The sequence below is a fragment of the Somniosus microcephalus genome, chromosome 32, assembly GCF_052327205.1.
Source record: "Somniosus microcephalus isolate GS21.2 chromosome 32, FLI_Smic_1.0, whole genome shotgun sequence".
In the NCBI taxonomy this organism is placed as follows: domain Eukaryota; kingdom Metazoa; phylum Chordata; class Chondrichthyes; order Squaliformes; family Somniosidae; genus Somniosus; species Somniosus microcephalus.
In genome coordinates this window covers 6,036,290-6,108,378 of record NC_141018.1, presented here as the reverse complement: position 1 = coordinate 6,108,378, position 72,089 = coordinate 6,036,290, and the positions used below count along the sequence as shown (strand labels likewise).

General features: G+C 47.9%; 1 protein-coding gene across 2 annotated transcripts; it reads left to right on the top strand.

Moving 5' to 3' along the window:
- Positions 1-27,735: 27,735 nt before the first annotated feature.
- lrrc61 (leucine rich repeat containing 61) lies at positions 27,736-66,029 on the top strand. 2 transcript variants are annotated; one of them, XM_085972034.1, is made up of 10 exons: positions 27,736-27,835; positions 27,955-28,050; positions 30,868-31,014; positions 42,386-42,446; positions 42,589-42,674; positions 43,548-43,613; positions 44,664-44,732; positions 46,158-46,196; positions 65,181-65,303; positions 65,473-66,029. In XM_085972034.1, the coding sequence occupies exons 1-10, from the start codon at positions 27,817-27,819 to the stop codon at positions 65,556-65,558; spliced, it is 792 nt and encodes a 263-aa protein (XP_085828160.1). In that variant the 5' UTR covers positions 27,736-27,816; the 3' UTR covers positions 65,559-66,029. The 2 variants fall into 2 exon arrangements, with proteins under 2 accessions (XP_085828160.1, XP_085828161.1); XM_085972035.1 differs by lacking the exon at positions 46,158-46,196 and having other exon boundaries at positions 27,737-27,835.
- Positions 66,030-72,089: the final 6,060 nt, after the last annotated feature.

The following is a 72,089-nucleotide window of genomic DNA, read 5'->3' as shown; positions in this document are numbered from 1 at the left end:
CAAAATCACTCAAGAGCGTGGAGCGGGTTGCAGTTCATTAAATTGACGTAAGAAAACTACGAGGCCCTTGGTCTGAGTATTAAACAAGGCTTTAATCAACTGTTTTTCAACATGGAGGTCTAGTTGTGTCCTTCACTAGTTCCTGTTAAAAAATGTCCTGCACAAGCTGGGCCCATGCCCGAGTATTTATACTCTCCCTGGACTGCGCCACCAGCAGGCCGCCCAGTATTATTTCATATAAGTCATTTCCACATGAATGACAAGATTCATGTCACTAGGTTTTTGCTGGGTGAGGGTATCAATGGATATCGAGCAAAGGTGAGCAAACGGAGTTGAGGTACAGGTCAGCCATGGTCCAGTCGAATGGCGGAGCAGGCTCCAGGGGCTGAATAGCCTCCCCCGTTCCTGTGTTCTTCTGATTTTTCTTCCTTAGGAATGGGCAATATGTCTGGCCTCCACTCCCCAACTGGGAAATCTGTCGCGATCTTAATGTGATTCTAGTCCAAAATTTCCTTTAAATTTAAGCTGTGATGCCTTGTTCGCCCAATTTATCTGGAGCCCAGCAGAATAAACAAAGATGGGGCTTTCAGAGCAGCTCATGTGTTATCTGACTATTCAGTGGAGATTGTAGGGAGTTCTTCGAAGTTCATTGGTATTTTCCAATAGATTGCAAAGTGAGACAATGAGCTAGGCAAACCCAAGATCTCTGCGCTCCTCCAATTCTGGCCTCTTGAGCAGGTCTGATTGTAATCGCTCCACCATTGGTGGCCATTCCTTCTGTTGCCGAGGCCCTAAGCTCTGGAATTCCCTCCCTAAACCTCTCCGCCTCTCTCTCCTCCTTTAAGATGCTCTTTAAAACCTACCTCTTTGACCAAGCTTTTGGTCACCTCTCCTGCTATCTCCTTATGTGGCTCGGTGTCAGGTTCTGTTTGCAAGTGCTCCTGTGAAGCGCCTTGGGATGTTTTACTATGTTAAAGGTGCTATATAAATGCAAGTTGTTGCTGTTGTTGTATCAAACAGGGGACCCTCCTGGGCTGTGTACCCTGTCATGTAGCGCAGCGAGCAATTGGGAAGGGATCTGCAAATTTCAAGGGATCTCACAAGCTAACAGCAGACCGTTCCTCGGTCTGATCCCTGGACTATGCTGAGTTAGCTGATCTTAGCACGGATTGCAGTGAGCAAATTATCCATTGGCCCCTGTATCTATTTCAATAGGCAGCAAACAATTCGCCCTGGCTCAGTGGTAGCACACTCACCGCTGGAGTCAGAAGATCGTGGGTTCGAGTCCCGCTCCACAGACTTGAGCACATAATCCAAGCTGACACTCCAAGTGCAGTACCAAGGGAGTGCTGCACTGTCGGAGGTGCCGTCCTTCGTATGAGAAGTTACACTGAGGCCCTGTCTGCTCTCTCAGGTAGACGTAAAAGATTCCATGCCATTTTTGAAAAACAGGTGAGTCCGCCACAGAACCTTGGACAATATTTATCCTTCAACCAACATCACTAAAACAGATGATCTGGTCATTATCTCATTGCTGTTTGTGGGAGCTTGCTGTGCGCAAATTGGCTGCTGCGTTTCCTACATTACAACAGTGACCACACTTCATTGGCTGTAAAGCACTTTGGGGCGTCCAGAGGTTGTGAAAGGTGCTATAGAAATGTAAGTCTGTTCTGGGAAGTTTGTCACTCATCTCTGATGATAAACAAGGAAAGCCCCAGAATACTCACAATGAAACATTCCACCCCAGCGGCTGCCCATCACACACGGCATTCCTACAATCCAAGAAGCACAGGAACCGTGTCCCACGGAACAGTTGATCATAGAAGCCTAGAATCATACAGCACAGAAGGAGGCCATTCAGCCCATCGTGCCTGTGCCGGCTCTTTGAAAGAGCTCTCCAATTAGTCCCACTCCCCCTGCTCTTTCCCCACAGCCCTGAAACGTTTCCCTTTTTAAGTATTTATCCAATTCCCTTTTGAGAGTTACTATTGAATCTGCTACCACCGCCCTTTCAGGCAGCGCGTTCCAGATCACAACAACTCACTGCGTAAAAAAATTCTTATCTCTCCTCATCTATGTTTTTGCTTAGGCAATGGTCAGCCCTGCCCCTAATCAGATATTCACTGAGTTCTTTTCAAAGTGGTTTAATTGAGATCACCTCAAAGACAAAATCTGCCTGGATGCCCAACCAGCGGGCTATCCCTGCCAGGAGTGGGTCGGAGTGAAACTTCTCCCCTTGACCGGACTCCTCCGCTGTCAGGGAGGGGGTGGGGGGAGGAAAGTCCTGGGGTGATACAGCACCAGCAAAGGGGCAGAGCTTCTGATAAAGGGGGCACAGGTCCGCTGAAGAGATCCCAACCTTTATAATCTCAGTGGCTCGGAATGAGCCCGAACGGAGGCCTGGCAGCAGTCCTGGGCACAGGAGGAGGAAAGGCAGCTGGACAAGGTCTACCCCTCCTTCCTTAGATTGGTTGCTCGTCCCACCATCCCAGTGTGGGGTCACTGTGGGTCAGCGGTGCTGCAAGGGGAGGGCCGGGAAATCATCCCGTGTCCCTTTGCCACCGTGGGACGGTCAAAGGCAGGCGGCCACCAAAGCAGCTAGCAGGCGTGTGGCGGGATATTTTGTGGGGCCGATTTAAGGGGAGGATTTGACAGTAGTGTTTCCTGCCGCATTCTCCGTGCCGTATTATTCGGAAATCCAGGCCACGTCGTCTACCAAACCATCGCCTAATCCTAAATATTATCAAAGGGAGCAGTTAGTCGTGGCCATGGTAACGTAATTTACTTCTTTTTCAAAAAGGGAATTAAAAACGAAGTCGCAATGTTGGGAAACCAACCATCCCCAGCAACGATCCCAATCCAGCTGCTCCTCCTCACTGACAGATCGCCTGAAACGCTTCCTTCTGCAGCACTTGACCTTGGTGCCGAGGGCCAAGCATCTCAAGAGTCCACCAGGGCGAGAAGACCAACCCAGGCCACTGACATTGGCTGCTCGGAGAATGTTGGTTCCTGTGCCTCCCTCAGCTGGCACCCAAGCTCATTATCTCTCAGTAGTTGTGGAACTGTTGGCTGGAAACAGCTTGACAATATTTTGTGTCGAGCTTCTTCTCAGCAGTGTGAAGTTCTGTTCTGGTAACATCATGAACAGGAATAGTGGTCATCAGTGAGCAGCACTCCCCAATCACGACTATGTGTGCAGGAAGTGTGTCCAGCTGCAGCTCATGTGGGACCGCATGACGGCCCTTGAGCTGCAGATGGACTCACTTTGGAGCATCCACGATTCTGAGAGGGGTGTGGATAGCACATTTAGTGAGTTGGTCACACCGCAGGTTAAGGCCAGCGTAGACAGTACATGGGTGACCAAAAGGCAGAGCAAGGGCAGGAAGGTAGTGCAGAAATCCCCTGGGGTTGTCTCCCTTAGCAACAGGTTCACCGCCTTAGGTACTGTTGTCGGGGGGGGTGACACATCGGGGGAAGGCACCAGCAGCCAGGCTCATGGCACCATGACTGGCTCTGTTGCAAAGAAGGGAGGGAAAAAGAGTGGCAGGGCTATAGTAATAGGGGATTCGATTGTAAGGGGAATAGATAGGGGTTTCTGTGGTCGCGACCGAGACTCCAGGATGGTATGTTGCCTCCCTGGTGCAAGGGTCAAGGATGTCTCGGCGCGGGTGCAGAACATTCTGGAGGGGGAGGGGGAACAGCCAGTTGTCGTGATACATGTTGGTACCAACGACGTAGCTAAAAAAAGGGAAGAGGTCCTACAAGTAGAATTTCGGGAGTTAGGAGCCAAGCTAAAAAGTAGGACCTCGAAGGTAGTAATCTCTGGATTACTACCAGTGCCACGTGCTAGTAAGAGTACAGAGAACAGGATAGTTAGGCTAAATACGTGGCTTGAGCAGTGGTGTAAGAGGGAGGGTTTTAAATTTTTGAGGCATTGGAACCAGTTTTGTGGTAGGTGTGACCTATACAAAAGGGACGGTCTACACCTGTGCAGAGATGGAACTGATGTTCTCGGGGTAATTTTTGATAAAGCAGTTCGGGAGCATTTAAACTAGTATGGCAGGGGGCTAGAAACCTATGTAGTGAAATAGAGGAAAGTGAAAGGCAGACAGAAATAAATGATAAAAGGGTGAGGAACAAAAAACAAAGGGCCAAACTAATTCATAAAAAATGTGAGCATAAAAAAAGCCTGAGGGTTTTATACCTTAATGCGAGAAGCATCAGGAACAAGGTAGATGAATTAGCTGTGGAAATAGAGGTTAATAATTATGACCTAATTGGGATTACGGAAACATGGTTGCAGGGTGAGCAGGGCTGGGAGCTTAACATACAGGGGTATTCAGTATTTAGGAAGGATCGACAAAAAAGAAAGGGAGGAGGGGTAGCATTGCTAGTAAAAGAGGGGATAAATGCAATTGAAAGGAAGGATATTAACTCAGTTAATACAGAATCTATATGGGTGGAGCTAAGAAATAGCGAGGGGCGAAAAACATTAATAGGAGTGGTATATAGGCCTCCAAATAGTAAAATAGAGGTTAGGGAGGGCATCACGAGGGAAATTAGAGAAGCGTGCAATAAGAGCACAGCTGTCATCATAGGTGACTTTAACTTACATATAGATTGGACTAGCCTAATCAGTAAAAATAATGAGGAGGAGGAATTCCTTGAGTGTTTGAGGGATGGTTATCTGGATCAATATGTCGAGGAACCAACTCGGGAACAGGCTATATTGGACTGGGTACTGTGCAATGAGAAGGGACTAATCAGTAATCTTGTTGTACGGGGACCCTTGGGTCAGAGCGATCATAACATGATCGATTTCTCACTCGAAATGGAGAGCGAAGAAATTGACTCAGAGACTAAGGTCCTGAATTTAAACAAGGGGAATTATGATGCCATGAGACGGGAACTGAGTAGGTCTGATTGGACAACGTTCCTGGGAGGACTGGAGGTAGATAAACAATGGCAAACATTTAAAGATAGAATGACAAAATTGCAAAAATTGTTTATACCAATCTGGCATAAAAGGAAATCTAAAAAGGTGACTCAACCGTGGATAACAGGGGAAATTAGAGACAGCATAAAATCCAAAGAGAGGGCGTATAAAATAGCCAAAAAAAGCGCCAGAGCGGAAGATTGGGAACAGTTTAAGATAGAGCAAAGGAGGGCAAAGGGCATAATCAAGAGGGGCAAAATAGCTTACGAAAACAAGCTGGCGGAAAATATAAAAACTAACTCCAAAAGCTTTTATAAGTATATCAAAAGGAAAAGACTGGTGAAAACCAAAGTTGGTCCATTGCAGTCAGATACGGGGGAATATATAATGGGAAATAAGGAAATGGCAGATCAACTAAATGCATACTTTGGGTCAGTCTTTACGAAGGAAGACACAAAAAACCTCCCTGGGATATCGGGAAAAATAGGGACATTGGCAAAGGAGGAACTGACGCAAATCAATATCTCTAAGGATATGGTGTTAAGGAAGCTAAAGGGATTGAAGGTGGACAAATCCCCAGGGCCTGATAACATGCATCCTAGGGTACTGAAGGAGGTGGCCCTAGAGATAGCGGATGCACTAAGGATGATTTTTCAGAATTCATTAGACTCGGGAACAGTGCCGATGGATTGGAGGGTAGCTAACGTTACCCCACTATTCAAAAAGGGGGGTAGGGAAAAAGCAGGTAATTACAGACCTGTAAGCCTTACATCAGTTGTGGGCAAAATGCTGGAGTCCATCATTAAGGATGAAATAGCGGAGCACTTAGCAAATGGGGACAGGATAGGACAGAGTCAACATGGATTTACAAAGGGTAAATCGTGCTTGACTAATCTATTGGAATTTTTTGAGGGAGTAACTGGTAGAATAGATGGGGGAGAGCCAGTAGATGTGGTGTACCTGGACTTCCAAAAGGCCTTCGATAAGGTCCCACATAAAAGATTAGCATGGAAAATTGAGGCTCATGGGATAAAGGGGAAAGTTTTGGCGTGGATAGGGAACTGGCTGTCAGATAGAAAACAGAGAGTTGGAATAAACGGCTCATTTTCTGAATGGCAGGCAGTAACAAGTGGGGTACCACAGGGATCTGTCCTGGGCCCCCAGCTGTTCACAATTTACATTAATGATCTGGATCAGGGAGTCGGATGCAGCATTTCCAAATTTGCAGACGACACTAAACTAGGAGGGGGGGTGGGCTCAGAGGAAGAGACCAGGAAGCTCCAGAGCGATTTGGACAGACTGGGCGATTGGGCGGATAAATGGCAGATGCACTATAATGTGGACAAGTGCGAAGTTATCCACCTTGGGTGCAGGAACGGGAGGGCAAATTATTATTTAAATGGCAATAGATTGGGAGAGGGGGAAGTACAGAGAGACCTGGGTGTTCTTGTACACCAGTCACTGAAGGCGAGCATGCAGGTGCAACAGGCGGTCAAGAAGGCAAACGGTATGCTGGCCTTCATAGCAAAAGGATTAGAATACAGGAACAGGGATACCTTGCTGCAGCTGTACAGGGCACTGGTGAGACCACACCTCGAGTACTGTGTACAGTTTTGGTCGCCTCATCTGAGGAAGGATGTTCTTGCCATGGAGGGGGTGCAGCGGCGATTCACCAGGCTGATACCAGGAATGGCGGGAATGACCTATGAGGAGAGACTATGTAGTTTAGGGATGTACACACTGGAGTTTAGAAGATTGAGAGGGGACCTCATAGAAGTGTATAAAATTCTGACAGGTCTAGACAGACTGGATGCAGAAGGAATGTTTCCCTTGGCGGGTGAGAACAGAACTAGAGGACATAATTTAAGGATAAGGGCTAAACCATTTAGGACAGAGATGAGGGGGAATTTCTTCACTCAGAGAGTGGTGAACCTGTGGAACTCATTGCCACAGAGGGCAGTGTACGCCAGCTCATTAAATATATTTAAGAGGGAATTAGATATATTTCTACGGGCAAAAGGGGTTAAGGGTTACGGAGAGAAGGCGGGGACGGGATACTGAATTAAAGGATCAGCCATGATCTCATCGAATGGCGGAGCAGGCACGAAGGGCCGAATGGCCTACTCCTGCTCCTATCTTCTATGTATCTATGTATCTATGTACTAGCTCACTGGAACAGAGGCTCATGATGTGGTGAGACAAAGTATAAACACAGATGACAAGTAGTTACTGAGTTATATTAATACAGAAGCAGCCAGCTCACATTATAACATTTAGGATTGTGTGGCTACCAATAGCTGTCTCTCTCTCTCCATCGCTCTTTGTATCATTTCCACTCTGCAGATCAGTGTATTACATTGTTTTTAGTTCCTGTGCTGGTGCCTTCCCGTTGACAAAGGCTTGAAAAACCCACCACGAAAGCGCTTAAAATCCCGCCGGCCATTCTGGGAAACAGCAGGCAATATTCACGCAGCTGGTATCGAGCCACTATCCAAATGGACGGAATCGTGGGACGCACGCAACATAAAGAGCCAACACATCATCACTGACCCAACAGCAGAGGTCCCTGGCTTCGGCCTCCCTCGAAGACCATGGACGGCGCTCAATCCAATCCACACTGGGCACGGACGGTCGGCCACCTGCTCCACAAGTGGAAGATGAGGGACGGCCCGAAGTGCGACTGTGGCCATGAGTCCCAGACCATGGAGCACATCACATCAACCTGCCCACTGAGATCTGTTACGGGAGGCACCTCATTTCTCCACTCGGCATCGCAGGAGGCCATCAAACGGAGAGTCAAACTAGACATCCCATAATAAGCTTCTCCCGTCATACGAAACAACAACTGGTGGCTTGTATTCACCTCTGATGCTGCACCTGCCCATATCATCACATCATCTAGCAGGATGTGGGCAACACTGGCAGGGCTACATTCATTGCCCTAAGGGCCTTGAGTCAAGCACCCAATGTGGGAGTGGGGTCACGTGTAGGCCAGGCTCAGTAGGGGGCGATGGGCTCCTTCCCTTGACGGATATTAGTGAATCTCTTGGGTTTTTACAACAACCTGTTCATTTTCTGCCACCAGCCACAAATGACCAGATTTATTGGATTAATTTTCACAGTTTTCCCTGGTGGGTTTGTGACTTCAGGACGGGTACAATGGCCTGGTAGTTATGGTACTGAACATTGTATCCATTCTGCTGTGACTGCCTCTTAAACTATTACCATCATCTTCAGTTGTGACTCTGAACAAGGTGCCCACTGTGTGTCACTGCTTTCATAACCTGCCTCATCACTTCTCTTTTCTTGCACTAGATCAAGGCTCTGCTCATCTTGTCCGACTAACTTTCAGCATTCACCTATAACACTGCGACTCAAACACCTGCAGTCTTCTTCCTTCAGTCCAGCTTAACATCTATACAAAGTTTTGCCCACACAATACATTTACGCATTCTATTTATCATCAGACTGATTTTACATGTATTTAGACACCTCTGTACCATCCTCTGTTCGTTGTTACTTTGGTCATTCGACATTATTAGACTGCCCTAGTAAATAACTCGAATTGCTCTATTTCCACGTTATAAGGACTCGCTTATGGGATGTCCTTTTTCTTTATTACAGTGAACGTGACTTCTTATATTTACATTCAATCCATGCTCCCAACTTGTCTGATTTACCTTCTCCAACATCTTCTAACTTCAATCAACTGTGTCTCATTGATGTACCTGAGGTAATTTATCCAGTTTTTATTCTTGAACCCAACTTTTAAGTCAGCCATATTAGAGTCATAGAGTTATACAGCACAGAAAGAGGCCCTTCGGCCCATCGTGTCCGCGCCGGCCATCAAGCCCCGTCTATTCTAATCCCATTTTCCAGCACTTGGGCCGTAGCCTTGTATGCTATGGTGTTTCAAGTGCTCATCTAAATGCTTCTTGAATGTTGTGAGGGTTCCTGCCTCTACCACCCTTTCAGGCAGTGAGTTCCAGATTCCAACCACCCTCTGGGTGAAAAAGTTTTTCCTCAAATCCCCTCTAAACCTCCTGCTCCTTACCTTGAAACTATGTCCCCTGGTTATTGACCCCTCTACTAAGGGGAAAAGTTCCTTTCTATCTACCCTATCTATGCCCCTCATCATTTTGGACACCTCAATATTGTCTCTCCCCTTTAAATACTTTGCTCGGAATCTGTGGTACTATTCTTTCAGTAAGAACCTTTCTACTAATCCTCCAATCTCTAGTTGCTTCAAACGTCGTTAATGTCATTCATGCATCCTGCCGGTCTGCACTCACAATGCAATTTAATAAAACTATCCATGCAACAATAACAACTTGTATTTATATAGCACCTTTAACATAGTAAAACGTCCCAAGGTGCTGCACAGGAGTGTTATCAGACACAATTTGACACCGAGCCACATAAAGAGATATTAGGACAAGTGACCAAAAGCTTGGTCAAAGAAGTAGGTTTTAAGGAGCAACAAAGGAGGAGCAAGAGGTAAGGAGGCGGAGAGGTTAAGGGAGGGAATTCCAGAGTTTAGGGCCTCGGCAGCTGAAGGCACGGCCGCCAATGGTGGAGCGATGAAAATCAGTGTTGCCAGAATTGGAGAAGCGCAGAGATCTCGGAGGGCTGTAGGGCTGGAGGAGAGATAGGAGGGGAGAGGAGGAGAGAGAGGTGAAGAGGTTTGGGGAATGAATTTCAGAGCTTAGGTCTAGATGGCTGAAGGCACGGCTGCCAATGGTGGGGTGCAGGAAGTGAGGGATGCGCAAGAGTTGGAGGAGTGCAGAGTTCTTGGAGGGTTGGAGGAGGTTACAGAGATAGGGAGGGGCGAGGTCATGGAGGGATTTGAAACCAAGGAAGAGAATTTTAAAATCGAGGCATTGCCGGACCGGGAGCCAATGTAGGTCAGCGAGCACAGGGGTAATGTGTGAACGGGACTTGGTGCGAGTTAGGACACGGGCAGACGAGTTTTGGGTGAGCTCAAGTTTATACCCCTCAGACTTGTAAAATCCTGGATTATGTCTTGTTGCTCTGTGAGCCTTGTTTTGTAATGATCCTGAATCCCCAGAATCCTTCCTGGAACTCTCTATAATGGGACAATGTCCTTTTGAATGCTGCATGCCCTAAATGCTTACCAGCAATCAAACTGTAGCCTTACCAAAGTGTTATTGCACAGGAGAGCTTCACCTCATTGCCGAATGAATCCTGATTGGGAACACTAAGATCCGTTAGTATCTGCGACGCGCAATACCTGCAGATTAACGATTTAGGGGGCTAAATTTGGTTGATTTGTGACTCCCATTAGCACCCTAAAAGGGCACTAATGGGGCGCAAATCAACTAGTGCTTGGGCGCGGCGCTGCTAACACCTCCCGTGAAATTCAGCGGGAAGTTAGCGGCGGTGCTAACCGTTAACGCCGCCGGCGGTGACGTCATCACCGCGCACAGCGCCCCGGCTGTAATATTGGGTGGTGCCCCACCCCCCCCCAGACTTACCGCCGGACGCTATGTCCACCGGGGTCAGGGGGGCCTACTTGCAGCCGGGGCAGCGCTAGTTAAAGGGGAGGTGGTGGGTGGCCATTTTTGTTGCTGGCCGCCTGCCAGCACCTGCCCCCATTGCTGTCCCCAGCCCCCGTGAAGCCCCCCCGCGGGGTGCCGGCTGCTCTCTGTGAGCCCGGCACTCTGCAGTACCGTGGCCCAAGAGGGATGCAGGGCGATTCCAGTAGCGCCCCTTCTCCCTCTCGGGGCACTACCTGGGAAAATCAGCTGCAGGGGGGCACTAACGTTTTCGGGGTGCTACCCAATTATTACCCCTTAAACTTTATGGCCTGTTGTTTCTTCCGTGGGCGCAGCCGGGATGTTAGACCCCAAAATGCGCCCATTCTGCCGATGCAAAGTTACACCCAGGTTTCCTCCCAATCTCATTGGAATACGCCCGAGCATAACAGTGGGTGTAACCGGATGTGAATCAGCGTAAACAACTGGGGCCAAAGAAAGCAGCAAACTCACACCACATATTGAAAGTTTCAGCTCACTGAACCATCGTTCAGGCACACCAGGCACAGCGTGTTCAAGAACTGCAATCGGAGAAGCTTTTCAATTTCCATTCAACGAAACAGGAAATACAGAGCAGGTCTCGGTGAGGATAAATTTAAAGACAATATGCTCAGAAAAATGGCAATAAAACGCCAGGAAAATGACTTTCTCTCCTGGTCGTAATTTGAGGAGAGCCTCTGACCAGGCGCGATTGCAAAAACCTCGCTTGTATGGGGTCCTGGAACTTGGGGGCGGGGCCAGTTTTATGGGCAGAGATGCGTTCGGGCGGAGCGATCAGTAGGCTGCCATAAAAGATGGAGAAGATTTGGGTGTATCGTAATCTTCTCCAGCCCCACAACCCCTCGAGATCTCTGTGCTCCTCTAATTCTGGCCTCTTGAGCAGCCCCTGAATATAATCGCTCAACCATTGGCGGCCGTGCCTTCTGTATGCCTGGGCCCTAAGCTCTGGAATTCCCTCCCTAAACCTCTCCACCTCTCTCTCCTCCTTTAAGATGCTCCTTAAAATCTACCTCTTCTATCAAGCTTTTGGTCATCTGCCCCAATTTCTCCTTATGTGGCTCAGTGTCACGTTTTGTTTGATAACGCTCCTGTGAAGCGCCTTGGGACGTTTTAGTACATTAACAGCGCTACATAAATACAAGTTGTTGTTGTTGTTGTTACGCACATGACTCACTTACGTCCAAACTTCCGCCATCTTTGAAGCCACTTAATTGATTTGCACCGAGGTTACGCGAGTCTCTGGGGGCAAATACGGAGGCGGTTCGAGGCGTATGAGGGGCGTTTTCGGGGGATCTCCAGGTGTGAATCTCCTTACCTCCCTCAGTCCTTCCTTCCCCCCCACTGTCTACAGGCGTTGTGGATTGAAGGTTTGCAGCATTGAGCCAATGCTTCTTGATTTATCTCGCCTTCACTCCAGCTCTTTTCAATTTGGGTGTTAACCTGCACTATGACCTTGACCTTTCACCTTTGCTGTTCCATTTAAAATAAAACACTGTAATCATGTCACACGGTTATACTTCAATTTAAACATCAACAATGACTGCCGCACCATTAAATTGACCTCACTTCTGCACAATGCTTATCGTCCTGACACTACCAGCACGATTACTACATTAGAGCAGATGTTTTAGGTGGTTTCAAATATATCAAAAGCAAAAATAAACATTAAATAACACACATTATACATTGTTGAAAAATCTGAGTAAATGAATGAGAGGTGGTAATTCTATCGTAGCGTTTCAATGGTATTTTGTTGTTATGCTTTCTGATGTCATCTTGATGGGATGAATTCCATGTGACTCACTCCTTGAAATCTGTTATTCTGCAGGGATCAGGGGTCAAGCCATGGCTCAGTTGGTAACAGCCTTGCCTCTGCGTCAGAAGGTTGTGCGTTCAAGTCCCACTTGAGCACAAAAATCTCGGCTGCCAATTACATGTCATTTGAGATGGTTTGGGCTGGAAATTCGGCTCCTTAGCGCCTCAGGAGGGCACTAACGGGGCACAAAGGGCTTATTGCCCGGGGAGGAAAGGTGCCTCCTGAGAAGTTTGGCGGGGCATTGCTGAGAGTGTCGCACCCCCACCGGTAGCTGCCGGCGATGACGTCATTGCCGTGCGCTGTTAATGCCCCGCAGCCGAAATTCAGCTGTGCCCCGCGAGGCTGCTGTGGGCCAGCCTCGTGGGCCGTGAACCAGGCCGAAATCCGCTCACGGGGCGGTATTTAAAGGGGAGGTGCGGCCGTAACCCGCGCCGCCATTTTCTTTCTTTGGCCAGTTTGGCTCTCCGTGGTGGACTGTGGCGTGGTCCTGGCCACCATTGCACAGCCCGGCGCTGCCCTGGTGGCCTAGTGTGGGCCATCGGAGTCCCTGCAGAGTGCGCAGCGGCCCTCCCTTTTAACTGAAGGGGCGGGGTGTTGAAACGCAGCAGTGCCCCACGCGGAGTGCTGCCGATCGCGCCCCGACATCGCCTCAGTTACCGCCCCACCAGGAAGTAGCGTGCCCGACATTGCGCTGCTCTTCCCGTGCGGGGCGGCAAGCCGAATTTAGCGGCCGGGGTGGTACATGCCGCGCCGGGCACTAAATGTTCGGCCTTAACTCGGTTACCGCCCCCCAAACGGGGCGTGACCGAATTTCACGCCCTTTAGTTGTTCACTTAACCAGTGCAGTACTGAGGGAGTACACATAATTACAGATGTGTGCGAGTTGGTGGATATTCTGCATATTTACAGTTGTGTGAGAGTTGGTGGACACTGGCCCGTATTTTCTGATGCCTATGGGTGTGTAGGAAGTGTGTACGGGCTGTGTACACACCCGTAGGGACCTCACAAATGCCGGTTTCAGGCCTGCGAAGCGCAGGCGCTGAAAACCGGTATTTCCGATCTGTCAACAATCTTCTTGACAGATCGGACGCCTGCCCTGGAGAAGGGCCTCTACGGTGGGGGGGGGGGGGTGGGGGGAGAGTTCCGCTTTCTGCAGAACCTCCGCCCGCTGAAATCCCTTAAAAATCTTACGCCTGCTTTTACCAGCATAAGAGTTTAAAAAAGTAAAAATATAATGTTTTTTCACACTTTTTAAATTTTAAAATACTTTAAAAAAGGTAGCCCTGCAAAAAACTTTAATTTTTTTTTCAAAAAATTAAATTTTGTTTAAAAAATTTAATTTAATGTAATTTTAACTAATTTTAAAAACGTGATTTAAAAAAAAATTATTGAATGTTTTGATGTGTTTTCGGTGCTCCCCAGTCGTACTTTTGACAGGTCTAAGCTGTCTAAAGTATGAAGGGGATTCCCTTCTCCCATTGGTCCCCCATGGCTCACGTGATCCCAGGGACGCTTGCGAACCACCTGCGTCCCTGGGATACCTGGGCCCTGCGCATTTCGTCGTGGAGAGGCCCAGGAGCGGAAATGGCCGGACCTCGGGAGCCCTCAGGTAAGGGAGTAGATTTTTTCCAGATCGGAGGCTTCCGCGCGCAGGAAGCCTCCGATCGGAAAATATGGGCCAATGTGTATAAGTACAAATGTGTGAGAGTTGGTGGATATTGTGTATATTTACAGATGTGTGAGAGTTGGTGGATATTGTGGATATTTACAGATGTGCGAGTGTTGGTGGTAATTGTGTATATTTACAGATGTGTGAGAGTTGGTGGATATTGTGTATATTTACAGATGTGTGAGAGTTGGTGGATATTGTGGATATTTACAGATGTGTGAGAGTTGGATATTGTGGATATTTACAGATGTGCGAGTGTTGGTGGATATTGTGTATATTTACAGATGTGTGAGTGTTGGTGGATATTGTGTATATTTACAGATGTGCGAGTGTTGGTGGTAATTGTGTATATTTACAGATGTGTGAGAGTTGGTGGATATTGTGTATATTTACAGATGTGAGACTTGGTGGATATTGTGTATATTTACAGATGTGTGAGAGTTGGTGGATATTGTGTATATTTACAGATGTGTGAGAGTTGGTGGATATTGTGGATATTTACAGATGTGTGAGTGTTGGTGGATATTGTGTATATTTACAGATGTGTAAATCTTGGTGAATATTGTGTATATTTACAGATGTGCGAGTGTTGGTGAATATTGTGTATATTTAAGGATGTGTAAATCTTGGTGAATATTGTGTATATTTACAGATGTGTGAGAGTTGGTGGATATTTACAGATGTGTGAGTGTTGGTGGATATTGTGTATATTTACAGATGTGTAAATCTTGGTGAATATTGTGTATATTTACAGATGTGCAAGTGTTGGTGAATATTGTGTATATTTACAGATGTGAGAGTTGGTGGATATTGTGGATATTTACAGATGTGTGAGTGTTGGTGGATATTGTGTTTAGTTAGAAATTGTTTTAACTTCCAGATTGAGGCTCAGAAGGATCAAAATTTAAATTCCCAATTTGCTTCCAGGAGATGAGGGGAATGAGCTGCTCTAGTGTGTGCTCAGAAGCCTCTTGTTCTGTTCTATTAAAGCTGGGTGGTGAGAGTGAAAGTTATACCTTCTACATTCAGCCCTTTCTGCCCTGAAGCAGACCCTCGTTCTGATTGCATAACTTCTAAAGTGCTTGGTGCAAGATTACTAGCAAGTCCTCATAAATATTTTACTGCAAATGTTATAGAACTATAATCAGTAAACACAATATAACTTTTACAATGAAATCTCGCCACTGTTAAGAGTTAAATGTTTGATTTAAAGAGCCGTTTGAGGATACTATTTACTGATGAATAATCCTTTTTGACCCATTTCATTCTAATGCTTCTTTGCCAAAATTAAGGACATCTGGATGCTTTGGGACATTATAAGAAAAGGCTTGCATTTATATAGCACCTTTCACCACCTCAGGATGTCCCAAAGCACTTTACAGTCAATGAAGTACTTTTGGAGTGTGGTCACTGTTGTAATGTAGGAAACGCAGCAGCCAATTTTCCGCACAGCAAGCTCCCACACACAGCAATGTGATAATGACCAGATCATGTGATTTTGTTATGTTGATTGAGGGATAAATATTGGTCCAGGACACCGGGGAGAACTCCCCCTGGTCTTCTTCGAAATAGCGCCATGGGATCTTTTGCATCCACCTGAGAGGGCAGACAGGGCCTCGGTTTAATGTCTCACCCGAAAGACAGCACCTCCCACAGTACTGCAGTGGAGCGTCAGCCTGGATTTTGTGCTCAAGTCTCTGAAGTAAACCCACAACCTTATAACTGGGAGGCGAGAGTGCTGCCCACTGAGCCTGCAGCTGACGCCTAAAGCTGAGAACAAAACTACACGCAGGGCTTACACCAGGCTTTGCTCGATGGGTTTTGATATCACAGTGAGAGCAGCTACAGGACTATCTTGTATTTAATGGCTCGTGGATCATGGGAGACTAACTGTTGGAATTTTATCTGCTGGCATCCCATTTCATTGCAGCACTTGTCACGCTATATCTTAGTTTCACAACACTTAGCCCCCTCTCTCTTATCCTGCTTATACTCTACACGTCGATGCCACATAGCAGAATTACCGGATACTCCGCCAGCTCTCTTGGAATATTATGTTTAAAAAGTTAATTGGCTCCATTCATGTTTTCTCGCTCTTTTGCAATGAATGAGGTTGTTGTCATTCCTCTTGTAGGAAGCTCTTTCGAAGGCAGTGCACCTGGGTTGGCCCAAGTAAACAGGAGCTCTGGGTTGGTTGTTTGTGCAAGAAATTGACAAGCAGTCGGTTGGCAGGAGGATACTGCGGCTCAATGCAGATTGCAACGTGGTCCTGTCACTAAATAAATACACAAAGCCCGGGTTGTGTTTGTTTAAATTTTACGCCGAGTTGAATGTCTCTTCCCTCTGTTCCCAATGCCCTCTCTCCGCCCATCGCCTGCAATAACCCGCAGTCACTTCCAAGAACAATCATTCTCAGAGTGTTTAGTGTTAAACTGCAGATTGCATTCCCGGGATTTATACAGCTCGGGTCAGCTGTCAGAGCCCGCGGCGATTTATGAGGTGCCACAGTGATGTGTAAAAACCGTGTCAGAGAGAGAGAGAGACGCCTCTGTTTAGGCATTGAAATATAAAAAGATAATTACACATTAATAACGACGTTCCTGTTGAATTCAGGCCATTTTCACCACCTGGCTTTAAACTTTGAACAGATCTGGTAAATATTCAAGTTTAATGTGGCCTCTGGTATTTGCGGAACGATTTGAAAAGGAGACAAATAAATGTGTTGGTACTGATGTCGCTGTTGTAACACCGCTTTACTGTTACCAGTTTATGGCAACTAAAAATCTACAACATTCAAATCAACTGAAACGTTAAAAGTCAACATTTTTCGAGAAGATGTCTTGAAATGAGCGAGCAGCCTAGATGCTCCCGGGTTGACAGCCCTGATCGGGTTAGTCCCATCAGGGACTCCAGCAGTCAGAGCCAGACTTATTTATGTGACTAACAGGTGCTGCGGTTCGCGTCTCCCGTCTTACCTGATAGGCGTCTAGTTGTTCATCAGTAAATATCGTCTGCTTATTACCCATCTTAAACCAGTAACATTCCTCTTGTGTAGATGCATCACATTGGCAGTTCTGGGCGCTCCTTCCACTCTCTGCATTTAGGGCATTTACACGGCGTGATCCCACGCGGAAGATCCCCCAGCCCGCATTGAATTTCAGCACCTCCAGCCGGCATCAGTTGCAAGTGTGGTTCCTGCTCTGCCCAGTGCGGTTCCCCTCTCGCCGTGAAGATTGAGCCGCTGCCACCAGCCCTGGGCTAGCGGGGGAAGGGTCACATTTCCCCGCCCCCCACCCTCCCCCCCACACTTTGGTCGGATGTCTCTTGTGTCCTTTAATTCCCCCCTCTCTCGCCCCGCTCCAGCGCTCTTTCAGCAGGGACAGCTCCCTGGGACCCGTTCTGAGCTTCGCCTCAAACTGGCTCAGCCCTGCCTGCAGGAGCCCCCTAGGGGGCGGCTTCTCCTGCCCTGGGAGGTGAAAGGAGCAAAAAGAATTGTGTCTGAAAGGGGTTTAAACTTCTAACTCAGGCTGTAGGTGTTATTAGGTATGACAGTCTGGGATGCAGCATGAATAGCTTTTCCCCCCATGCTGTTATATCATCTATTGTTCCCCCTCCCCCTTTTGTGCAAGGGACTGAGCGCAGTACTGAGGGAGTGCTGCACTGTGCGCAGTACTGAGGGAGTGCTGCACTGAGCGCAGTACTGAGGGAGTGCTGCACTGAGCGCAGTACTGAGGGAGTGCTGCACTGTGCGCAGTACTGAGGGAGTGCTGCACTGTGCGCAGTACTGAGGGAGTGCTGCACTGAGCGCAGTACTGAGGGAGTGCTGCACTGTGCGCAGTACTGAGGGAGTGCTGCACTGTGCGCAGTACTGAGGGAGTGCTGCACTGAGCGCAGTACTGAGGGAGTGCTGCACTGAGCGCAGTACTGAGGGAGTGCTGCACTGTGCGCAGTACTGAGGGAGTGCTGCACTGAGCGCAGTACTGAGGGAGTGCTGCACTGTGCGCAGTACTGAGGGAGTGCTGCACTGAGCGCAGTACTGAGGGAGTGCTGCACTGTGCGCAGTACTGAGGGAGTGCTGCACTGTGCGCAGTACTGAGGGAGTGCTGCACTGTGCGCAGTACTGAGGGAGTGCTGCACTGTGCGCAGTACTGAGGGAGTGCTGCACTGAGCGCAGTACTGAGGGAGTGCTGCACTGTGCGCAGTACTGAGGGAGTGCTGCACTGAGCGCAGTACTGAGGGAGTGCTGCACTGTGCGCAGTACTGAGGGAGTGCTGCACTGAGCGCAGTACTGAGGGAGTGCTGCACTGTGCGCAGTACTGAGGGAGTGCTGCACTGTGCGCAGTACTGAGGGAGTGCTGCACTGAGCGCAGTACTGAGGGAGTGCTGCACTGTGCGCAGTACTGAGGGAGTGCTGCACTGAGCGCAGTACTGAGGGAGTGCTGCACTGAGCGCAGTACTGAGGGAGTGCTGCACTGAGCGCAGTACTGAGGGAGTGCTGCACTGAGCGCAGTACTGAGGGAGTGCTGCACTGAGCGCAGTACTGAAGGAGTGCTGCACTGTGCGCAGTACTGAGGGAGTGCTGCACTGAGCGCAGTACTGAGGGAGTGCTGCACTGAGCGCAGTACTGAGGGAGTGCTGCACTGTGCGCAGTACTGAGGGAGTGCTGCACTGTCGGAGGTGCTGTCTTTCGGACGAGACGAGACGTCTGCTCTCTCAGGTGGATGTAAAAGATCCCAGGGCACTATTTCGAAGAAGAGCAGCGGATTTCTCCCCGGTGCCCTGGGGCCAATATTTATCCCTCAACCAACATCACAAAAACAGATTATCTGGTCATTATCATATTGCTCTTTGTGGGAGCTTGTTGTGCGCAAACTGGCTGCCGCGTTTCCCACATTACAACAGTGACCACACTTCAAAAAAGTGCTTTGGAACATCCGGCAAGTCTTTCTTTTTATTTACAGTCCTTTGTGGTGTTCACTGTGAATATAATAGATGCTCAATTTAGAAAATTGAGAATGATTTTTTTTAAATTACCAACAAAATAGGAACACGGGTTAAATCTACTTATAATTTATTAAAATTAATTAAAGTGCTGCATGTGGAGAACCTTGGATCGACATCAGCATTTTATAACACGCCGCAAAGAAAACTAAACAACATTTATACAGCGCCTTTAATATAGTAAAACATCCCAAGGCGCGTCACAGGAGAGTTAATCACCAACATTTGATACTGACCCACATAAGGAGGCGGGGGTCTGGAACTCACTGCCTGAAAGGGTGGGAGAGGCAGGAACCCTCATCGCATTTAAAGAAGTATACACTTGAAGTGCCGTAATCTACAAGGCTACGGACCAAGAGCTGGAACGTGGAATTAGGGTGGAGAGCTCTTTGTCGGCTGGCACAGACAAGATGGGCCGAATGGCCTCCTTCTGTGCTGTAACTTTCTATATTAGGGCCGATGACCAAAAGCTTGGTCCGAGGTAAAGAAGTTTCTCCTGAATTCCTCATTGGATTTATTAAGTTTATTCGATGTGTTGAGAGATTAATTGGCCATGGGGGGAGGGGAAAGTGGATCGTATCTGAGCAATGGTTTGGTCCTCATCCACCGTCGCAAGTGGACTTTTCAGTGGGGGCCACAGTGATGGGACTCGGAACTGAGACACAGACTATGGATTAACCTGAGCTGAGGCTGGGAGAGGGCACACCTTTCATTGTGCAATTCGACTGATGATTTCCATTCCCTTCACTTGGAAAGTGCTCATGGTGCTCCCTTCGAGACCATTGGAGCAGAGGTCCCAGGATTGGGCTCGCTGGTAACCTCTGCCTCATTAGAACGATTCCAACTCGCAATTACCCACTTCGTCCCGTTGCCTAGACAATTCACTGCTCAATTTACAACTTCCTTCTCAATTCCATGAACTTTCACCTTGGCTATAAGTCTTTCGCGGAGGACTTTGTTAAACGGTTTCTGAAAGTCAAGATCAACAACATTGCTTCCATCAACCAGCTGGGTTAGACCCTGAAAGGATTGCAGTAAATCATTTGGGCTGGACATTCTGTTCAGAAGCCAGTGTTGCTTTTAATTTATTTCATTTATTTTTCCTGGTGCTTTGACCTCTCTGCTCTTCCGTCCCTCACAACTCTGCATTAAGGCACGGTGTGAAGTTTTTCATTCAGTGATGTTGTCAGGAAGAATTACTCTCCCTGCCCTCCTATTCAGAGCCAGAAAGCTGGGCTTTGGTAACTAGGCAAGTCAAGACAATCTCTCCCTACCACCTCATCCTTGAATATTAACATTTAAATGCCAAACCGATATGCAACATTAGATCTGGGAGGGGTGGGGGGGGTGGTAAATGGGTTAAATTGTGTGAAGAGATTGTCATGTATTCCCATGAGTATAAAAAATGAAGGGGCAATCTAATGCAGGTGTTTAAGATGATTAAACGATAAGATAGAGAGAGACTGACATTAAAATTAGAGGTGGGCTGTTCAGGGGTGATGTCAGGAAGCACTTCTTCACACAAAGGGTGGTGGAAATCTGGAACTCTCTCCCCCAAAAACTATTGAGGTTGGGGGTCAGTTGAAGATTTCAAAACTTAATAATAGACTTTTGTTAGATAAGAATATTAAAAGAGACGGAATCAAGGTGAGCAAATGGATTTCGGACACAGATCAGCCATGATCTGATTGAATGGTGGAGCAGGCTCGAGGGGCTGAATGGCCTCCTCCTGTTCCTATGTTCCTAGTCATGAAAATAAACTTTTACCTCGTGCATCTCATTTGTGTCCAAACAACTTCCACCAGTTAAATAAATTACATTTTGCTACTTCAGTAATGATGCAATGAGGATAATTTTACAAACTTGGACACCTGTTCAGGAGACTTGCCCACTGAAAGCAAGTGTTGGAAATGTGTTGCATGCTCCCCACAAATGTTGAACCAAATTAACTGGCAATGGAGGAGAGTGAGTGTGCTCCTGGATTTCCAACATCCGTTTCCGGCCCACCAAGGTTCATGCCACTAGCGCAAATTCATAAAATTAAAAATTGTTGCTACTGCTATTCTGGAGCTAACTGTGGGTTACTAAAAGTTTCTGAGAGATTTTACTCCTTCAAGTTAACGCACGATTTTGCTGTTTTTAGTTTATGGGCTAAAGGGTGAGCTCTCTGTGTTTCATGGCCAATGACATACTTTCAAAGTCACTGTTATTTCGTAGTAAACACGGCAGCCAATTTGTGCACAGCAAGGTACCACAAAGTGCAATGAGATAAAGGACCAGATCATCTGCTTTGGTGGTATTGGTTGAAGGATAAATATTGCAATACTGAGGGAGCGCTGCACTGTCGGAGGTGCTGTCGTTTGGATGAGACGTTAACCCGAGGCCCTGGCTGCCCTCTCAGGTGGATGTAAAAGATCCCATGGCACTATTTTGAAGAAGAGCAGGTGAGTACTGTCTGGTGTCCCGGCCAATATTAATTCCTTAACCAGCCCCTAAAACAGATACGATAGTAAAATACTCCGGAGGCTGGAAATCCGAAATAACAACAGAAAACGCTGGAAAAATTCAGCAGGCCTGGCAACATCGGTGGAGAGAGAAATAGAGTCAATGTTTCAGGTCGAAACCCTTCGTCAGGAATGAGAAAAAAAAGGCAGGAAATGAAACAGATTAAAAGGTCAGTTTGGGGGCAGGGAAATGGGGGAGGGGATGAAAGAACAAAAGGGAAGGTCTGGGAGAGGTGAAGAGACATTAAGAGATATTCAAGGCGAGACGAGATGGTAATAAGCCAGGTAAAGAGACAAAAGATGGCGCTAGATGAGGTGTGAAATGTGCTGGCAGAGTGAAAGACAACTGCCATGTGGGAGAGAATAAACAAAGGGAAAAGGCACAAACCAAAGGTGTGGATAAAAAATATATAAAAATATAATGGGGACCGAGGTTATGATCTGAACTGGTTGAACTCGATATTGAGTCCGGAAGGCTGTAAAGTGCCTGATCGGAAGATGAGGTGCTCATTCCTGTTTACGGGACCTTGCTCTGCGCAAATTGGCTGCCGTGCTTCCATACATACTTCAAAAGTACTTCATCAGCTGTAAAGCGCTTTGGGGTGCCCTGCCTCCCTAAAAGGCGCTATACAAATACAGATTTTTTTCTTTCTTTTAACCTACTTTGGCATCACAAAACTCGCCGTTGAGTGTCAATCTGTTTGCACTGTCTCGCATGAGCCTCACTGTCTGGGCGCCTGGGATCTAAATCTCAGTATTTGGAGATTTTACACATCACCAACTCTGCAGTGGTGTGTTTAGAGAGGACTTTGTAAAAAATAAAATGACCTTAAATAGTAGGCAATCCCTTTGGGGTGGCATTTTATATAAAAAAACAAAATAAACGAGTCTTAAGAGTTTTACTAATTATAAAAACACATTCAATTGTTAATATCTAACGGAAACACAGACTGCTCAGCTAACCAGCCTCGGGTTGCCAACTTTGGTTGGACTTATTTCTGGAGGTTTCATCACCTGACCCCGCACCTCCAACCGCCCCACCCGGTCAAACAGCCTACTTTACTTATCTCCAATATTTTTTCCACAAATAAAAGTGTTAAAAGAAATGGTGTGTATTTTTTTTCATTTTCTTTAAACGCCCCAGTGATTTTCCCCCCGGGTTTCCCACAGCAGTGTCCAGGAGATTAACCTTTAAACCCTGGAGATTCCAGGGCAATCCTGGAGGGTTGGCAACCCCTCAACCAGCACCAGCCCCCTCCCCACCCCACCCCGGCCCCTCCCCACCCCGACCCCTCCCCACCCTTCCCGACCCACCCCTCCCCCTCCCCCACCCACCCCCACTCCTCCCCCTCCCCCTCCCCACCCACCCCCTCCCCCACCCCGACCCCTCCCCAACCCCACCCCAGCCCCCTCCCACCCCCTCCCCCACCCCGTCCCCTCCCCAACCCCCTCCCCACCCCTTCTCCACCCCGTCCCCTCCCCAACCCCACCCCGGCCCCCTCCCCACCCCTCCTCCACCCTCCCCCACCCCTCCTCCACCCCGTCCCCTCCCCAACCCCACCCCGGCCCCCTCCCCACCCCTCCTCCACCCTCCCCCTCCCCCACCCCTCCTCCACCCCGTCCCCTCCCCAACCCCACCCCGGCCCCCTCCCCACCCCTCCTCCCCCCCGCCCCCTCCCCCACCCCACCCCCATCCCCACCACTCCCCGACCCCTCCTCCCCCCCGACCCCTCCCCAACCCCCACCCTGACCCCTCCCCCACCCCACCCCTCCCCTACCCCACCCCCACCCGACCCCTCCCCCACCCCGCCCCCTCCCCACCCCTCCTCCACCCCGACCCCTCCTCCAACCCCTCCCCCACCCCCACCCCTCCCCCACCCCACCCCTCCTCCACCCCCACTCCGACCCCTCCCCCTCCCCTCCCCCTCCCCCACTCCGACCCCTCCCCCACCCCCACTCCGACCCTCCTCCACCCCGCCCCCTCCTCCACCCCGCCCCCTCCCCACCCCTCCCCAACCCCCACTCCCACCCCTCCCCCTCCTCCACCCCGACCCCTCCTCCACCCCGACCCCTCCTCCACCCCGACCCCCTCCACCACCCCGCCCCCTCCCAACCCCCCACTCCGACCCCTCCCCCACCCCGACCCCCCCCACCCCCACTCCGACCCCTCCCCACCCCTCCCCCCCCACCCCCACTCCCACCCCTCCCCTTCCCCGACCACTCCTCCACCCTCCCCTCCTCCACCCCGCCCCCTCCCCCTCCCCGACCACTCCTCCACCCCACACCTCCCCCTCCCCCTCCCGCACCCCTCCCCCTGACCCCGCCCCGACCACTCCTCCACCCCTCCCCCTCCCCCACCCTGCCCCCTCCCCCACCCTGACCCCGCCCACTTCCCTTCCTCCGCCACCCTCTCCTCCACCCCCCTAGCCCATTCCTCCACCCCAGCCCACTCAACCACCCCCAGTTCCTTCCTCCACTTCCCACCGTCTCTCCTTCCCCACACCCCTATCTTCCTCTTCTTCCGCCCTCTCCCAGCTCCTCCTCTCCTCTTCCTCTTCCTCCCTCTGCTGCTCCCCCTCCTCCTCCCTGCCACTCTCACTCTCCTCCACCTCTAACCATCCTCCTCCTCCTGCCCCTCACCCATTTTCCCCTCCCCCATCCTCCCCTCCCTCATCCTCCTCCTCCTCCCCCCTTCCTCATCTGCTTCCCCTTCTTCTTCCCCTCCTCCTGTCCCCCACCCCTCCTCTCCCTCCCTCCTCATCCTCCCCTCCTTCTAACACAGATAAATGTGAGGTATTACATTTTGGTAGGAAGAATAGGGAGGTCACTTATTACTGGAGGGTGCGAGTCTAGGTGGGGTAGAGGAACAAAGGGATCTGGGAGTACAATTACACAAATCACTAAAAATTGTGCCACAGGTCAGCATGGCCGTAAAAAAAGCAAACCAGGCACTAGGGTTTATTTCTAGAGGTATAGGGTTGAAAAGTAGGGAAGTTATGCTAAACTTGTATCAAACCTTGGTTAGACCACACTTACAGTATTGCGTACAGTTCTGGTCGCCATATTATAAAAAGGATATAGAGGCACTGGAGAGGGTGCAGAGAAGAGTTACAAGGATGATACCAGAAATGCGAGGGTATACATATCAGGAAAGGATGAACATGCTGTGTCTCTTTTCTCTTGAAAAAAGGCCGAGGGGTGACCTAATAGAGGTCTTTAAAATTATGAAAGGTTTTGATAGAGTGGATACAGAGAGATTGTTTCCACTTGTGGGGAAGAGCATAACTAGAGGCCATCAATATAAGATAGTCACCAAGAAATCCAATAGGGAATTCAGAAGAAGCATCTTTACCCAGAGAGTGGTGAGAATGTGGAACTCGCTACCACAGGGAGTGGTTGAAGCGAATAGTATCGATGTATTTAAGGGGAGGCTGAACAAGCATATGAGGGAGAAGGGAATAGAGGGTCATGCTGATAGATTTAGATGAGGAAAGATGGGAGGAGGCTCGAGTGGAGCATAAACATAGAAACATAGAAGATAGGAGCCGGAGTAGGCCAGTCGGCCCCTCGCGCTTGTTCCGCCATTCAATGAGATCATGGCTGATCATCCAAACTCAGTACCCTGTCCCTGCTTTCTCCCCATATCCCTTGATCCCTTTAGCCTTAAGAAATATATCCAACTCCTTCTTGAATATATTTAATGAATTGGCCTCAACTGCCTTCTGTGGTAGAGAATTCCACAGGTTCACCACTCTCTGGGTGAAGAAATTCCTCCTCATCTCTGTCCTAAATGGCTTACCCCTTATCCTTAGACTGTGACCCCTGGTTCTGGACTCCCCCGCCATCGGGAACATCCTTACTGCATCTAGTCTGTCTAGTCCTGTTAGAATTTTATAAGTTTCAATGAGATCCCCTCTCATTCTTCTAAACTCTAGCGAATATAAGCCTAATCGACCCAATCTCTCCTCATACGTCATTCCTGCCATCCCAGGTATCAGTCTGGTGAATCTTCGCTGCACTCTCTCCATGGCAAGAACATCCTTCCTCAGATAACTGCACACAAGGTGTGGTCTCACCAAGGCCCTGTACAACTGCAGCAAGACATCCTTGCACCTGTACTCAAACCCTCTCGCTACGAAGGCCAACATACCATTTGCCTTCTTAACCCTCTGCTGCACCTGCATGCTTACCTTCAGCGACTGGTGCACAAGGACACCCAGGTCTCGTTGCACTTCCGCATTTCCCAATCTATTGCTGTTCAGATAATAATCTGTCTACCTGTTTTTGCCACCGAAGTGGATAACCTCGCATTTATCCACATTATACTGCATTTGCCATGCATCTGCCCAATCACCCAGCCTGCCCAAATCATACTGGAGTTTCTCTGCATCCTCCTCACAGCACACACGCCCACCCAGCTTTGTGTCGTCTGCAAACTTGGAGATATTACATCTAGTTCCCTTGTCTAGATCATTAATATATATTGTGAATAGCTGGGGTCCTAGGGCCGATCCTGCGGTACCCCACTAGTCACTGCCTGCCACTCGGAAAAAGACCCGTTTCTTGCAACTCTTTGCTTCCTGTCTGCCAACCAGTTCTCTATCCAAGTCAGTACCTTGCCCCCAGTCTCATGTGCTTTAACTTTGCACGCTAATCTCTTATGCAGGACCTTATCAAAAGCCTTCTGAAAGTCCAAATACACCACATCCACTGGTTCTCCCTTATCTATTTTACCAGTTACATCCTCAAAAAATTCCAGTAGATTAGTCAAGCATGATTTACCTTTTGTGAATCCATGTTGACTTTGTCCGATCCTGTCACTGTTTTCCAAGTGCTCTGCTATTACATCTTTTATAATGGACTCTAGCATTTTCCCCACTACCGATGTCAGGCTTACCGGGCTGTAATTCCCTGTTTTCTTTCTACCACCTTTTTTGAATAGTGAGGTAACATTAGCTACCCTGCAATCCATGGGTACTGTTCCAGGTTCCATCGAATGCTGGAAGATGATCAGCAAAGCATCAACTATTTCTAGGGCCACTTCCTTAAGTACCCTAGGATGTAGATTATCAGGCCCTGGGGATTTATTGGCCTTCAATCCCATCAATTTCCCTAACACCATTTCCCTACAAATACTGATTTCTTTCAGTTCCTGCCTTTCATCAGACCCTATGTTCCCCGACATCTCTGGGATGTTATTTGTGTCCTCCTTGGTGTAGACAGAACCAAAATATGTATTTAATTGGTCTGCCATTTCTTTGTTCCCCATTATAAATTCCCCTGATTCTGTTCGCAAGGGACCTATGCTTGACTTCACCAATCTTTTTCTCTTCACATATCTATAAAAGCTTTTACAGTCAGTTTTTATGTTCCCTGCTAGCTTACTCTCATATTCTATTTTCCCTTTCTTAATTAATCCCTTTGTCCTCCTTTGTTGAATAGTGGGGTAACATTAGCTACCCTCCAATCCATGGGAACTGTTCCAAATTCCATTGAATGCTGTAAGATGATCAGCAATGCATCTACTATTTCTAGGACCACTTCCTTAAGTACCCTAGGATGTAGATTATCAGGCCCTGGGGATTTATCGGCCTTCAATCCCGTCAATTTCCCTACAAGTACTGATTTCATTCAGTTCCTCCCTCTCATTAGACCCTATGTTCCCCGGCATCTCTGGGAGGTTATTTGTGTCCTGGAAACATAGAAGATAGGAGCAGGAGCAGGAGCAGGCCATTCGGCCCCTCGAGCCTGCTCCGCCATTCAATGCAATCATGGCTGATCATCCAAATTCAGTACCCTGTCCCTGCCTTCTCCCCATACCCCTTGATCCCTTTAGCCTTAAGAAATATATCCAACTCCTTCTTGAATATATTTAATGAATTGGCCTCCACTGCCTTCTGTGGTAAATTCCACAGGTTCACCACTCTCTGGGTGAAGAAATTCCTCCTCATCTCTGTCCTAAATGGCTTACCCCTTATCCTTAGACTGTGACCCCTGGTTCTGGACTCCCCGGCCATCAGGAACATCCTTCCTGCATCTAGTCTGTCTAGTCCTGTTAGAATTTTATAGGTTTCGATGCAATCCCCTCTCATTCTTCTAAACTCCTTTGTGATTATCAGGTCCTGGGAGGCAGGGACTGGTTGGGCCGAATGGCCTGTTGCTGTGCCGTGCCGTATATCCGATGTAACCCCCTCCCTCCTTGCCCGCACTGTGGTGAAGCTTCATTTTTGCGACAGGGCCGCTGAGCGGAAGTTGCCTGGCAGCTGGTTGCCGGGGGAGCCGGAGCCGGGTTACTAGGGGAGGGCAGCTCAGGCCCAGGTTGCCGGGCGGCAGCGATGGAGGTGGAGCGAGCGGGTGAGGTCACCGTGGGTCAGCAGCGGTCCTTCACCCCCGACCCCCTTCTCTCTCTCTCTCTCTCTCCCCCCCCCCTGAGCCCACACATCATGTCTTTCCTGTTTTCTCTTTGCTTTCAGAGAATGAAAATGTGAAAATCACAACGGAGCTGCTGAAGCGGCGAGCTGGGGAGTTTGAGCTGGAGTCGGTGCTGTTGCTGAAGCTGCAGCGTGCGGGTGAGTGGGAAGCCCATTCCCGGTCCCACACTCCCGCTCCCGGTCCCTTCACACACCTCGGGACAGTCACTTTGCTGCATTAAACCTATTCAAGTTGCAGCCGGTATCATCAGTGTGTGGCTCGGCCCAGTTATCTCGTTGCCGCTATGCAGTGCCTTGTCGTGTCTTCATGACTTTCCAAAGAGCTCTACAAGCAACTCTTCGCCCACAATATGGAAATGCAGGGGGTTTTTCAATCTTCCATTAAACGCACAGAAACGACAGCTTGTTGTTCTGAGGAAGTTGATCATAACCTACAGTCAAACCCATTCACCGAACTTCATTGCCCTGATGTGTTGTATAAAGAAATGCCATTTCAGCAAAGCATCTGGTAAAATAAATACGGGATCCCTTTTGGGGCAATCAAGCTGCTGCTTTTATGCTTCTCTTATAGAAACATAGAAGATAGGAGTAGGCCATTTGGCCTTTCGAGCCTGCTCCGCCATTCAATGAGATCATGGCTGATCATCCAAATTCAGTACCCTGTCCCTGCCTTCGCCCCATATCCCTTTAGCCTTAAGAAATATATCCAACTCCTTCTCATATCCTCCCTCCCATTGCGCGGTGCAAACAGGCTCCTGCGCCTGTGTGCACCAGCCATAACATTTTCCTGCGTAACTGCTGGGCAGTTGGTGGCATTTAACCTAACACTGCACCTGCAAAGAGGATACAGGAAACTTTGTGCTATCCGGCACCGACAGGACAAAACTGCCGGACACTCCAGCTCTAATGTTGAAGCATACGGAGGTTTTCAACACTGTTGCTTAGCAACAGCTTCTAAACAGTCGGCAAGCGTCTCTGTAGCGTCTCTAGCTGAAGCTCTTGCTTAGCTACAGACCTTGCAGAGCTTGACTGTTGAGAAAAAAGAAACGAAAAGGCTCCTGATTTTTGCCGGTGGCTCGAGCTTGCCAGACATTTAGCCTCCGGATAACACAAAGTTTCCTGTAATACAGTGGGAACTTGACTGATCACAAACGTACATGGAAATCCCAAACTTGCAATCAATTTCACAGGCTGTATGATAGCGTTGGCTGCGAGTACACCATCATACGACTGTTTGAATCGCAGTGGCATTTTATCGGCAACAACGGTAAACAAACCAACACACAGCCAGCAGATGAATGGCCAGGGAATCTGTCTGTTTTACAGCTCTTTGGTTGAGGGATACATGTTGACCAAGACACCGGGAGAGCTTCTTCCCTTTTCTTTGAATAGTGGCACAGGATCTTTTACGTCCACCTGAGCTGGTAGATGGGGCGACCATTTAACTTCTCAGCCAAAAGACTGATTAGTACTGTATTTATAAGGCTATTAGTCATGGATATGTCTGCTGTATCTGTCTTTAATATATAGATTGACATAAATCTCTTTCGCTGCTGAGTAAATCATGCAGTATTCGCGTGGCTGAATAAATCTGAGTACAAACCACTTTATCTTTGGTAACATGGTGCATGTTTAAATGTATATAAACCCTATAACTAGCAACAGTCTGTAGTGCGCTGCATCTTGATGCCGAAATTATATTAATAAATTGCTCATTTCTCATTTCCAGCGTTTTAGTGAGGGAACAGAAATTGGCCCTTCAGACCATTATGCTTACTCCCTCGTACACTACTCCCCACCTTGTACAGCTTATATTTTTAAAAAGCACACGCTTTACTCCCCTCGCCTCCTTCTCTGCTCCCTTTGCCTCCTCTTCCTTCCTGATTGGTGTCATAAACTCTTCCCATTCCCCTAAACACAAGTGACCAAGCTGACATATTCCAGACCATGAAATAACAACAGAAAATGCTGGAAATACTCAGCAGGCCCGGCAGCATCCGTGGAGAGATCCAGGGATGTTGCCTGGCCTGCTGAGTATTTCCAGCATTTTCTGTTGTTATTTCAGATTTCCAGCATCCGCAGTATTTTGCTATTATATATTCCAGATCATTACAGGTATGGCTGAATGACACTTGCACACTCGACTATTTTATTTCCTGTGAAGATATCCTTGCCTGTTTACACAATTTACAACACCGGCTCAGCAGAAAGCAGTTTTAACTCATATGCTGATCCCACAGACTGCCCAGAAAGAACATTTGAAGTACTCGGGTAATGTGGACTTTCTCTCCCCCTCCCCCTCTCACCCTCACCCTCATCCTCTCCCGCCCTCCTTCCTCCCTCCTTCCCCCCAACCCATCCCATCCTATCCTCTCCCCTCCCCTTTTTTCTTGGCTTTCCCCATGCTGTGTACCCTCCCCAGGAGAGAGAGTGCTGCAGACAACCTGCTCCCTTGTCAATACCAATGATGCTTTGAAATCAGCCACTGGGAGGTGTGCGTAATCCTCTCCCTCTGGAGGAAGCACAGTCATTTCAGCTCAGAAGGAGATCATTCGACACTTCACGTCAGCGCTATTCACGTGACTGAGCTCCCCAGGGTGGCTAGGTTCAAACCAGGAGCTCGTTGATTAGCCATGACCCAGTCCCACCTCTGCCGAGTGCAACGTGATCAGCTGCCCGTGCCCTGTGCCCCACTTCACTGGCATTTTTATTTTTAAAAATCTTTCGATTCAGAATTTCTTTTCACAGCTTCAAACAGTGCATGACTGGATTTCTGTTGTTCAATAATATCTGGAAAATATGACCATCTTTCTGTTTACAATATGAAATATTAGAAAGTAAAACCTAAAAAATGGTCAAAAACCCAAGAGCTTTTCTTCATTTTAAGGAGTTGTCAAGAGTAAATGGAGAACAGCGAATGATGTAAAGGATTATTTGTGCTGTTGCTCACTGCAGGAATCTGCAATCTTGGATGCATTGGAGACTGTGTAAACCTGGAGAGGCTGGACCTGTCCGGAAACGACATCTCAAACCTCACACCCCTGGCGCCACTCAAACTTCTCATAGTGCTCAACTTATCAGCCAATAGGATCTCAAATCTTGGTAAGCTGGCTTTCTCAATCAGTTATAAATGTGATAAACTTTAAACTTTATAAGAACTAGGATGTTAAATCTGTTGGGTGATTATTTTGTCACATCTTCAAGATTAATGCTAGTTTCTTCACTATTGGGGTGAGGAAGCTCTATCGGTAGAACTTGCCTTGTCCTGGCACATACTGCAACAACATGTGGTATCTTCTTGTCAGATATGTAGAGTGAGATAAGACGCTGCTCATAACTACTTGCTGCAAATGACAGCTGTCTCCACATCTGCTCCCTTGTTACGACTATGTCTGAGCTCTCGGGAGCGTCTGCTGTACAGAGAGAATTCCCACAACATACTTGATACAAGACAAGAGGCAAGCTTCCTGCTTGCCCTAATAACCAGTGCAGCTGTAATTAGTCACCGAGTTGTCTTTGTCCAAACTGGCAACCGCTGACCTCCTGAGCACCACAGTGAAGCCTGACCTTTGTACTCTTGCCCTGAACTGCCCAACACCAAGCTGTGCTCCAGTGTGAATAATGAAGCTCATGTAAGTGTTAATAGGAAATGAAGGTCATCGAAAGGGCAACACAAAATGGGATCAGATAAACGGATCGGAGGTCAGGGGAGTTGAGTCCTTTCGTGGTGACCAAACGCGCGGTAACAAATGCTTTTGAACGTACCGTTCTCAATATAGCTGTGGATCGTTCTCACATAGCAGGTGTCTTTGGAGGCTGTACCTCTCGGAGTACTTGAAATTAGTGTTTGAGGTTCCCTGTGCTCGCCCGAGATGTTTTTAGACAGGGCTTTTCCACCTTGAGTTGTGTACATTGTTAATTATTCGATCTGTGAATCACATTAAGACTACTCGCACTTTTCTGGGAGTAGAAAATTGGGAGAGTGTTTGTGTTGTATGTTTGTGTTGTATGAAAGAGCAGCTAAACAGGCAGAAAAGATGTCAACAATTGGGGGGGAAAAAATGACTGGAGGGGAGTCTGCATTTATATAATGGCCCGGAATTTGCGGTCCGCGGCGATGCAAAGGCGTTAGCTGCTGGCCACGAAGCAAGCTTCGCACAAAGATCTCGCGATCTCTGAGGCAAGAACTTCGTGTTTTCCGACGCGTATTTGAAATCAACAGAAATTAATGGGGATTCCCAGCGCAGAGCTGCTGTGACATCAATAAGCTGTCTAAGCAGCCAATCACAATGCAGAATTCTCACAGACCGAGAACCAGGAAGTGGGTAAGCTCCTAAAATTCAAACTTTTAAAAAATGTTAGTGAGCGCAAAACAACCATTGGGGCTCTCACACGGGGAAGCGGCAAACCTGAAATAAAGATGAACAAACTTTAAAAAAAACAGTTAATGTGTCTAAAAAAAAATGTAATTTTTATTAAAATGGATAAATTTAACACTGCGCAAAATTAAAAACTTTGCTTAACAGTTGGTACGAGCAGCGAATGACAGACCGCAACTTCAGGATTCCACGTTAGGCGGCGCCTGCACTAAATCTCAACCTTGCGCTCAGTTTCAACGGCAAAATGACGGTTAACGCTGCCCGTTCGCCGTCATCAGGACCGCAGATTCTGGGCCCACGCCTTTCACAACCTCGATGTTCCAAAGCGCTTCACAGTCAATGAAGTATCTTTCGAAATGTAGTCACTGTTGCAGCTTAGAATATGGATGATGTAATTTAGAAAGTAAGATTTAAAACCTAACAAAGACCCTCGGGAGTGTATCCCTGATTGAGTGGTTTTTAAGTACAGCTGTTTCAAACATAGAAGAACCCAGCAGGGATTAAATATTGAGACATCTGTTTATTAAGGCACAGTGACTGTTGTCCTTGAAGAACATTTGGCCATGTGAGGGATTGTAACAGATGTCAAACCTGACAACGCAGCAACTGAAGTAACTTCTAACACAGATACTAACCCGATTGGGGGCAGTAACCTCTAACACAGATACTAACCCGATTGGGGGCAGTAACCTCTAACACAGATACTAACCCGATTGGGGGCAGTAACCTCTAACACAGATACTAACCCGATTGGAGGCAGTAACCTCAAACACAGATACTAACCCGATTGGGGGAAGTAACCTCTAACACAGATACTAACCCGATTGGGGGCAGTAACCTCTAACACAGATACTAACCCGATTGGGGGCAGTAACCTCTAACACAGATACTAACCCGATTGGGGGAAGTAACCTCTAACACAGATACTAACCCGATTTGGGGGCAATAACCTCTAACACAGATACTAACCCGATTGGGGGCAGTAACCTCTAACACAGATACTAACACGATTGGGAGCAGTAACCTCTAACACAGATACTAACCCGATTGGGGGCAGTAACCTCTAACACAGATACTAACACGATTGGGAGCAGTAACCTCTAACACAGATACTAACCCGATTGGGGGCAGTAACCTCTAACACAGATACTGACCCGATTGGGGGCAGTAACCTCTAACACAGATACTGACCCGATTGGGGGCAGTAACCTCTAACACAGATACTAACCCGATTGGGGGAAGTAACCTCTAACACAGATACTAACCCGATTTGGGGGCAATAACCTCTAACACAGATACTAACCCGATTGGGGGCAGTAACCTCTAACACAGATACTAACACGATTGGGAGCAGTAACCTCTAACACAGATACTAACCCGATTGGGGGCAGTAACCTCTAACACAGATACTAACCCGATTGGGGGCAGTAACCTCTAACACAGATACTAACCCGATTGGGGGCAGTAACCTCTAACACAGATACTAACCCGATTGGGGGCAGTAACCTCTAACACAGATACTAACCCGATTGGGGGCAGTAACCTCTAACACAGATACTAACCCGATTGGGGGAAGTAACCTCTAACACAGATACTAACCCGATTGGGGGCAGTAACCTCTAACACAGATACTAACCCGATTGGGGACAGTAACCTCGAACACAGATACTAACCCGATTGGGGGCAGTAACCTCTAACACAGATACTAACCCGATTGGGGGCAGTAACCTCTAACACAGATACTAACCCGATTGGGGGCAGTAACCTGTAACACAGATACTAACCCGATTGGGGGCAGTAACCTGTAACACAGATACTAACCCGATTGGGGGCAGTAACCTCTAACACAGATACTAACCCGATTGGGGGAAGTAACCTCTAACACAGATACTAACCCGATTGGGGGCAGTAACCTCTAACACAGATACTAACCCGATTGGGGGCAGTAACCTGTAACACAGATACTAACCCGATTGGGGGCAGTAACCTGTAACACAGATACTAACCCGATTGGGGGCAGTAACCTCTAACACAGATACTAACCCGATTGGGGGCAGTAACCTCTAACACAGATACTAACCCGATTGGGGGCAGTAACCTCTAACACAGATACTAACCCGATTGGGGGCAGTAACCTCTAACACAGATACTAACCCGATTGGGGGCAGTAACCTCTAACACAGATACTGACCCGATTGGGGGCAGTAACCTCTAACACAGATACTAACCCGATTGGGGGCAGTAACCTGTAACACAGATACTAACCCGATTGGGGGCAGTAACCTGTAACACAGATACTAACCCGATTGGGGGCAGTAACCTCTAACACAGATACTAACCCGATTGGGGGCAGTAACCTCTAACACAGATACTGACCCGATTGGGGGCAGTAACCTCTAACACAGATACTAACCCGATTGGGGGCAGTAACCTGTAACACAGATACTAACCCGATTGGGGGCAGTAACCTGTAACACAGATACTAACCCGATTGGGGGCAGTAACCTCTAACACAGATACTAACCCGATTGGGGGCAGTAACCTCTAACACAGATACTAACCCGATTGGGGGCAGTAACCTCTAACACAGATACTAACCCAATTGGGGGCAGTAACCTCTAACACAGATACTAACCCGATTGGGGGCAGTAACCTGTAACACAGATACTAACCCGATTGGGGACAGTAACCTCTAACAGATACTAACCCGATTGGGGGCAGTAACCTCTAACACAGATACTAACCCGATTGGGGGCAGTAACCTCTAACACAGATACTAACCCGATTGGGGGCAGTAACCTCTAACACAGATACTAACCCGATTGGGGGAAGATTGCAGTAAATGACACCGGCTGCTGCCATGGCAGTTATTAGAGCAGTGATTAGACCACCACGATAGGAACATAGGGACTGCTAAACAGAAAATGACCGATGTCCACCTAGTTCTCCTCCTACCACCTTGGTAGTCACATGATGCAGCGATGCACCAAACACAAGGTGAGGAATCCCCAGTAATGGCGAGCTTTGGGAACCAGAGGTCCAAACTCACCTGTTCTTCCCGAGCCATGCACCACTCCCCACATGTCACATCTCAAATTACTCATACTGTGTCCCAAAATATTTTCTGAAAGAAACCTATCTAATTTGCATTGTAATGAATCAGTACTATCTGATTCCACCGTTTACCCCAGGGAGCCTGTTCCATGGATTGACCACTCACTCACTGAAATATTGTTTCCACAGATTAGCTTTGAATTTACCCCTTCAAGCGCAGGCCGTGTCCTCTGGGTCTACTGTGCTGGACAAGGCGAAACAACTCGTCATGGTCGACATTATCTAGCCCTTTAGAATCCTAAAAACAACAATCATATCACCCCTCAACCTCTTCTCCAGTGAGCACAAGCCCAATTTACACAATCGCACCTCACAATCCAATCCCTTCCTCCCCTCAATCATTCCGGTTGCTCTTTTCTGTATCCTTTCAATCACTGCAATATCCTTTCTGTGCTGTGGTGACCAGAACTGTTCACTGTACACAGTGCGGTCGCACCAATGATTTATAAAGTGGCAGGATCACCTCATTATTTCAGCTCAATACTGACCTTTAAATACATCCCGTCTGATTTCTTTACTCGCTGCCATCGAGCATTGTTATGATAACTTCCATTTATTGTCCGTCAGGATTCCCCAGATCTCTTTCATATTCCATGCACATTATTTTCTTCCCATTTAAGTAATCGTGCCTTTGTGGAGATTTAGTCTCCATGTGAAGCACTTTGCATTTCTCTACATTGAATTTCATCTGCCGCCTGTCTGCCCAATTCCCAAATCCACGCAGACCTTTTCCAGCAGCGGTTCCTGGTGAGCGATTACGGGTGTGAACCCCCAGTCTGTTATCATAACCAAGGTGGCCATAGTTGGCACAAAACCTGGTCATCCCACCCGCCCCTCCTCCCAGCTTCTGCACAGCCTTCCTGCTGTTCATCTTCCATTCTGGTCTTCCCATATACATGGAATGTTCAGCACAGAAAAAGGCCATTCGACCCAACTGGTCCATGCTCCACACGAGCCTCCTCCCACCCTTCATCTAAACATATCGGATAACCTTCTATTCCTTTTTCCCTCTTGTGTTTATCCAGATTCCCTTAAATGTATCTATGCTATTTGCCACAACTACAGGAAACTTTGTGCGATCCGGCACCCACGGGACCGAGCTACTGCCGTTGCCTCAAAACTTCCGGATAGACCAACGTCAATGTTATCAGATAGGAGCTTTTCATCTCCGTATCTGACAACAAAGACTGTTGCTTAGCAACAGCATGTCAACACTCGGCCCGTGGCTTGGAAGCGTCTCTGAAGCTGTTGCTAAGATACAGAGACGCTTTCTAGAGCCTGCCTCTGACCACAAACACTGTTGCTCAGCAACAGCTTGTAAACACTCAGCCCAGTAGCTTGGAAGCGTCTCTGAAGCTGTTGCTAAGCTACAAAGATGCTTTCCAGAGCCTGCCTGTGAAAAGAATGCTCGGAGAAGAAAAAAAACCTAACCAAAACGGCTGCTGATTTCTGCCGTTAGATCGAAGTTGCCGGACATTCAACCTCCGGATAGCACAAAGTTTCCTGTACTCCCTGTGGTAGTGAGTTCCACATTCTAACCACTCTGGGTGAAGAGGTTTCTCCTGAATTCCCGATTGGATTTATTAGTGACTGTCTCTTATTGATGGTTTCTAGTTTTGGACTCCCCGCAAGTAGCAACATCTTCTACGGCTACTCTATCGAACCCCTTCATAATCTTAAAGATCTCTATCAACCGTCTCTTTCCTAGAGAGAAGAGCCCATCTTCTCAGCCCTCCTCTTCCACTGGGTCTTTTCCCAGTTGGGACCTGTTCAGCCACTTTCTATATTCAGACATGTTGTACAGATTCCCTCCCTCTCAATTCCTTCACTCTAACATGCTCTGTTACTGCACACAAGTCATCCTTCTCATCACTTCAGCACTGACCACTCTGTTCTCCCAGTTAATACACCTAAATAACCAAAAATCTCGGTTAACCGGCAAAATTCAGGAGTAGGTTCAGGTAAGTTTTACTTCATATTGTACTTGCCTTCCTCAATCTGTTGCTGTGCAAGGGTGTGGCTGCAGCTGTTGCTAAGCTACAGAGACGCTTGGAACTTGTGGCCATTGTTCTGCACCTGTTGCTAAGCAACAAGGTTTGTTACTTTATACGGAGCTCTCAGCTCTCCATATCTTTTACTATAGCTCTCGGTTATCCGGAATTTTTGATGAACCGGCACCACGTCGGTTCCGTCGGTGCCGGATAAAAAAGAGTTTCCTGTACCCAGTATCCCTCTTTCTCAGTATGTTCTAAACACATCTAGTCCTCATCAGAGTCCAGCTCTCTGCAGTGTGCTGAACTGTACCTCATACTCCTCTCTTCATATCACGTGATATGTTTCATCTGATTCAGAGTGGTTCCTGAAATCTCAACAGTGTGCTTCTTCACCCCTTCACTAGGCATACACATTCCCAGGTGTATTGGTTTGTCCACTTTCTTCATCCTTCTGTACTCTCCCTCTTTCTATGGGCATAATGTTGGCCGTGGTGAGGTTGATATTGAGCCACCACTTCTTTTCTTTAGTCTCTAATTCCTTGGTCATCATAGTGGCAGCACCAAAGATGTAACAAGAATGGTAATCAGGTCCTTTTATAAGCTTCCGGTCTTATCCATGTGCTTTCCGGCTCGCTATCTTCCATGCCTCTACTTTCCATTGCCTTGCCCACGACGGCAATTTATCAATTGGATGTCGGGACTGCAGCTCTGATGGGCATCTGTCTTTCTTTGAGCCATTCTGACATTTTTCCTTTGCTCCTGACACAAGCAAAATGGCTGCTACAAATCATCCGGTGCTGCCTTTCAAATGTACGTTGTCTTATGTGGAGCACTTTGGGATATGCTGATCTGATAAACTGCTATATAAATGCAAGTCTTTCTTTCCTCGTGCATCTCCTTTATGCAATCTGGTAATATTTCTAGTTAATTCCAGAGAGGTCACCAACTCCCATCCATATAGGGTGGGAACCGTGGCCGATATTTATAGAATTATAGAATAATACAGCACAGAAGGAGGCCATTTGGCCCATCGTGTCCGTGCCGGCTCTTTGAAAGAGCTCTTCAGTTTTGTTTCATTATTTTTTCTCTCCCCAGCTTGTGTGCTAATTGTAGTGCCCCTGCACAGTGCTGGCCGAGATCAGCTATCCCAACAGTAGGGAGCTCCCTGGACTGTCACCAACAGATTATGTGGTGCGTTTATTGCTGACCCATCAGGGTGATCTCCAAAGCTTGGTTACTGGGTGGCACTCATCCCAATTATAGTTTTTATGAAGAAGAAGATGAAGAAGAGTTTTATGGCAACAAAATGACATTTTGAATGTAACAAATGCACCATTGTGTCTTGTGGGTACTTCCTCGTGGAATCTAATCTGTAGCCATTTCATGCCTCTGTGATCGCTTCTAGCTCAGTGTGGCTCATGAGATTTAGTTGTCCGCATTATGTGTCCTAACTTCACAGCTGAGCGGTGATCAGAAAATTGAAATGATTTGGTTTTTTAAATTGCTGAAATTTGGTTTCAACACTTCATTCCTCAGTGGAGTTGTGTTCCGCTCGTTTAGCTGCACGCTGTTGCTGACTTAACGAGAAGCCTAATTAGAGCTTGCAACCGCTAATGTATTACACACTATAAACAGAAATGGGAAAGCGAGCAGCAGGCAGAGTCACTTGGCTTTTGTGGGCCAGGCAGCTCCGTGTATCAAGCAGGGAAGGCTTTGCTTTTGCATTGAGTACCTGTCAAGTCTATGTTCTGATTGTTTAGATGCGTTACAAAGCTACGGGTTGTTCAAAGCACGTGTAGTTTCCTCGTGTTGAACAGGTGTTTTATAGCAACTTCCAGTGCTTCGCACCCTCTGCAGTTTCTTGGCGTCATTTCAACTGAAGTGGATATTTTTGGCAAAAAAACTGAGTGATGACGGGGTTATAAACACTGCACTATCTTAGACAGAAAGAAAGACTTGCATTTCTATAGCGCCTTTCACAACCTCAGGGCGTCCCAAAGTGTTTTACAGCCAATAAAGTCCTTTTTGAAGTGTAGTCACTTGTAATGTAGGAATCGCGGCAGCCAATTTGCGCACAGCAAGCTCGCACAAACAGCAGTGCAATAATGACCACGTGATTTAATGATGTTGATGCTGGCCAGGTCGTAGTACAGTGGGATCGTTTACGTCCACCTGAAGGGGCAGAAATCTTGTACATTTTCTCGCTTTCTTTCAGAGGGTTTTTCTTCCTTTGCAGGAGGACGTCTTTAACCGGGAGATATTTGGCAACAGCAGCAGCACACAAGTAACCTGCCATTAAAGACCGCCTAGCTGGAGGCGGTATTTGTAATGGTGGAGCAGCAGCTGACAGTCTGGTGTAGCTGGGGAACTTAGTCTGTCTCTCGCTCAATGCGGCAGTACATCATTCCTGCTTAATCTACTTTTTAAAAAAAAACTGGAGAGCGCAACTCTGAAATGATCTAGAGAGAGGCTGATTCGCTTTTATTTCCATTGCAAGTGGCATCATCATAGAATCATCATCATAGAATTGTACAACACAGGAGGCCATTCGGCCCATCGAGTCTGTGCTGGCTCTTTCGAAGGGCAATCCAGTCAGCCCCGCTCTTTCCCCGTATCCCTGCAGTTTTTTTTCCTTCAAGTAGTTATCCAATTCCCTTTTGAAGGCAACTATTGAATCTGTGTCCACCACCCTATCAGGCAGTGCATTCAAAATCCTAAACACTCGCTGCGTAAAAATGTTTTTCCTCATGTTGCCAATCACCTTAAATCTGTGCCCTCTCGGGCAGGAGGAGGGCAAATCTTTAAAAGTTTCTGCTGGAGTTTACAGTCTGGATTAAAATGGCCAGGCCTGCTCACTGGTGTTGGGATGCACGTGCCACAGTCCTGCTCCCACAGTGGCTTATGCAAGTTAATAACTACACTGAGACATGGGTTGGAATCCAGCTCAAATGAAGATGAATTGCACTAAATTTAGAAAGCTGTTTGAGGTCAGGAAAATAATAACCCCTGAGGTTGGGGTTAAGGTGACTCGGGCAAAGATTTGCTCCAATTATTGTGAGTAGCATTTTCAGTGTTGCTGGACACCTTGTGACGCGTCCCACTCCCGAGACTTCAGCAGACTAAAACTCCAGTGTAGTAGTGACGGAGTGCTGCACAATTAGAGGTGCTGTTTTTCAGATGAGACGTTAAACCAAGGCCCCTACTGCCCTCTCGGGTGGACGTAAAAGATCCCACGGCACTACTTTGAAGAAGAGCAGGGGAGCTCCCCCTGGTGTCCTGGGGCCAATATTTATCCCTCTTCCAACATTACTAAAACAGATTATCTGGTCATTGTCACATTGCTGTTTGTGGGACTTGCTGTGTGCAAATTGGCTGACATGTTCCATACATTACAACAGTGACTGCACATCATTGGCTGTAAGGCACTTTGAAACATCCTGAGGTTGTGAAAGGCGCTATGTAAATACAAGTCTTTCTTTAGCTGCCCCTCAATTACCACAGCGCAGTACAACGTTCCTGCTCTGATGATGGATATTCAACTTTGTAACCTTCTCTCCATGCCAGTATAATTAGGAATGCAATAGTGATGTCAAGCCACCTCAGGGTTGTGCAGGTTCATACCCTCCTGTCACTCCTTCAATTTTAACATCATTTCTTCCAAGAAATGTTCACGCCATCGTGACTGTTCCTCTTTAATTGGAGGTACCGACGTCCTATTTTAACATTTTCTCACCTGCAAAGTTCGCATAAACTGGGCGGGCCTTGGCACGTGTAAAATCAGATGGCATTCACTTCAAGCAGGCACCTAGACCGTGTGCTACAGTCAGGCATTGTCAGGATTGGAGCTGTTCTTTGTCAGGTGGGCGTAGGCTAAACTAGGGGAGGCGGGAGCAGGGCATGGTAGCCACTGCACGAGAGGCAGAGAGGTGCCGTGAAGAGTTTTGTTAGAGGGCTGGCGATTCTCCGTCACTCTGAATCTTCCTGGGATGGGAGGTTGTGAGGGGGTGGGCGTCAAATAAATGGAAGTGTATTTATGAAATAAAGAAATTAGGGGGAATTCCTTCACACACACACAGTAGTGAGAATGTGGAACTTGCTGCCGCATAGTGGTTGAAGCAGACAACATTGAGGCATTTAAGATGACACTTGATGCATATATAAGGAAGAAGGGAATAGAAGGATATGGGGGCAGGATGGGAAGAGATAATTAGAGTGAGAGGAGGCTCGTGGAGTCTAAACACCAGCACAGACCAGTTGGGCTGAATGGCCTGTTTCTGTGCTGTAGATTCTGAGACTTGACCCTTGTGCAGTAATTTGTCCATTTTAGTAATGCCCCTTTATGTGGGTATCAGCATATTTCTCTCTGTTGGTCATCTGTAGCAGTTCTTTCTCGATATTAAAGATTCTCTTTTTAAAGAAAGGTGTGTTGTTCTTTGATGGCATTGATAGATCTAATATCTAATCATTGCAGTAGGTTTTATGGTGGATTTTCAGATCTCTGGTTGTACCAAATCCCCCTGAAGTCTGCCTGTTTGAAAGTCCTGGAGCTGGAAATGTAAACATGCAACAGAGAATGCGAAGCCCTTAACGGCCTCGGATTCAGAAATGCATTTCTTTTAGAAATGTGATTTACACTTAACACGAATTCCAAAAAGGTCTTCTCGACCAAACGCTGCACGCCTGAGAGTTCTGGTTTGCCGCTGTCGAGGATTTGAATCATTCCCTCAAGGGGTGTAGCAAAAATGTGCGGCTTTGAAAGATCCCAAATCACTGCCCGTCTGGCAGTCTGTGCTCCAGTCAGGGAAGTAGCAGCTGTGCCACCTTCAGTTTGAAAGGAGTGGTTTGTGGTTTAAACTTCCAGCTGGCTTCCCTGCCTTCGAGAACTTTAACATTAGAGGTAGAAGTCAACGTGGCAAAATCTGCATTCGTCACCCTCTACTTTTCAGAGATTATATTTAAAAAGAAAAACATGTTTTGTTATCCTAGATCCCCTGCACTCCTGCGAAAATCTACAGAGCCTCAATTTAGCGGGAAACCTAATCAGCAGGTAAATGCACAATTGTTTCTTTCCTATTATGTAGTCTATAAAAGTTTTACACAGCCCCGTATTTAGTAAAAGTTGCTACTTTTAGGTGTTGCAGCATTAGATGAAGTATTGCTTTTAAATAAATACCTGCACTGTTCTCTAGTGGTGATGCTCTTCGTTCACTAACAGAGCTGAAGAATCTAGAGGCGATTCGATTGAAAGATACCGTTTGCAACTTCAGTAATCCAGGTAACTTAATTTCCTCTCGGCTGTGGATCAGTTCGTAGCACACTTGCCTTTGAGTCAAAAGGTCGTGGGTTCAAGCCGCACTCCAGAGAATTGAGCACAAAAATCTCGGCTGACACTCCAGTGCAGTGCTGAGGGAGTGCTGCAGTGTCGGAGGTGCCGTTTTTCGGATGAGACATTAAACCGAGGCCCCGCCTGCCCTCTCAGGTAGGCGTAAAACATCCCATGGTGCTATTTCGAAGAAGAGCAGGGGAATTCTCCCCGGTAACCAGGCCAATATTTATCCCTCAACTAACATCGCTAAAACATTATCTGATCACTTACCACATTGTTATTTGTGGGACCTTGCTGTGTGCCGTGCTTTACAACAGAGACTACACTTCAAAAAAAAAAGTACTTCGTTGGCTGTAAATCGCTTTGGGACGTCCCGAAGTCGTGAAAGGTAAAAAATAAACACAATTCTTTTCGTCGTTGAAAGCAATGAGAGAATTGGACAAGAATCTGGTTAATTTCTTTCCTACTCATTTTTTTGCCTGTGTAAATGGCAGAATTGTATCAGTAGAAAGGCAGGAGATAAATCCTCAGCCTTCTATTATTTATGGTGCCTCGGCTGCAAGTAATGATGCAAGGTTAAAGAAAGGGTGACTCCATTTAAAGCTACTTAGTCACCATGTAATGATGCCTGGAGAGTCGTGATGCAGCCCATATTTTATGTGAGATGTTCAAATGCTTTTAAAAGACCGAATAATTGCTGCTTCTGTGTTACCACCCTGTCAGCTGTAAAGCACTCGGGTGTCCAAGTGAAATGTGAACGGCTTTGATGCAAGAAGTATTATTTTCATAGAAAGATGTAACCATGAAGTCCTTTGCTTTCAGTTTGTATGAATACTTCCTATCGGAGCGAAGTGCTGGAAATCTTTCCAAAAATAAAGGTATTAGATGGTGAGTAATTTTTCCACTGCATTAGCGTTCGAAAACGAATTAAATGTTTTTTTTTTAAGATGTTAATTTTCTATTTGCACATGGGGCATGACATTGAAACCGTTTTATCAATTTTCAGAGGGTTTAGGCCTACTATTGCTTACTTCGATCTTTTGAATGCTTTTGTACATACAGATGTAGGGCTATGGTACTGCGGTGGTTATGATGCTAGATTAGCAACCCAGAGGTCGTGACATCAATCCCACCGTGACAACTTGTGAATTTGAATTCAGAAAAACCCTGATTAGATTGTTGTTAAAAACCCAACTCATGAAATGTCCATCAGGCAACCTGTCGCCTCTACCCAAACTACCCTGCATGTGACGATATGATTGCCTCTGAAGTGGCCTGCCAAGTTACAGGGCAGAAGGAGAACTGTCCAAGAAATAATTCAAGAAAAGGATCGGATTATTTTCTCTGCTGTGCCCTGTTCTTCCTGACCCATACAGTGTGTGTGAAGAGTGTGAGGGGATGTTTCCAGGCTGCTGTCAGAAGCACAGCAGCGGACCATTTCTTCCTCAGCAGTTTGCCTGTCACTCCCAGGGACAGAGGGCAGGCAGCCTGCTCCGTGTCTTTTGCAGCAGTATGGTCAGGACCGGAATCTGCGGGATGAAAACCCGGAGCCCAACACTGAGCTAGGATTCCAGTGAGTTTACTGAAAGTAAATTCTCGTTCAGTGAGATACAACTACATTTCCCTCTTACCCAAGAGCTGTCCGTGCAAACCATTGATCCAATCTGTAAAGTTAAGGTGTAATCATTTTTCCCTCCTGAAGTAATTGCATGGAAATCTGAAAAATTCCATCCTAATCAGAGAGCTGTTTATGGTAACGGTTGATGTAATTTCTCTCTCTGCCCTCATTTGTTATGGTGATATTCAAAGCCCAATTTGCTAGTCCTAGCTTTCAAATGTGCATTGAATTCATTTGTTTCTTTCCATTCTTTTCATTTAATCAAAAAATGAAAGCATCTGGGTACTCGGCTCAAAGTTTCTCTTCTGTCTCATCCACAGGGGAAAGGGTGTCGGGCAGGGGCAGCGATTTGTACAAGCTCTGCAAAGATACCGATGCTTCTCTTAAAGGTTTGGTACCTTTTTATTGTGCTAATGCTGTAATTGTAAATGAGCGCAGGTTTTCACTATGTATCTAAGTGAGTGCTCACAGTGAAACACGGAGAGGACTGAACTCTTTTAAGTGTGTGTCAGCTGTGGCTCAGTGGGTAGCCCCCTCGCCTCTGAGTCAGAAGGTTGTGGGTTCAAGTCCCTCTCCAGAGACTTGAGCACATAAAGCTAGGCTGACACTCCAGTGCAGCGCTGAGGGAGTGCTGCGCTGTCAGAGGTGCCGTCTTTCAGATGAGATGTTAAACTGGAGCCCCGTCTGCCCCCTCGGGTGGACGTAAAAGATCCCTCGGCACTATTTCAAAGAAGAGCAGGGGAGTCCTCCTTGGCCAATATTTATCCCTCAATCAACATCACTTTAAAAAAAAAAAAAAAAGATGATCTTGTCATTACCACATTGCTGTTTGTGGGGGCTTGCTGTGTGCAATTCCTGGCACAGACACGATGGGTTGAATGGCCTCCTTCTGGGCCATAAATTTCTAAAAACAATTTCCATGATTGCAACAGTGACCACACTTCAAAACGTACTTCATTGGCTGTAAAGAGCTTTGGGATGCCCTGAGGTCATGATAAACTCTATATACATCGGATTCCATCGGATATACGGCACAGAAACAGGCCATTCGGCTCAACCAGTCCGTGCCAGCGTTTATGCTCCACACGAGCCTCCTCCCGTCATTCCTCATCTAAACCTATCAGCGTAACCCTCTATTCCCTTCCCCCTCATATGCTTGTCCAGCCTCCCCTTCTATTCGCTTCAACCACTCCCTGTGGCAGCGAGTTCCACATTCTCACCACTCTCTGGGTAAAGAGGTTTCTTCTGAATTCCCTATCTGATTTCTTGGTGACTATCTTATATTGATGGCCTCTAGTTATGCTCTTCCCCACAAGTGGAAACATTCTCTCTTTATCCACTCTATCAAAACCTTTCATAATTTTAAAGACCTCTATTAGGTCACCCCTCGGCCGCCTTTTTTCAAAAGAAAAGAGACCCAGGCTGCTCAATCTTTCCTGATATGTATACCCTCGCATTTCTGGTATCATCCTTGTAAATCTTCTCTGCACCTTCTCCAGTGCCTCTATATCCTTTTTCTAATATAGCGACCAGGCCAGATTGCAAGTCTTTCTTTTTGAAGTGCTCTCTGATGCTGGGGCCCAGACTGTGCTTCACCTGTGTAGTCCTGATGGTGCATAATCTGGTTTATTTCTACAGTGCCCTGTTACCATCTTTTTTTCTATATTTTCCGAAGCATGATTTTGTTTTGTGATTGAAATAGCATCACTGCTAACTGAAGCTACAGAAACCTTTTGTTTTAATCCTTTGAGGGATGAACAGCTATTTCTGCTGTTTTACTGGTCACTGCTTTGATTATTTTTCCTCTCCCACAGTTCCAATATACGAGCAGGTATCCTGTGACGTCGTTCACAGTGAGTCGCCAAACAGGCTTTTTAATAATATATGGGGTGTTATTAATGAAGTGTGATGGGGAAAGTGTTGCAGGAAATGGATGCAACACTTGCAGGAAGTGCTTGCTACATGCAAGGCTGTCTAAATAATCAACTTTATATAGGAAGAGCTTCTTATAGAATGATACAGCACAGAAGGGGACCATTCAGCCCATCGTGCTTGTGACTCCTTGCTTGTACAGTTCAACTAATAAAATCAGATCCTGCTCCCAACACAACAACAACAACTTGTTTTTATATAGCGTCTTTAATGTAGTAAAACGTCCCAAGGCGCTTCACAGAAGTATTTTAAGACAAAAAATTTGACACCGATCCACATAAGGAGAAATTAGGGCAGGTGACCAAAAGCTTGGTCAAAGAGGTAGGTTTTAAGGAACTTCTTAAAGGAGGAAAGAGAGGTAGCGAGACGGAGAGGTTTAGGCAGGGAATTCCAGAGCTCAGGGCCTAGGCAACAGAAGGCACAGCCACCAAAGGTTGAGCGATTATAATCAGGGATGCTCAAGAGGGCAGAATTAGAGGAGCGCAGATATCTCGGGGGTGGGGAGGGGGTGTGTAGCTGGAGGAGATTACAGAGATAGGAAGGGACAAGGCCATGGAGGGAATCCATTTGCAAGTGCCCATCATACAAGAAGCTCATCCATTTTTCCCCCTTATTTTGGCTACCCTATTGCAGCACTGTTGTCTATCTTTCCCTATCTAACTGGGCATCAATCGGATCTTTGTTTAAAAGATTGTTCCACTGCTTTTAATATAAGGCACCATTTTCCTGCTATTGCTATCTTCCCTCAATCCCCTGTTAATGAAAAGCAGGCATATTCAATCTTGCCATTTCTGTGGGCAGATTTTCTCCGTATCATTGATTATTCTCCTTTGCCTGCACTGCCAGCTCTTTCAATGTTTTGAGAATACTGCAGAAGTAGGACTGTGCCAAAGCAAAGAGAGAACTAAAAGCCCTTCAGTACTGACAGTAATGTCATACAAACAGCTCTGCCGGTTTTCCAAGTGCCAGTGATGTGCAAAAGTGTCCAATCGGCGGAGTAAATTTAAATCATTAACACTAAGATCTGTCCTTTCTACCTGGTGCAGAACAAAATTAATAAAACTACCTGTGCAATCAGGGAGAACCATTTGGAAATGTTATAGATTTGTTCTTAGTTATAAAGTAAAAATGAGAAAATTAACCACTCTGAAATGTATAATGTAGCAAACAATTAAACCCTCAGGAAAAGCTGCAAATATCTTATTTCTGGGGCAAAATATACCAACCGTGCAATTTTGAATTCTCTCTATCTTGTGCCTGTCAACATTTTGGGCAAAAGAATCTGGAGGTAGCAGGGTACTGGCTAGAAGGACAATCGATAGTGAGAATACTTTAAAGTTCTGCAATGTTTCTTTGTGTAATCTCTGACTAAGACAGGCGTGATGATGTACCACAGAAAGTACAGAATGGTCAACCTCCTTTCCCTGGTTCACAACACGTTTCGAGCAAGCACGAGACTTCGTAGCGATGCACAGTAAAAGGTGATCGGCCGTAACTGTATACAGAGAGTGACTTTTCCTGGTTTCTGTATCTTTCGAGCACTCTGACAGACTGTTGAAAACCATGATCCTTTATACATCAAAAAACCTTACCAACTGTTATATTTTATTACCCCAGAGTTACATTTTATTACCTACACTTATTTCAACAACAACAACTTGTATTTATTTAGCGCCTTCAATGTAGTAAAACGTCCCAAGGCGCTTCACAGGAGTATTATAAAACAAAAAATTGACACCGAGCCACATAAGAAATTAGGGCAAATGACGAAAAGCTTGGTCAAAGAGGTAGGTTTTAAGGAGTGTCTTAAAGGAGAAAAGAGAGGTAGAGAGGCAGAAAGGTTTAGGGGGGGAATTCCAGAACTTAGGGCCTAGGTAGCTGAAGGCACGGCCACCGATGGTTGAACGATTTATAATCAGGGATACTCAAGAGGGCAGAATTTGAGGAGCGCAGACATCTTGTGGGGGGTGCTGAAGGAGACCACAGAGATGGGGTTGTTGGAGCTGCACTCATCCAGGCAAGTAGAGAGTATTCCATCACACTCCTTACTTGTGCCGTGTAGATGGTGGAAAGGCTTTGGGGAGTCAGGAGGTGAGTCGCTCTCCGCAGAATACCCAGCCTCTGACCTGCTCTTGTAGCCACAGTAATTATGTGACTGGTCCAGTTAAGTTTCTGGTCAATGGTGACCCCACAGGATGTCGATGGTGGGGGATCCGGCGATGGTAATGCCATTGAATGTCAAGGGGTGGTGGTTAGACTCTCGCTTGTTGGAGATGGTCATTGCCTGGTACTTGTGTGGCACGAATGTTAACTGCCACTTACCAGCCCAAGCTTGAATGTTGTCCAGGTCTTGCTGCATGTGGGCATGGACTGCTTCATTATCTGAGGAGTTGTGAATGGAACTGAACACTGTGCAATCATCAGCGAACATCCTCACTTCTGACATTACTGAGTTTTTTTGATTTTTTTGCTGAGGCAACAGTGTTGATGAGGGAAATGCAGTTCATGTGGTGTACATGGACTTCCAAAATGTGTTTGATAAAGTGCCACATTATAGGCTTGCCAGCAAAGTTGAAGTCCATGGAATAAAAGGGACAGTGGCAGCATGGAAATTGGCTAAGTGACAGGAAACAGAGAGTAGTGGATAACCTCGCATTTATCCACATTATACTGCATTTGCCATGCATCTGCCCAATCACCCAACCTGTCCAAATCGTACTGGAGTTTCTCTGCATCCTCCTCACAGCACACATGCCCACCCAGCTTTGTGTCATCTGCAAACTTGGAGATATTACATCTAGTTCCCTTGTCTAGATCATATATATATATTGGGGCAGCAATTCCTCCCCAAACGCGTGAGTACGGAAGGGGTACTCACGCGTCTGGCTGGAGGAAATGCCGGTTTTCAGCATGCACAGCGCATGCGCTGAAAACCGGCATTTCCTCTCCTCTAACCCAAGAGGTGAAGAGGCTAGCGCGTGCGCTGTAGGGGGCAGCGCGTGCGTCTTGGATTTCCTCTGTTTTGGGGGATTTGCGCATGTGTAAAGGCCTCCGGTCTTTACACTTGTAAAAAGCAAACGTAAGTATTTATTTTTACAGGTAAGTGGTGTTTTAGTGCAATTTAGAATTTTTTTTCCACAGGTTTATTATTTTAAAGAATCTACAATAAGGTAAGTTTAGTTTTAGACTCTTTTTATTAAAAATTAATTTTTTTCAAAAAAAAAAATTGTTTAAATTATTTTTTTAAACTTATTTATACTTAACTAGCTGAAGTGCCCGGCGGTGCCAAGGCTTTTTCGAGGCATGTTGTTGTTGGAAGAGAGAGAGAGAGAGAGCGACTGGGGGGAAGAGAGAGAGCGACTGGGGGGAAGAGAGAGAGCGACTGGGGGAAGAGAGAGAGCGACTGGGGGGAAGAGAGAGAGCGACTGGGGGGAAGAGAGAGAGCGACTGGGGGGAAGGGGGGGGAGGGGGGGAGGGCGGGGGGGGAGGGGGAGGGGAAGGGAGGGATGGGGGGAGGGCGGGTGGGGAAAAAGGGGGAGGGAGGGCGGGGGGGCCCTCCCGAGGGTCGCGGCCCGCCCCCCCGAGGGTCGCGCCCCCCCCCCCCGAGGGTCGCGCCCCCCCCCCCCCGAGGGTCCCCCCCCCCGAGGGTCGCGCCCCCCCCCCCCCGAGGGTCGCGCCCCCCCCCCCCCCGAGGGTCGCGCCCCCCCCCCCCCCCCGAGGGTCGCGCCCCCCCCCCCCCGAGGGTCGCGCCCCCCCCCCCGACGGTCGCGCCCCCCCCCCGACGGTCGCCCCCCCCCCCCCCGAGGGTCGCGCCCCCCCCCGAGGGTCGCGCCCCCCCCCCCCCCGAGGGTCGCGCCCCCCCCCCGAGGGCGCCCCCCCCCCCCCCCCGAGGGTCGCGCCCCCGCCCCGAGGGTCGCGCCCCCCCCCCCCCCCCGAGGGTCGCGCCCCCCCCCCCCCCGAGGGTCGCGCCCCCCCCCCCCCCCCCCCGAGGGTCGCGCCCCCCCCCCCCCCGAGGGTCGCGCCCCCCCCCCCCCGAGGGTCGCGCCCCCCCCCCCCGAGGGTCGCGCCCCCCTCCCCACCCCGAGGGTCGCGCCCCCCTCCCCCCCCGAGGGTCGCGCCCCCTCCCCCCCCGAGGGTCGCGCCCCCCCTCCCCCCCCGAGGGTCGCGCCCCCCCCCCCCCGAGGGTCGCGCCCCCCCCCCGAGGGTCGCGCCCCCCCCCGAGGGTCGCGCCCCCCCCCCGAGGGTCGCGCCCCCCCCCCGAGGGTCGCGCCCCCCCCCGAGGGTCGCGCCCCCCCCCGAGGGTCGCGCCCCCCCCCCGAGGGTCGCGCCCCCCCCCCGAGGGTCGCGCCCCCCCCCCCCCCGAGGGTCGCGCCCCCCCCCCCCGAGGGTCGCGCCCCCCCCCCCGAGGGTCGCGCCCCCCCCCCCCCGAGGGTCGCGCCCCCCCCCCCCGAGGGTCGCGCCCCCCCCCGAGGGTCGCGCCCCCCCCCCCCCCGAGGGTCGCGCCCCCCCCCCCCCCCCGAGGGTCGCGCCCCCCCCCCCCCCCCCGAGGGTCGCGCCCCCCCCCCCGAGGGTCGCGCCCCCCCCCCCCCGAGGGTCGCGCCCCCCCCCCCCGAGGGTCGCGCCCCCCCCCACCGAGGGTCGCGCCCCCCCCCCCGATGGTCGCGCCCCCCCCCTCACCGAGGGTCGCGCCCCCCCCCCCCCCCCCCCCGAGGTGAAGACCACCGATTGCGCGCGCAGCAGGAGCTGAGACGCGGCGTCTATCTCTGGCTCGGCCGGCGGGCCCGTTTGCCAGGGGTATCCGTGACGCTGACCAAGCCCCGCCCCCCGGCCGAGCCAGAGAGAGACGCCGCGTCTCAGCTCCTGCTGCGCGCGCACCCTAGCGGCGCTGGGCTGAGGCTCGGCCCTCCAGCCTTCGAGTGGGGCCGGGAGGTGCCTAGCTCGGGCGTGGGTGCAGAGGAGACGCCGAGGCTTCTAGGCCTACCTGGAAAAACGGGGAAAGGTAGGAAAATTAATGAGATTAGATAAGTTAATTACTTTCTAAATCATTTTTTAAAAAAACAATATGTGTTTTAAAGGCAACGTTTTTTTTTAAGACGCAGAAAGCGGGAAAAAGAAAGGAAAAGTTTGGAATCAAGATGGCGACGACTCACCTCGGTTCAGAAGGATAAGGCCCGGCCACACACGCACCGATTGGCCCGGCGGCACACGCCAGCAACCCGGCGTACGATTGGTCGAGCTCGAGGTCACTCTGTCGCTAATGAGCGGATAATGAGATGCTAATGAGCGGAATGTTAAGGTTTTTGGGATACGGCGGGCGCGATTTTAGCCCGGCCAAAACGTAAATACGCTTAAAACCGTCTCGGAAGCGTAAGCTTTCTTTGGAGGTAACGCGCGCGTAGGTACGCCCTGTAACTTTCGAGCGCATACCCGACAGACGCACACGCGATGACAGACAGAATGACAGACAGACAGACAGAAGTACCGATTTATATATATAGATTTAATGATTGGGTTGTTTTTTTAAATTTTATTTAAAGTTTAAGTAGTGTTTTGGGGTGCAGTACTTCTCATGAGTTTGACAGTTCTTACTCTCAAACTTATGAATGAAGTTTCCCCTCCCCTGATTGGCTGAACAGTGCTCACCTGATCCCAGCCGGCACATCGCACTAACTACGCCGCTGGGTCAGGTTAGCACAGCGCGCCAACATCAGAACCGGGCCACTGACAGGAAATCCACTGCGAGAGACTGGCCCTGGCTCACATCAAAGCCAGTGTTCCCGCCTCTCTTGACCAACACCAGTTTGCCTATCGTGCAAACAGATCAACGGAGGATGCAATCACAACTGCTCTACACTCTGCACTGAATCACTTAGATGGTAAAGAGACCTACATCAGAATGCTGTTCATAGACTACAGCTCAGCATTCAACACTATCGTCCCCAACAAGCTGGCCACCAAACTCCACACTCTTGGCCTGAACACTTCCCTCTGCAACTGGACCCTGGACTTCCTAACAAACAGACCCCAGTCTGTCAAATTAGGTAACCACACCTCCCCCCCGCCCCCCCCGACCCTGAACACGGGGGCCCCACAAGGATGTGTGCTGAGCCCCCTCCTCTACTCCCTCTTCACCCACGACTGTGTGGCTGTTCATGGTTCCAACACCATCATCAAGTTTGCGGATGATACCACGGTAGTAGGCCAGATCACCAACAACGATGAGTCAGCCTACAGGGAGGAGGTCCAGCATCTCGTGAAGTGGTGCGCCGATAACAACCTGGCCCTTAACATCAAGAAAACCAAAGAAATCATTGTGGACTTCAGGAAGTCTAAAGGCGGAAGTCACACCCCCATCCACATCCATGGGGCTGTGGTGGAAAGGGTGGACAGCTTTAAGTTCCTCGGAGTCCACATCACGGAAGACCTCTCCTGGTCCCTCAATGCCTCCTCTCTGGTGAAGAAGGCCCAGCAGCGCCTATATTTCCTAAGGAGGCTGAAGGGATGTAACCTGTCACCCCTGATCCTCTCTAACTTTTACCGCTGCACAATAGAGAGCATCCTGACGAACTGTATCACAGTATGGTATGGCAGCTGTAGCTACTATGACCGGAAAGCCCTGCAGCGGGTAGTCAAAACTGCCCAACGCATTACCGGCACCCGGCTACCGACCATAGAGCACATATACCAGAAACGCTGTTTACGGAGGTCACGGTCGATCATCAAAGACCCTACCCACCCCAGCCACAGTCTGTTCGCCCTCCTGCCATCTGGGAGACGCTACAGATGCATTCGCACCCGAACGACCAGATTTAGGAACAGCTTCTTTCCCAGGGCTGTCATCCTACTGAACTCCACAAATAAACTCTAAAGCCTGCACATCTGCCAATGCACTTTATTATGTTTATGTTAATGTATTACAAGCCAAATGGATGTTGAATGTTTAAATGTCTTAATCTAAATGTACACTCGCGGGAGCCACAAGCCTACATTTCATTGTACTGCACTTGTGCACTAACAATGACAATAAAGTTGATTATTATTATGATTATTATTATTATTAAGTGCACATCGGGGGCTTGCACGTGCGGCAAGCCCCCGACACCAAGTTCTGGGCTATTGTGAATAGCTGGGGTCCTAGCACCGATCCCTGCGGTACCCCACTAGTCACTGCCTGCCACTCGGAAAAAGACCCGTTTATTCCAACTCTTTGCTTCCTGTCTGCCAACCAGTTCTCTATACAAGACAGTACCTTACCCCCAATCCCATGTGCTTTAACTTTACACGCTAATCTCTTATGCGGGACCTTATCGAAAGCCTTCTGAAAGTCCAAATACACCACATCCACTGGTTCTCCCTTATCTATTCTACCAGTTACATCCTCAAAAAATTAAAGTAGATTAGTCAAGCATGATTTACCTTTTGTAAATCCATGTTGACTTTGTCCGATCCTGTCACTGTTTTCCAAGTGCTCTGCTATTACATCTTTTACAATGGACTCGAGCATTTTCCCCACTACCGATGCCAAGCTTACCAGTATATAATTCCCCGTTTTTTCTCTACCACCCTTTTTAAATAGTGGGGTTACTTTAGCTATCCTCCAATCCATGGGAACTGTTCCAGAGTCTATAGAATTTTGGAAGATGACCAGCAATGCATCTACTATTTCTAGGGCCACTTCCTTAAGTACCCTTGGATGTAGATTATCAGGCCCTGGGGATTTATTTGCCTTCAAGCCCATCAATTTCCCTAACACCATTTCCCTTCAAATACTGATTTCATTCAATTCCTCCCTCTCATTAGACCCTATGTTTTCCCTGACATCTCTGGGAGGTTATTTGTGTCCTCCTTTGTGAAGACAGAACCAAAGTATGTATTTAATTGGTCAGCCATTTCTTTGTTCCCCATTATAAATTCCCCTGATTCTGACTGCAAGGGACCTACGCTTGACTTCACCGATCTTTTTCTCTTCACATATCTATATAGAAGCTTTTACAGTCAGTTTTTATGTTCCCTGAAAGCTTACTCTCATAATCTATTTTCCCCCTCTCAATTAATCCCTTTGTCCTCCTTTGCTGAATCCTAAACTGCTCCCAATCCTCAGGTTTGCTGCTTTTTCTGGCCAAATTATATGCCCTCTCCTTGGATCTTATGCTATCCCTAATTTCCCTTGTTAGCCACGGTTGTGTCACCTTTTTTGTTTTATTTTTATGCCAAACAGGGATGAACAAATTCTGTAGTTCATCCATGCGGTCTTTGAATGTTTGCCATTGCCTATCCACCGTCAACCGTTTAAGTAATGTTCCCCAATCCATCCTAGCCAACTCGTGGCTCTTACCATCGTAACTTCCTTTATTTAAATTCAGTACCCTAGTCTCTGAGTCAACTACTTCACTCTCCATCTTAATGAAGAATTCTATCATATTATGATCGCTTCTCCCCAAGGGGCCTCGCACAACAAGATTTCTAATTAATCCTTTCTCATTGCATAATACCCAGTCTAAGATGTCCTGATCTCTAGTTGGTTCCTCGACATATTGGTCCAGGAAACCATCCCGTATGCACTCTAGGAATTCCTCCTCCACAGTATTGTTACTAATTTGGTTAGCCCAATCTATATGTAGATTAAAGTCACCCATGTTGACTGCTGTGCCCTTATTGCACGCTTCTCTAATTTCCCTTTTAATGCCATCCCCAAACTCCGCATTACTGTTTGGAGGTCTATATACCACTCCCACTAATGTTTTCTGCCCTTTGGTGTTTCTCAGTTCTACCCATACAGATTCCACATCATCAGAGCTAATAACCTTCCTTACAATTGTGTTAATCCCCTCTTTAACCAGCAATGCTACCCCACCTCCCTTTCCTTTTTGCCTATCTTTCCTGAATATTGAATACCCCTGGATGTTGAGTTCCCAGCCTTGGCCACCCTGAAGCCATGTTTCCGTAATCCCAATCAAATCATATTAGTTTACCTCTATTTGCGCAGCTAATTCATCCACCTTATTACGAATGCTCCTCGCATTAAGACACAAAGCCTTTAGGCTTGATTTTTTAAACACTCTTAGTCCTTTTAGAATTCTTATTTACAGGAAACTCTTTTTTATCCGGCACCAACGGGTAGCGTGGTGCCGGCTTATCAAAAAGTCCGGATTACAGAGAGGTATAGTAAAAGGTACAAGAGCTCCGTACACAGCAACAAATCCAGGCTTCCCTGTTGCTTAGCAACAGGTGCAGGAACTCCGGCCACAAGATCCAAGCGTCCCTGTTGCTTAGCAACAGGTGCAGGAACCGGCCACAAGATCCAAGCGTCCCTGTTGCTTAGCAACAGGTGCAGGAACCCGACCACAAGATCCAAGCGTCCCTGTTGCTTAGCAACAGGTGCAGGAACCCGGCCACAAGATCCAGGAATGGCCACTAATATGAATTAAAACTTACCTGAACCTACTCCTGAATTTTGCCGGTTAACAGAGATTTCAGGTTATTTAGGTGCCGGTAAATCGAGAGTTTCCTGTACTGTGGCCCTGTTTGATTTACACCCTTGATTTCTCTGCCTTCTACTTTTGCTTTTCTCCTCCCTGTCTTTTGTTTCTATCCTTGCTTCCCTTTCCTCTGTTTCCCTGCAGAGGTTCCCAACCCCCTGCCATTTTAGTTTAAACCCTCCCCCACAGCACTAGCAAACACTCCCCCTAGGACATCGGTCCTGGTCCTGCCCAGGTGCAAACCGTCCAGTTTGTACTGGTCCCACCTCTCCCGGAACCGGTTCCAATGTCCCAGGAATTTGAATCCCTCCCCCTTGCACCATTCCTCTAGCCACATATTCATCTGAAATATCCTTCTATTTCTACTCTGACTAGCACGTGGCACTGGTAGCAATCCTGAGATTACTACCTTTGAGGTCCTATTTTTTAATTTACCTCCTAACTCCCTATATTCAGCTTTTAGGACCTTATCCCATTTTTTTACCTATATCGTTGGTACCTATATGCACCACGACAACTGGCTGTTCACCCTCCCCCCTCTAGAATGCCCTGCAGCCGCCCCGAGACATCCTTGACCCTTGCACCAGGGAGGCAACATACCATCCTGGAGTCTCGTTTGCGGCCGCAGAAACGTCTGTCTATTCCCCTTACAATAGAATCCCCTATCACTATAGCTCTCCTGCTCTTTTCCTCCCGTCCTGTGCAGCAGGACCACCCATGGTGCCAGGAAGTTGGCTGCTGCTGCCTTCCCCTGATAAGCCATCTCCCTCAACAATATCCAATGTGGTACATCTGTTTGAAAGGGGGATGGCCACAGGGGACCCCTGCGCTATCTGCCTGCGCCTACTACTCTGCCTGGTGGTCACCCATTCCCTTCCTGCCTGTGCAGCCTTTACCTGCGGTGTGACCAACTCCCTAAACGTGCTATCCACGATGTTCTCAGCATCGCGAGTGCTCCAGTATGTATCCATTCACAGCTCCAGCGCCGCAATGCGGTCTGTCAGTAGCTGCAGCTGGATACACTTCCCGCACACATGGTCGTCAGGGACACGGGAAGTGTCCCTGATTTCCCACATAGTGCAGGAAGAGCATGCCATGGGGCCGAGCTGTCCTGCCATGAATTACCCTTTCATTAATTCAAATTAAATTAAATCAAATCAATTCCACTAATTACACTACAATTAAATGATCTACTCAAGGGCCCTTGTTTACTTTCACTCCCCGCTACACAACAGAGAGCCTAGAAACTTTAAACCACAAAAAGTAAGTTCGGAAAAAAGCGAGAAAGAGAGAAATACTCACCAACCAATGAAGGAGGCACAATACCATATTCAGCTGTGTTTTTCTATGTATACATTAAAAATCTCATGTCTGCATGAACTTCCTGTAGTGCTGTTCCTCGGTGAAAGAGCACATCTCGTGTGACGAGCTTACATGGGTAGTTTCTATTCTAAATGTGGATAAAGGAATTTATAATGGAAATATAAAAAAGATAGAAACTATGATTTCAAAATAGGGATTAAATTATGTCTGTGTGCTCTGGTCCAATTCTCCTCCACCCTGTAACCCCGCTTCACCTGAACACTACATTTAGGGCGTGACTCCCTGTGTGTAGCACCACAGGAGATCGACTAGCGTTGTATTAAAAATGTTGTTGGATAATACTCCTGTGAAGCGCCTTGGGATGTTGTACTGCGTTCAAGGTGCTATATAAATACAAGTTGATGTTATGTGAGCACAACTTCAGTTCCTGTTAGAGAATCACCGAATCATACACCACAGGAGGCCATTCGGCCCATCGAGTCTGTGCCGGCTCTTTCGAAGAGCAATCCAGTCAGTCCCACTCTCCCGCTCTTTCCCCATCTCCCTGCAATTTGTTCTCCTTTAAGTATTTAGCCAATTCCCTTTTGAAGCTACTATTGAATCAGTGACCATCGCCCTATCAGGCGGAGCATTCCAAATCCTAACCACTCGCTGCGTAAAAAAGGTTTTTCCTCATGTCGCCTCTGGTTCTTTTGCTAATCACCTTAAATCTGTGCCGTCTGGGTAGCGACTCTTCAGCCATTGGAAACAGTTTCTCTTTATTTACTCGATCTAAATCTGTTGTCATGATTTTTGGTGTCACTTTTTTTGTTCGCATTTAACATTGAAAATGCCTACGCAATCCATTAGAATGGGACTTCTCTATGTGAACATGGTCCTGGTAACAGCTGCAGTTATAGATTGCCGCCAGCAGTTGGCGTTGTAGCTCCACAGTAGCAGACACCGTTTTACCCTCTGGCACACCGTCAGCAATGCCACAGGAGACCAACGAAACAAAAAGCAATTGCTTAACCATCATATTGTCTGTGTAAACACTTTGCATTGTCAGCTGTGTGTCAGTGGGTCGCACTCCTCTGAGTCAGAAGGTTATGGGTTCAAGTCCCACTCTAGAGACTTGCGCATAAAATCCAGACTGACACTCCAGTGCAGTGCTGAGGGAGTGCTGCACTGTCGGAGGTTCCGTCTTTCGGATGAAACATAGAAACATAGAAGATAGGAGCAGGAGTAGGCCATTCGGCCCCTCGAGCCTTCTCCGCTATTCAATGAGATCATGGCTGATCATCCAAATTCAGTACCCGGTCCCTGCTTTCTCCCCATACCCCTTGATCCCTTTAGCCTTAAGAAATATATCCAACTCCTTCTTAAATATATTTAATGTATTGGCCTCTACTGCCTTCTGTGGTAGAGAATTCCACAGGTTCACCACTCTCTGGTTGAAGAAATTTCTCCTCATTTCTGTCCTAAATGGCCTACCCCTTATCCTTAGACTGTGACCCCTGGTTCTGGACTCCCCAACCATCGGGAACATCCTTCCTGCATCTAGTCTGTCCAGTCCTGTCAGAATGTTATAAGTTTCAATGAGATCCCCTCTCATTCTTCTAAACTCCAGCGAGTACAAGCCCAATCGACCCAATCTCTCCTCATACGTCATTCCTGCCATCCCAGGTATCAGCCTGGTGAATCTTCCCTGAACTCCTTCCATGACAAGAACATCCTTTCTCAGATAAGGCGACCAAAACTGCACACAATACTCAAGATGTGGTCTCACCAAGGCCCTGTATAACTGCAGCACGACATCCTTGTTCCTGTACTTAAACCCTCTTGCTACGAAGGCTAACATGCCATTTGCCTTCTTAACCACCTGCTGCACCTGCATGCTTACCTTCAGCGACTGGTGCACAAGGACACCCAGGTCTCGTTGCACTTCCCCTTCTCCCAATCTATTGCCATTCAGATAATAATCTGCCTTCCTGTTTTTGCCACCAAAGTGGATAACCTCGCATTTATCCACGTTATATTGCATCTGCCATGCTTCTGCCCAATCACCCAACCTGTACAAATCATACTGGAGTTTCTTGGCATCCTCCTCACAGCACACACGCCCACCCAGCTTTGTGTCGTCTGCAAATTTGGAGATATTACATCTAGTTCCCTTGTCTAGATCATTAATATATATTGTGAATAGCTGGGGCCCAAGGACCGATCCCTGCGGTACCCCACTAGTCACTGCCTGCCACTCGGAAAAAGACCCGTTTATTCCAACTCTTTGCTTTCTGTCTGCCAACCAGTTCTCTATCCAAGTCAATACCTGTGGTAAACCACTGTTTGTATTCCTGTTTGTCCTGTTTGTATTCCACTGTGTACATGCCTGGACATGCCTCGGCTGACTCCTCCCACAGGTCCTAGTATAAAGGTGACTGCTCCCCAGCCCTTAGTATCCTGGACCGGTCGACCACTCGAGGCAGACCTCCATTCTGTTGTTAATAAAAGCCTTTAGTTACTCTTCTAACTCTCAGTCTTTTATGAGTAATTGATAGCGCATCAATTTTATTAACAACATTTTTATAATGGAGAAGATCCTCACACCAGCATGCCTGGACTTAGATCATCGGGAGGCGGACTCATCCACCAAGTTTACTCACTGGCTTAAGTGTTTCGAAAAATTCCTGACCGCCTCCGAAGCAATCAAATCGGACGAGGACAAACTGGATGTCCTGACCTCCAAAGTGAACCACCGAGTGTACTCGGTCATCCAAGACGCGACCTCGTACGCGGATGCTATCAAGCTCCTCAAGGACCAGTACACGCGCCCAGTGAACGAAGTGTACGCCAGGCACCTCCTGGGGAGTCGTAAACAACAACCTGGGGAATCGACCGTGGAATACCTTCAGGCACTGTCTGTGCTTGGCCGGGCCTGTGGTTGTAAGGATGTAAAGGCCGCCGTGTACACAGAGGAACTTATCCGGGACGCTTTTGTAGCGGGCCACAGATCCAATTACACACGACAGCGACTGTTGGAGCAGAGTAATCTCGACCTCAACAAGGCCTCTGAACTCGCACTATCGTTGGATGCAGCCTACCAGGGCATGGATGCCTACTCCTCTGCACCGTGGACGCCGCGGGGAATGACAGCCTGGGACACGGTAGGACCGCCTCATAGCGCCGTGCCACCCCAGCCACACCCCAACAACGGCCCAACTACCGCAGCAGTGTCCCAAGGCCAGACAGCAGTGCCCCAAGGCCAGAAATGCTACTTCTGTGGCCAGGCAAAACACCCCAGAGCGCGCTGCCCGGCGAAAAACGCGATCTGCTCGGGCTGCGGGAAGAAGGGACACTACGCTAGCGTCTGCAGGGCCAAAGCCACCCCGAACCCCAGCAGCGCCGCGTGTGGGCCATGCGGGCCGCCATTTTGGACCTCCCCGGCCGTGTGCGAATCACCGGTACAGCAGCCATTTTGGACGCCTCCAGCCACATGGGGATCATGGACGCCGCCATCTTGGACGACAGCCGGGACGCAGCAGGCCCCCGACACCGCCTCATCTGATACCCGCAGCGACACACCGACCCCTACGCTGGCATCCGTTACACTGGACCAAGCGAGACCGCACCAACTGGCCAGTTCCACAATGGACATTAAGGTAAATGGTCACGATACAATCTGCCTTTTTGACTCTGGGAGCACGGAGAGCTTCATCCACCCCGACACGGTGCGGCGTTGCTCTCTCCCAGTCCTGCCCGCGCAACAGCGGATTTCTATGGCCTCCGAGTCCCAGTCGGCGGACATCGGCGGCTACTGCGTGGTGACACTCGTAGTAGACGGGACCGTGTACGATCATTTTAAACTTCTGGTCCTGCCTGACCTCTGCGCTGCCGTCCTGCTGGGGTTAGATTTTCAGTGCCACCTTAAAAGTGTTACGATGGCGTACGGTGGACCCCTACCCCCACTCACAGTCCGCAGCCAGCAGCTTCCAAATTGCCCGCCGCGCACCAGGTGCAACCTCTCCACACTCAGAGTCACCCCCCCACCACTGTTTGCTAACCTCACCCCCGACTGTAAGCCCATCGCCACAAAGAGCAGGCGATACAGTGCCGGGGACAGGGTTTTCATTAAAACCGAAGTGGAGCGGCTCCTGAAAGAAGGGATTATTGAGGGCAGCACCAGCCCCTGGCGAGCCCAGGTTGTGGTCGTTAAGACCAGCGAGAAGCAGCGCCTGGTCATCGACTACAGCCAGACAATAAATCGCTACACCCTGCTGGACGCCTACCCACTCCCCCGTATAGCTGATATGGTCAACCAGATCGCGCAGTACCGCGTCTTCTCGACCATTGACCTGACATCAGCGTACCACCAGCTCCCCATCCGCCCTGAGGACCGCCAGTACACTGCCTTTGAGGCAAACGGCCGCCTCTATCACTTCCTTAGGGTTCCCCTTGGCGTCACCAACGGGATCTCCATCTTCCAAAGGGAGATGGACCGGATGGTAGATCAAAATGCGTTGCAGGCCACTTTCCCATATCTGGACAATGTGACCATCTGCGGCCGTGACTTGCAGGACCATGAAGCAAACCTCGAAAAATTCCTCCGCACCGCCCAACTCCTAAACCTGACATATAACAAGGAGAAGTGCATATTCCGCACAAACCGCCTCGCCATCCTTGGCTGTGTTGTGGAACACGGAGTCATCGGCCCCGACCCCGACCGGATGCGTCCCCTTATGGAACTTCCACTGCCCCACTGCCTCAAGGCCCTGAAGAGGTGCCTAGGGTTTTTCTCCTATTACGCCCAGTGGGTCCCCTACTATGCGGACAAGGCCCGTCCGCTGATCAAGTCCACCTCTTTTCCCTTGACGGCAGAGGCCCGCTTAGCCTTCCACCGTATCAAGGAGGACATTGCCAAAGCCACCATGCACGCAGTGGACGAATCCATCCCCTTCCAGGTGGAAAGCGACGCGTCCGACTTTGCCCTGGCCGCTACCCTCAATCAGGCGGGGAGACCCGTGGCCTTCTTTTCACGAACCCTCCAAGGCCCGGAGACCAGACACTCCGCTGTTGAGAAGGAGGCCCAGGCGATTGTGGAGGCTGTGCGTCATTGGAGGCACTACCTGGCCGGAAAACGATTTACCCTGCTCACTGACCAGCGTTCAGTTGCTTTTATGTTTAACAACAAGCAGAGGGGCAAAATCAAAAATGACAAGATCTTGAGGTGGAGAATCGAACTTTCCACCTACAACTACGAGATCTTGTACCGGCCAGGGAAGCTAAATGAACCCCCGGATGCGCTATCGCGTGGCACCTGCGCCAGCGCGCAGATCGATAGACTACGGGTCCTCCACAATGACCTCTGCCACCCGGGGGTCACCAGGTTCTTCCACCTCATCAAGGCCCGCAACCTGCCTTACTCTATTGAGGAGGTCAGGACCATGACCAGGAACTGCCAAGTCTGCGCTGAGTGCAAACCACACTTTTATAGACCAGACAGGGCCCACCTGATAAAAGCCACTCGCCCCTTCGAGCGCCTGAGCGTTGATTTTAAAGGGCCTCTCCCCTCCTCCGACCGCAATGTGTACTTCCTCAATATTATTGATGAGTACTCCCGTTTCCCGTTCGCCTTCCCCTGCCCGGACATGACCAGTGCCACGGTCATTAAATGTCTGAACAACCTCTTCACCCTGTTCGGCTTCCCCAGCTATATCCATAGCGACCGGGGCTCATCGTTTATGAGCGACGAACTCCGTCAGTACCTGCTAACTAGGGGTATTGCCACAAGCAGGACCACCAGTTACAACCCCCGGGGGAACGGACAGGTGGAAAGAGAAAATGCGACAGTTTGGAAGGCCGTCCTGCTAGCCTTAAAGTCTAGGGGCCTTCCAACCTCCCGCTGGCAGGATGTGCTCCCCGATGCGCTCCACTCTATTCGGTCACTGCTCTGCACTGCCACTAACGCCACCCCTCATGAGAAAATGTTTGTCTTCCCAAGGAAGTCCACATCAGGGACATCGCTACCGCCATGGCTGACGTCCCCAGGGCCGGTCCTACTGAGAAGACACGTGAGGACCCATAAAACGGACCCCCTGGTCGAGAGGGTCGACCTCCTCCACGCCAACCCCCAGTATGCTTACATCGCATACCCGGACGGGCGGGAGGACACAGTCTCCATAAGAGACCTTGCACCCTCGGGGACCACAGTAACCCACTACCACCCCCCCCCCACGATCCGATATCCAGCCCCAGCAGACGGCAGGCCTGGGCCCCGCGACCCGCTCGACATCTACGAGGACGACACGCCTGTGCCACAGCCTACGCTGGACTCGACGCCGGAAGCTTCACTACCCCTGCCGTCGCCACGCCGATCACAGCGGCAGACAAGACCTCCGGAGAGACTCCAATACACTAACTTTTAATACACTTCACCCCGCCGGACTCAATTTTAAACAAGGGGTGAATGTGGTAAACCACTGTTTGTATTCCTGTTTGTCCTGTTTGTATTCCACTGTGTACATGCCTGGACATGCCTCGGCTGACTCCTCCCACAGGTCCTAGTATAAAGGTGACTGCTCCCCAGCCCTTAGTATCCTGGACCGGTCGACCACTCGAGGCAGACCTCCATTCTGTTGTTAATAAAAGCCTTTAGTTACTCTTCTAACTCTCAGTCTTTTATGAGTAATTGATAGCGCATCAATACCTTGCCCCCAATCCCATGTGCCTTAACTTTACACGCTAATCTCTTATGCGGGACCTTATCGAAAGCCTTCTGAAAGTCCAAATACACCACATCCACTGGTTCTCCCTTATCTATTTTACCAATTACATCCTCAAAAAATTCCAGTAGATTAGTCAAGCACGATTTACCTTTTGTAAATCCATGTTGACTTTGTCCGATCCTGTCACTGTTTTCCAAGTGCTCTGCTATTACATCTTTTATAATGGACTCTAGCATTTTCCCCACTACCGATGTCAGGCTTACCGGTCTGTAATTCCCCATTTTCTTTCTACCACCTTTTTTGAATAGTGGGGTAACATTAGCTACCCTCCAATCCATGGGTACTGTTCCAGGTTCCATCGAATGCTGGAAGATGATCAGCAAAGCATCAACTATTTCTAGGACCACTTCCTTAAGTACCCTAGGATGTAGATTATCAGGCCCTGGTGATTTATCGGCCTTCAATCCCATCAATTTCCCTAACACCATTTCCCTGCAAATACTGATTACTTTCAGTTCCTCCCTTTCATCAGACCCTATGTTCCCCGACATCTCTGGGAGTTTATTTGTGTCCTCCTTGGTGTAGACAGAACCAAAATATGTATTTAAGTGGTCTGCCATTTCTTTGTTCCCCATTATAAATTCCCCTGATTCTGTTCGCAAGGGACCTACGCTTGACTTCACCAATCTTTTTCTCTTCACATATCTATAAAAGCTTTTACAGTCAGTTTTTATGTTCCCTGCAAGCTTACTCTCATATTCTATTTTCCCTTTCTTAATTAATCCCTTTGTCCTCCTTTGTTGAATCCTAAACTGCTCCCAATCCTCAGGTTTACTGCTTTTTCTGGCCAATTTATATGTCTTCTCCTTGGATCTTATGCTATCCCTAATTTCCCTTGTTAGCCACGGTTGAGTCACCATTTTTGTTTTATTTTTATGCCAAACTGGGATGAACAAATTCTGTAGTTCATCCATGCGGTCTTTGAATGTTTGCCATTGCCTGTCCACCGTCAACCCTTTGAGTGACATTACCCAATCAATCCTACCCAACTCGCGCCTCAGACCATCGTAGTTTCCTTTATTTAAATTTAGGATGAGACGTTAAACCGAGGCCCCGTCTGCGCTCTCAGGCGGATGTAAAAGATCCCATGGCAAGATTTGAAGATTGGCAGGTGTGTTGGCCAATATTTATCCCTCAACCAACATCATGACAACCGATTATCTGGTTATTATCGCATTGCTGTTTGTGGGATCTTGCTGTGCGTAAATTGGCTGCTGCGTTTCATTACATTAAAACAGTGACTTCACTTCAAAAGTACTTTAATGGCTGAAAAGCACTTTGGGACGTCCTGAGGTCATGAAAGGGGCTGTAGAAATGCAAGTTCTTTCTGCTTTATTTTCAGAAATGTACAGCAGTGGTCCTTTTGGTGAACTACCTGGTCCAAAGAAATGGGTTGAGGACAGTTACTGGGAACTGGAACCAGTGCAGAAAACACAGACTGATCAAGCTATTGAACAGTTTTATGGTGAGGATTCTTACAACTTGTCTGACCTACTGCACAATTTGATGTTGCAGCAACCGATCCCGTTTTAAGTGTAGCTCTGCTGTTTTTGTTTTAAACTTCAGTTATTCTGTTGAATCTCAACAATTCTTACTGGCGCTTTAATGACCTTTTCCCTATATTTAATACGCAGGTGTTTTGAAAGAATGCAGGGAGCTCAACAGTAAGGCTGCGGATGTCATTGCAAAAACAGAAAGGACACTCCATACTATGAAGTAAACTGAGCACCTCAGACAACAGGCACAGTTACCTGAGCAAACTGAAGCAACTGATAATACAGCCGTCTTCTTGGCTAAATTGGATTTTTTTAAATTACGAAATTACTATTGAACCAAAGAAAGGGACGGTCCCTTTTACTGCTGGGTGTTTTCCATACAGCTCTTTAGGTGGAGTATTTACTGCACAAAGACATGCAAAAAGCAGAACCTTGTGAACCAAGGAGGACGTGTATAACCGGCATGGATTGAAATATGTTACTCTACCTCACTTTCAGCAGACAGGATTTCCTGTTTGTCAGTTTTACACTTTCTAAACCCTCGTACTGTTACTGCACCTTTTGAAATCATTGAATAATGGAATACCCTATATCGTGCTTTTTATTATGCCCCACAGTTTAAAGTTTGACAATTTAACTGGAATGAACCATTCATGTTTATATCTGTTGTGACTCAATAAACAGTGATTCGTAGCCATTTGCCTATTGTGTTATATTTTGAAGCACTGCACCCATGTGTACCCATGATCAGATCACCATTAAAATGCACATACGTTTCCTGAGGGATGCGATAGAAAACAAATCACAGCATGAGATTTTTAAAGCCAATTTACTTAGACTGGGTATTATGTAATGAGAAAGGATTAATTAGAAATCTTGTTGTGCGAGGCCCCTTGGGGAGGAGCGATCATAATATGATAGAATTCTTCATTAAGATGGAGAGTGAAGTAGTTGATTCAGAGACTTGGGTACTGAATTAAATAAAGGAAACTACAATGGTATGAGGCGCGAGTTGGCTAGGATGGATTGGGGAATGTTACTTATAGGGTTGACGGTGAATAGGCAATGGCAAACATTTAAAGATTGCATGGATGAACTACAGAATTTGTTCATCCCTGTTTGGCATAAAAATAAAACAAAAAAGGTAACTCAACGTTGGCTAACAAGGGAAATTAGGGATAGCATAAAATCCAAGGAGAGGACATATAAATTGGCCAGAAAAAGCAGCAAACCTGAGGATTGGGAGCAGTTTAGGATTCAGCAAAGGAGGACAAAGGGATTAATTAAGAGGGGGAAATAGAGTATGAGAGTAAGCTTGCAGGGAACATAAAAACTGACTAAAAGCTTCTATAGATATGTGAAGAGAAAAAGATTGGTAAAGGCAAGCGTAGGTCCCTTGCAGTCAGAATCAGGGGAATTTATAATGGGGAACAAAGAAATGGCAGACCAATTAAATACATACTTTGGTTCTGTCTTCACAAAGGAGGACAGAAATAAACTCCCAGAGATGTCGGGAACATAGGGTCTAATGAGAGGGAGGAACTGAATGAAATCAGTATTTGTAGGGAAATGGTGTTAGGGAAATTGACGGGATTGAAGGCCGATAAATCCCCAGGGCCTGATAATCTACGTTCTAGGGTACTTAAGGAAGTGGCCCTAGAAATAGTAGATGCATTGCTGGTCAACTTCCAAAATTCTATAGACTCTGGAACAGTACCCATGGATTGGAGGGTAGCTAATGTAACCCCACTATTTAAAAAAGGTGGTAGAGAGAAAACGGGGAATTACAGACTGGTAAGCCTGACATCGGTAGTGGGGAAAATGCTAGAGTCCATTATAAAAGATATAATAACAGAGCACTTGGAAAACAGTGACAGGATCGGACAAAGTCAACATGGATTTACAAAAGGTAAATCATGCTTGACTACTGGAATTTTTTGAGGATGTAACTGATAGAATAGATAAGGGAGAACCAGTGGCTGTGGTGTATTTGGACTTTCAGAAGGCTTTCGATAAGGTCCCACATAAGAGATTAGCGTGTAAAGTTAAGGTTCATGGGATTGGGGATAAGGTATTGACTTGTATAGAGAACTGGTTGGCAGACATAAAGCAGAGAGTTGGAATAAACGGGTCTTCTTCCGAGTGGCAGGCAGTGACTAGTGGGGTACCGTAAGGATCGGTGCTAGGACCCCAGCTATTCAAAATATATATTAATATGTAATATCTCCAAGTTTTCAGACGACACAAAGCTGGGTGGGCGTGTGTGCTGTGAGGAGGATGCAGAGAAACTCCAGTATGATTTGGACAGGTCGGGCGATTGGGCAAAAGCATGGCAGATGCAATTTAATGTGAATAAATGCGAGGTTACCCACTTTGGTGGCAAAAACAGGAAGACATTATTATCTGAATGGCAATAGATTGGGAAAAGGGGAAGTGCAACGAGACCTGGCTGTCCTTGTGCACCAGTCGCTGAAGGTAAGCATGCAGGTGCAGCAGGCGGTTAAGAAGGCAAATGGTATGTTGGCCTTCATAGCGAGAGGATTCGAGTACAGGAGCAAGGATGTTTTGCTGCAATTGTACAGGCCTTGGTGAGACCACATCTTGGAGTATTATGTGCAGTTTTGGTCGCCTTATCTGAGGAATGATGTTCTTGCCATGGAGCCAGTGCAGCGAAGATTCACCAGACTGATACCTGGGATGGCAGGAATTGGGTCGATTAGGCTTATATTCGCTAGAGTTTAGAAGAATGAGAGGGGATCTCATTGAAACTTATAAGATTCTAACAGGACTAGACAGACTAGATGCAGGAAGGATGTTCCTGATGGTGGGGGAGTCCAGAACCAGGGGTCACAGTCTAAAGATAAGGGGTAAGCCATTTAGGACAGAGATGAGGAGGAATTTCTTCACCCAGAGAGTGGTGAACCTGTGGAATTCTCTACCACAGAAGGCAGTTGAGGCCAATTCATTAAATATATTCAAGAAGGAGTTGGATATATTTCTTAAGGCTAAAGAGATCAAGGGATATGGGGAGAAAGCAGGGACCGGGTACTGAGTTTGGATGATCAGCCATGATCTCATTGAATGGCGGAGCAGGCTCGAGGGGCCGAATGGCCTCCTCCTGCTCCTATCTTCTAATTGTACAAAAGCAAAAATTCTGCTGATGCTGGAAATCTGAAATAAAAACAGAAACTGCTGACAATACTCAGCGGGTCAGGCAGCATCTGTGGAGAGAGAAACAGCCCGATGACCCTTCGTCAGAACTACTCTAATTATATAATAGCAAAACGTTAACTCTGTTTCTCTCTCCACAGATGCTGCCTGGCCTGCTGAGTATTTCCAGCAGTTTCTGTTGTTATTTCTACTCTAATTATAGTTCGAGCAAAATCCAACGGTGCCAAAAAGGTGACGAGCTTCCTAAATCCCACTTCACAACTTAGAGCAGTTGCTACATTGGTGGTTCAAATGGTGGCCCAAATCTCACACACAAAGTTTTGTGGCTTATAAGTTAAAACCATCATCTGATCCCCAAGATGATGTTTGTGTTATCTTTTGGGCATTTTCTAGCCTCCTTACTCCGAATTAATTTGAGCCTCGATCACTCCCCTGGGTCAGTCCCAGCTCCCCAAACTGTCGAGCGTGTCGATTCTTACATTGAGATCCAGCTAAGCTTTCGATCAGGTGTCTGGGGGAGGGAAACAGTAAATGGCAAACCATGTCTGGCACCTGCTTTCAGCTATCAGATCCAGTCTTGGAGAGCAGTGGAGCTTCACGTCTGGCTGTGTTTTAAGTTTGAGATACCAGGCGAGTATTTTACAAATGGTGAACAACTACATGAGTAACAGTCACGTTATGTAGTTACAGGAGACAACCGTCCACCTAACTCTGTGTGGTTAAAATAAAAACAGCTTGGATAACCCTGTATATATAACGAGGTTTTTTTTTTACCATTATAGGAGAATAATTAAATTGGAAATTCAGAATGATTTTTCTCTCTGGAGTTTCAAAGTGCTTACTTCTTTACAAACTGACTTCTCAAACAGACACTCATCATTTTAAACACATCGATTAGATCACCCCCTCAATCTTCTGTACAAGTGAATACAATCCAAGTTTATGCAACCTATCAATTTAACCGCCCCCAGTATCATTCTGGTGAATCTGCACTACGCTACATCCCCTCCAAGGCCAGTATATCCTTCCTGAGGTGCAGTGCCCAGAACTGAACCCGGTGCTCCAGATAGGGTTTGACTAAGGCTCTATACAACTTCCTCTCCTTTGCATCCAGCCCCTTGAGATAAAGGCCAACAGTCCATCAGACTTTTCGATAACTTTTTGTACCTTTGCACTTGCTTTTAATGATGTATGTACCTGAACCCATAAATCGCTCTGCTCCTCCACAGTTCCTAGTTTCTCACCATTTAGAAAATACTCTGATTTTCATTCTTGAATCCAAAGTGGACGACCTCACACTTCCCCACATTGAACTCTATTTGCCAAGTTTTTCCCACTCACTTAATCTGTCTATGTCCCTTTGTAACTTCCTGCTCCTATCTGCACAACTTACTGTGCCTCCCAGTTTTAGTTCAATTATTACATTTAATACAGGATGTGATGCCTTTATTATTAAATCTGTAATGGCTACTTTACTGGGGTTAGAACTAAAATTTGATGGCTGTACCGCCTGTTACATTTTTGGGTTTTAAATGTTAGATATTCTCCTTGGATTCAACGTTACTGAGTGCTCCCATAGGTAGACCTCGCACCTCAAAGTGTGTCCTTTGCTCCCCAATAGCTAGGTAAATGTAGTGAGCGCAGGGGTCGAACAGAGTAAACTTTGCCATTGCACTCCAGCTTACTGGAATATATGACATGCCACCACATGATCTTGACTTCAGAAGGTGGAAGAATGTACAGCCTATCAGGCCGTGGCTCCGCCTATAGATCAGCAGATGTTTAACATTAAACATGTAAATAAACAGTACTCGGGCAAACAATGTTTATAGTCACAACCTTCACTATTCTCCTTGCAATGTCAATGACAAAGACACTACCTCTGTATTAACCTTCAACATCAAACTGACCCTTAAAACAAAGACAATGGCCCAGTAATTCGGGTCCCAACGCGCGAGTACGCACGGGGTACCCACACGTGGACCCGATGGAAATGCCGGTTTCTTGCATGCACAGCGCATGCGCGGGAAAACGGCACTTCCGGTCCCCTGAAAGCAGGGGTTAAGAGGTGAAACGCGTGCGACGTATGAGGCAGCGCGTGCGCGTTGAACTTCCTTTTTTTTACAGGTTTGCCCGTGCGTGAAGGCCTCCACTTTTTACACATTAAAAACCAGACGGAAGGACTTCATTTTAACAGGTAAGTGGTCAATTAATTAAAATTAGAACAATTTTTCCACAGGTTTATTATTTTTAAATACTTTACAGTAAGGTAAGTGTAATTTTAGCTCCGATTTTTTATATAATTATTTTTTTCAAAAATTTAAATTATTGTTTAAAATAGTTATTTAATGTTATTTATAGTTGATTTAAATAGTGTGATTTTTAAAAAAATTTATTTTAAGGTTAAGTACTGTTTTGGGCGCCCGGAGTTTTCATGAGTTTGACAGCGCTTTCTGTCAAACTCATGAATGGGCTTTTCCCTCCTCCGATTGGTTGCCCAGTGCTCACGTGATCCCAGCCGATGCATCGCACTAAGTACGCCGCTGGATCACGCAAGCACAGCGCGCCGGGAGCTAGACCGGGCCACAGACAGGAAATCCATTCAGGGCCAGGCCTCAACTGTCGGCGCGCTAGGTAAGTGTAGGTCGGGGGCTTGCACCCGCGGGAAGCCCCCGACACCAATTTCTGGGCCATTATATTTAACTACTCCTTGTCCCACAGATGGATATTCATTTGCCTGCCAGACTATAATTTATATATTATACTAGCTGGGGGAGCCCGGCGGTGCCGAGGCTTTCTCGAGGGCATGTTGTTGTTGGAAGAGAGAGAGGGAGCGACTGGGGGGAAGAGAGAGGGAAGGAGAGAGAGAGGGAATGAGAGAGAGGGAAGGAGAGAGAGAGAGGGAAGGAGAGAGAGAGAAAGGGGGGGAAGGAGAGAGAGAGAGGGGGAAGGAGAGAGAGAGAGATGGAAGGAAAGAGAGCGAGAGATGGAAAGAGAGAGAGAGGGAAGGAGAAAGAGAGGGAAGGAGAGAGAGAGACAGAGAGAGAGAGGGAAGGAGAGAGAGAGAGGGAAGGAGAGAGAGATTGGGAGTGTGAGAGAGAGAGAGATTGGGAGTGTGAGAGAGATTGGGAGTGAGAGAGATTGGGAGTGTGAGAGAGATTGGGAGTGAGAGAGAGATTGGGAGTGTGAGAGAGAGAGAGAGATTGGGAGTGTGAGACAGAGAGAGAGAGAGAGACTGGGCGTGTGAGAGAGAGAGATTGGGTGTGTGAGAGAGAGAGAGATTGGGAGTGTGAGAGAGATTGGGAGTGTGAGAGAGAGAGAGATTGGGAGTGTGAGAGAGATTGGGAGTGAGAGAGAGAGAGATTGGGAGTGAGAGAGAGATTGGGAGTGAGAGAGAGACTGGGAGTGTGAGAGAGAGATTGGGAGTGTGAGAGAGAGAGACTGGGAGTGTGAGAGAGAGAGATTGGGAGTGTGAGAGAGAGAGACTGGGGAGAGAGAGAATGGGGAGATAGAGAGAGAGAGCGACTGAGGGGGAGAGAGAGAGCGACTGATGGGTGAGAGAGAGAGAGATGTGGAGAGAGAGG

Excerpts from the sequence above, each read along its gene's own strand:
- lrrc61 (XM_085972034.1), top strand. Across the intron at positions 42,447-42,588 it reads GCGGGAAACCTAATCAGCAG|TGGTGATGCTCTTCGTTCAC; the intron begins GTAAATGCACAA and ends ACTGTTCTCTAG. Across the intron at positions 42,675-43,547 it reads TTGCAACTTCAGTAATCCAG|TTTGTATGAATACTTCCTAT; the intron begins GTAACTTAATTT and ends CTTTGCTTTCAG.